The following is a 72,089-nucleotide window of genomic DNA, read 5'->3' as shown; positions in this document are numbered from 1 at the left end:
AGCGCATCAAACATCAAACTGTTACCGGCAAAAGGTTACGGTTTGGCCGAACCGGGGGGCGCCCCCAGTTAACAGGCAGAACCGAAATCGTGAGATTTGAGCAACTCGATCGTTTCGCTACCATCCGGTTTAATGTCAATGCAGCTGGGCACGAGAATGGGCAATTAAAACGATATTTGCTCGTTTTGACCAAACGGCAAGTCCTGTGGTGTGTCTGTTGTGTGTGAATTCACCGTCCCCGGGCCCGAAAAAAAAGCGCGATCTGCAAATCGCTCAAGGATGCGCACAAGCATAAATCATGCGGTACTCAACATCAGCGAGGTCCAGGGAATCATCAGTGGGTTCGGATCATGATTATCGTTTAGTACAGCGCACGGGTTTCCACCTGCTGTCCGACCTGCAGGCGGTACGCTTTGCGCGCCGTTGCGACAATCTTCGGACCTCGGTTAAAAATGCCCGTTCGGCCGTAGCCGGTGCCATTTTGCCAAACGTGCAAATAATGCGACTTCGCATGATGATCGACCATAAAGCAAAAGGTGACATCCGCTCCGGCTGGATAAATGAGTGCGGTAGGTCGAACGACGAGCGAACAGTTTAAGTAAGTAATTTTCGATAAATCAGTCAATCTGGTCCTCTCGCAGGGCAATCATCTACGGCTGTCGACTCAGGCAACGAATCCGGCACGATCCGAGGTATGATTGAGTCGTGATTTTAATCAAAACTAAATCACTGTCCCATCCTACCTGTTTCTATTGCGCCGGGGTGTGCAGAACTGTATAGGGCACGATCCGTGACATCTTGTTGAAGTAGACGAAATTGAAATTTCTTACAAAAAGACAGCCATCTTTTTTGGGGAGACCCAATTATACCAAGAATGTTTCCTCTATTGCTAGAGGGACTACTACCGACTCAGCTCTCCCCCGTTGTATCTTAATCTCTCAGTTCTGAACCATCCACTGGCCATGATGGTGGTGACATCTGGTGGCATTATCTGACCTTTCTCCACTTTGCACCTTCTGCCTGCCGCACGTCATTTGTCAAGTGAACGCATCCGTCACCCGGACACTAATCCCTATAATCCTGGTGTGTGGTAGAAGCTTGCCACTTCACAAGCACTGCGTACGATTGGAGCTACTTTTGAAACCCAATGGAAGCGATGTCATCGGATGGGCCGCTTGTTGCGCAAATGATGCGTCGCTTACGATTGCGACACTTTACGTTCTGTGACTTTCTGTGACATGGCAAGAGGCAACCGCGGCAAGCAGAACCCATGAGCGCTGTTTGTGAGTTAGTGTGTGCGTTGAGAAATTTGTGAAAGGAGATCTGGTTTCGATGGTTCTACTCATCGAACGGGGGATTTAAGTAAAACAAATGACCGCTATGTGGGTGTCTCTTAATCGATAGGTTAATGATTTAGCTAAAAACGGGTTATAAAAAAAGAGAAGGTAGATGATGTAGACGAGGTTTGGGTAATTTAACTGGAGTTTTGAATTGTATAATTACCAGTTCCTCGACCTCGAACTCCAAAGAATATTGCCGAAAAGCCCAATATGGTTCTTAGTAAATTAAAGCTTCAAGACGTTCTCATGTAGGTGGATAATAGTACAAAATTATTTTGAAGAACACTGTTTAGACCATAATGGTTACCCATCCGATCGCTTTTGATTTAAAAGGACAGCTGTCAACTGTTTAAGTGTCACCGGTGTAACCTTCTCACGTCAATTGGATGTCATAAGTTCGCTAGACATACTCCCGCCTGCTGACCAAACACCTTCCGCATCCTTCCATATTTCCCCCCCCGGCGTGTTCCGGCACTGGCAAAAGCTAATTTCGACACCCGGTTTCAGCCAAATTCCTCCCATTGCGAGCGCGTCCGGGCGGCCTGGTTCGCAATGATCGCGTGCACATGATTTCTTCACCCACTCATCAGAAATAGGTCGGCCCCGGGTGTGTGTTTACCAATCACCCGGGCTCCGGCAGCAAAACACAACACTTACTCTCTGCCATCGCGGATGAATTGGAAGCAGCGGACGAACGAAGGAAAAAAAAAGATGATGTTGATGAAAAACAAAGAAAAGGAAAACACAACCGAGAGGATTGCTACTTGAAATTTGCATTTCATTATGAACGGTGTAGTAATATCTCCGCCCTTCAAATTCACTAGTGGAACCGTGGAAGTGGTTTCGGGGGTGGTAGAGAGAGAGAGAGATGCGGACGGAGAGTGAGATTGACCGCCTGCAGGGAGATTCCGCACCTGGCAAGACACTGGCCGGAATGGCCCAATTCCAGATCAGATGCCGGAGTCAAGCGCCCCCAACCGGCGTCCAACGTTAGGGCGATCGTTTGTTTGATCGCTGTTAATTGTGTGTGTTTTAGTGCTCTAATCGGAGCGGTTAAGTTGAAAAGCAAATTTTTAGCGAATGATTTAAGTTAAACGAAACGTTTGCTAATCTTTCGCTGTCACATTTAGGATTATGTGGATCGAGTAATGTGGCATTGGGTAAAAAAAAAATTGAATTAAAACACAGCTGCCCGGGAACGGTGCACAGTCTTATCCAAAAAGTACACGACGTACCCTTCACTTGTCACAATGAAAACCGTTCAACCCCACCAGAGTGGACCAGCGAAAACATCTTTGGCGTGAAGAGCAACTCCGGTGTGGCATCTTGCTTGCAAACAGCTAAACGGTACATGGCTCATCGACTTTACTGCTCCACATTTACAGTCCACTAATAATGGACCATTGTGTTGGACCTGCGAAATCACCGGCCAGCGGAGGGAAGTATAATTTTGCCCAGCTGCACTAGAGGCTCGGGGAACGTGGGGATGCCGGGACGACAAAAATGCTTGACCGGGTCTGTCTGGTGAGTTGCGGTTCGCTAGCCGAAGTTGCATTCTTATCTGCGACACAGCAGCGCTGGCGCTACGTACCCTTGCAAAATAGGAAACATTCGTAGTGAAATCTCTTCCGTGGGTGGTTGATGATGCAAGCAAGCGAACGGTGATGGTTTGAATTTAGGTTTTCCAAAAGCATCTTTGCTGCTTTACATTGACGGGCCGTTTGTCGCGTAGATTGGAACCACTGTAAGATTTACGGACACAGAAGAAGACACATCAGACATGATAGAAGTAAATAGGGCAGCAATAGCATGATATGCAAATGGAATGTGTTTGGAGGAGACAATTCATCCACGGGTGATCTACGATTCATCCCTCTCTTGGACAAATCGGGGTGATTGTTCGATGATGGACGGATTGACATTTTATGCTATTATGTTCGTATTGAAAGCATGATGAATTGCTGTATTTTGGGACGAATAATGAGCGTCAATTAGATTACGAGCATTGTGAAATAGGTTGATTCCATCTTGTTGATTTGTGAGAGGTTTTTTTGTTGTACATGATCGGTAGATGGCAAATCCAAACTAATTTTGAAAACTATAATCATAATTGATCATTTTGCCATTTTGAGGAATATTGAGTTCAAGAGGCAAAGTTGGAGCCATTTCTGGACTATTTCAAGAAGAACAGGAAGGTGAAATTCATAAAAAAGTTGAGTATAAAGTTGAGGTATACTCGAAATCTATTCATTTCCAAGAACATTCAGAGTTTTTTATACGAATTCAGACACATTGCAACTTCAACTCTATTAATTTCGTTTGAAGCCATCTCTCCCAAGCCCCAATATTTACCACACACGCATCAAGGATGATTTCAACTGGTGCAGAACCGTACCGTCCTGCCCGAACCTTATTCACAACACGTCAATTGCCTTCCAGCAAGGCAGCAAACAGTGTCATTGCGCTTTCGGATGAAGTACGCTAATGGGCACGTGCTACCCGAAAACGGTACACAGAACAAACCAAAACACACCTTCTTCATCATTTTGCACCGAGTTAAGTGGCAAGGTGATTGAAGACGTGCTGACATTCGGGAATGGAGGAAGTTTCACCAACCGCTCGAGGCCACCAACGTTGGCGCCGGTGGCATCACTAAGCCGCCGTCTAATGGGCTAATGTGCGTAACCAAGGTTAGGAAGCTTACGGTGTGTGGTGCCCGGCCCAACCGGGCCAATCCGTTCGTAACTTTTCGGGGCAAATTTAGGGGCAGCTTTGTGTTCGGGTTGGGTGTGTTATAAAACTATTTTCGCTAATTCTGCTAAATCATATTTTTCTGCTGCCGTTTTATATCGCTTTTGTGTCTGCGTGCCCGTTATGGAAAGGGGGATTATGTTGCGACAGGCGCCCGTGTGTGTGTGTGGTTGTTATGTTGGTTAGGAGTGATTTATTGGCGTGTGAAAAGAGTAAAGTCTGAAGCACGAAGCTTAATTGTTTAGTTTATGTTACACGGAACTCTTACGTTGTGCATGCAAACAGCAAAGGTACGGTACGGTTGGTTTATGATTCTGACAACGGGAAACAAATCAACCCCCCGATTAACGGGACCTCTAATTAAATAGTTGTCGCCGGTGGACGACACCCTGTGAGCAAAAGACAATGAACTAGATGCGGAAGTGTCACAAAACATTTTTTCAACTAAAAAAATAAGCCACAAAAAATATCGCCTTAATGTGGTGAGTGAAATTTTATTGCCCACTCATCCGGACTGTCGTTGGCCAATTTGCATCGGCGCTGATTTGTGCTAACCCTGCGTAAGGTGAAGATCTACTGCGCCCGGGGCGGATGATGATGTCCTCAAAAACTGTAAGCGCCGGTCAAATAAACCGCCTCAGTCAACACATCAGCCCGTGGTCCGAACGGGTCCTCAATTCGACAAAGCATGCTGAAAATAGCAGCATTGCAAAGGCGGCAACAAGCGAACAGGAAAAGGAAGTCCGAATTAAATCCGGGGAGGCTGTTGGGTGTTTGAATAGCACCGGAGGGAGTAATTGACATTTCGCAGGTTGTTCATTAAATTTGGAGATTCGCTCGTTGCGGTATGCGGCTGGCATCGTGAACGTGTAGAGTTGAACGAACGAAGAGAATGGATGAGCCGCGTATGTATAGCTTTTTTTTTCGCTTGTTGATGGTCAAGTTCAAGGGAAATGCACTCGGGGGGATTTTGTTTTTTTTTTTGCGAAGAAGTGAGCCGAAATTTAATCCCGCTTTTTAGGTGATAAATAAGGGGAGAAAGTTTATGCTTCCCGTTGCTTTCGCTGAGAAATGAAATTGGGTTTTATAAAAGCATAAAATAAATTGATTTGTTGGAAAAGAAATGGAATGGATCAAAGGTTCCTGGGCATGGTGTCCAAAAGCTTGCCAGACTTATTTTCATCGACAATTGTAGAAAGTTTGTGGAATTTTTAGTCTCAGTTCAGTTACAATCCACTGTGAACAAGGAGACAGGCACTAGAGATGGTCATAAAATCATATTATAAGTAAGATAAACAATTAATAATTGGAGTGAATGTGAGCTGTGTCAACCAAATATGAAGAATTAATGAAAAAATTCCCGAAAAATTCAAAATTGTACTTCGAATTCTAGTATCTTTTTTAGGTTGAAGCCCTAAAACTAGTAAACAGAAAGAATGAAGACGTAACAAAGTTAGGAAGTATGAAAGGAATTCTACAACTCATTAACTTAAATACGATGCCTAAACTGAAGCAATCGATTATGAGATATGAATCATCGTGAAATTCAAAATCTATGTGTCTATTCTAAGACACCAAGGATTTTTAGATTCGAATATCTCGAAGGATAGTACTTCAAGACTCAAAATCCTTCTAGATATCGATTTTATCTAGCCTTTCCATACTAGATGTTAGACTTACACGCTTGAATACAAACGTTAAATGTATCGTCTCATTTGTAGACAATCAGATTTCCGTTGAGATAAGTCCAGTCGCCGTAACATTTGTTCGTTTAACGACCGTAATCAAAATCGATTTATTTTTCTCGTCTGGAACCGTTTTATTCAAGGCTCACGCAATACGAGCTCGACCTTAAGTTCGCTCATGTTCTGGTGCTACATTTAGAACTGGAGTTGTGCTACGCGAAGCGCCCCGTGGGAAAATTTCCTCCGTCGGACGTAAGCACCACTGGTAGAACAATGGACAAATAGACTGAATAATATTTCCCGCGAGATATCCACCTATCGGTAGACGACTGTACGGTGGGGCCGTGTGTTGCAAATTTCCCGGAACCAGCCCCATCGTTGGATAATTGCTTATGGAAGCTTATAGCGCTGATTTGGTCGGTTGTTTCAGTAGTGCGTCTTAGATTTTGTTTCCAGAAGGGCTTCCGGATGTACTTTTAAATTGAACAGTCCTACACGTTTTGTTGAACGCAAGAATAAATACAATTAAATCTAACATAACTCTCGCACACCCAGCTTAAAGCTACGGTTCGTAATGCGATGGTTTGATGGTAGCAGATGATTGGCACCGTGCGGTGCCGTGGTGGACGGTACCAAAAATAAGTCACTACGATGACACCAGCTGAGCGTGAAAAATTGTAAATGAGAATGTTTTATGGGCAATCCTCTTCGTCGCTCCCTCAGAGATTTATAGCGCTGGCGCCCTAACGGTGGGATGGGGCAAACATGGGGCAATTTAAAATTTATAATTTCCTCAGCCAAGTGTCTGCACGCTACCAGCAGCAGCGGTGTATTTTTTTATATTGTGCTTCATTCGAAACTAAACTTCCAACAAAACGTACAGGAATACTGTGCAGTTCCGGGATGGGCACAGGATTCCAGTGCCATTCAATGCGTTGGACGGTCCAGATCCCATTCTTTGCGTCTTTGTTTCGAGAAGAGGTCGGCTGAAGAGCAGATGAGTCGTCCATAAAGAAGCAGCAACAAAGAGGGAAGGTTCTATCCGGGGTATATCCGGGTGCGATGGAAATCAGCTCGCGCCCGGGAGGCTAATCGGCACCAAGCGGAGGCTCCACGCTAGCGTCTCCGCTGGTGCTGATTTGCTGTTTAATGGTCAACGATCTGAAGTGCCTCGGGCAGTTATGGAGTGGAGCGGGATTTTTTTCGTATTATTGTCCGATTACCATTATTGTTAGCGATCTTGTTCTTAATCAGTGTTTGTTGCTTTGTTGCAGTACAAAAAAAACACACACACTTTGTATGGGATGTCCGTCAAATTTTCCCAGACTTTGGCTGGCGGAAGTAGAATTCGAAATGATGGGGCGTGTGCCAAAAAATAGCGGACGAATTTGAAGAGGAAATTTTGTTACGGGATCTTTCGCTGATTTAAAGAATGGATCGTACTGGGAAAATCCAGGCAAACAAGGATGTAGAGTATAATGCGAGAGTTTTAATGCAGGAAAACCCAAAGAATCTGTTGATGCAGCATTACCATGCGACGGAGCAACTTGTTTGGGCAAAAAGCAACATCATTGTGAAGTGGAGTTTAGTTTCCTGGTTGACTGCAAAAATATAATATAAGTGGTTCATCTCGTTCCGTCTGACACATTAAAGTGTTCCAGCTGGTTTAAAATCGATTAAAAAAAGTCGTAATGCTTATCGAGCTTCATTAATTATCATCTTAAGAGGATTTGAAATGAAAACGATGAGAAGATGACTGCAAAAAACATCAAACGGATTGCAAACTTAACAAGCAGGTAGAATGAAGACAAATCGGTTGGAATGTGTTTACTCATCGCACTCAAGATACACTGGCGATAATCACCCCCTGGACGGAATGTGCACAACGCCATACAGAATGTACAGCACAGTCCGTTCGAGCATGGCGTTCTAAAAATAACTCCCAACGGCACCAGTAGAAAGCGAAACTGCAAACAATCTTCTAACGAGCGGTGAGATGCGTTAGATGATGGAGCAACATCTCATCGACCATTACCGGAAGTAATGGTGAACACGTTGAAGCGTAACAATCCGTTGTAGGAAAGGTGTTATGGTTTTCTGTTCAACCTTTGTACGTACGCACGGTTTACGCAAAAAGGGGGTATCTGTTGTAGATTTTCCAGTGCGCAAGTAATTAAAAAAAACGCACAAACATAATCAACTTCAATGCTAAGGCTCATTTTCTGTTAGTTCAAGTACGAGTTTTTATATACATCTTAATGCTGCTTTTGATTTAAATTTATTTACCACATAATAGAAGAGGACTGTAACTAATTCGAAAAAAAATTGTAATTAAGATCGAATATAAATACAATAATAAAAAATAAACACAACCATCTTTACCCACAATTCTCTTGAGAATGGCTTTTAAGAATCTTGTGTCTGAGTTCCAATGCATGACGATCGATTTCCTCATATCTATCTGTTTATATATGGCATGAGCATAAAGCACTAGCATGGCACAATCTGGAAGATAAAATATATTCCTGGGCAGAAATTACTCTTTCTTATCTTTATAATGTCCTCCCCCATAGAAGACACTCAGCAATCAACGGAAGGATAATGCATCCCATAAACAATGTCTCAAGAAGTTTTCTTTCTAGGTCCGGACCAGACTCTACTCTACCGTACACTACTCGCAAATGATTTTGTTGAGTTTAAAATGACTCGTTACCAGGGGAAATAAAACCTGAACATTACCAACCGTCTATGGAAGTGCAACGATGTGCTTAAGCGCGATCGACTGCACCGTAGCTACGGTTACGGTACAAAACGATGGACAAGTGTTTCGGTCAGGTCAACAACAGGCAGCATGGAAGGTGCATGTTGCTTAGTCACCGTTTTAGTTACTTTGCCACAATAAGAACGATCAATTTATGACCCTGTCTTGAGGGGCTTCAATGCCAGTCGATAGATTAAGCTGAAAGAAAACCCCTCTTGGAGGTCCCCCGTTGGATACACCGAACGCTTTTCTGTTTTTTGAGGACACTCAAGTTCGGTATGTGAACTGTATCCGGCTCAATAATCACGCCAGTCACCTTCACCTACTCGTCTGCCGGGCTGGAATGCTGGGACCCGGATCGCACCATGCCGGGGTGGAATCAATTAAAATGTTTACTCGCACCCAACTCCGAACTTCGTATACCAGCGAAGAAAAGCCCGGTGCCACCGTGCTGCCATCCAGACAAAGTACGAACCGGTGGCTAGGTTCTGGTAGCGATCGGATGAAAAATCACCGATCGAAGGATGCTGTCAAGATCGAGGCAACGATGCGCACAAGAAAACCGCAAGAAGAGGTCAATCGCTTGTGCGGATCGGATCGGTGACATCGATAGTTCTGCAGCATGGCAGCCCGGTCCCGGTACCTCGGTCGGTCGTAAGAATCGCCAATTGATTACCGCTGCTGCATTCTCGTTTAAACGAGCGCAAGTGCATCAATCAACCTCGCTGCTGGATGGCACGTAGAGCGTACGGGAGCGCACTGTGGTGTGGTTTTAATTGGTCACCTGATTGGGTTGTCATTAATTCGAAATGAACCGAGAAAAAATGGACAATGACAAGCGCGATAATGGCATTGTGCTAAGTGATCAATTTTTCTTCACCAATTCACACGCTGACACATGTTTTCGTCACCGATGCCACCGATGTGGATCGGTGGAACGCATTATCTGGTGTGCTTGGTTTTGCATACGAGGGTTTCAATACATCGCACAGTCACCGTTCAATAATGGAGCACATCAATAGGTTGCTTTTTGTGCAAAGCAAAATCAATTCCGTAAACGTTGCCGCTTGCACTTGGGGCGGTTTGGCCGAGTGTGACTCTTGGCCGTGTTTTAGCGCTGCGGATTGAATGCGGTTCCACTGTCAACAATCGTCATGCTGAGGTGAATAAGAAATTTGCATCTTTCGCTCGTTGCTGAGTGGCTCCGTGCGTATCTCACGAGAAGCTGCGACGGGTTCGTCGTTTGCAGGGCTCGTGAGTCTTTCGATTTTGCCGTTCGCACCGCGCTGCTGAGAGTGAGTGTCGGTTTGGGTTCCGTCTCGCGAGAGTACGGCGCGTGTTTATCCCGTGCGTCTTCTTGTGCCTGCGGAATGGGAGATTGCAAAGATCGCGACCGGCGGTGCTGATGACGACCGTAACTTCTAGGCCACTCGGGCGCTCACCCGGGGAGCCCCGGAGCGCCGGGCACTCACGTGCCCAAATTCCACCCGCCGGATTCATCTTCCTTCCTCCCGCGTTGCGTCCGGTACCAGGCCCAGGCCGGGTTGCGAGAGAAAGATCGCACAAATTGGACGCGACCGGGCACCCCGGACGCTAAGGAAATCCCCGCCGCCGGCACGCGCGGGGCTATATATAAAGTGTTGATCTTGGCGACCCGCACTCATAGTTTAGGTGATCGTTCACCAAAATCGTTCGTTTTTAGCGACTCGCCTGGTTTCGTCGAACCCGGGCACGAAGCGACCAGAATTTGTGCCGGGCCTTACATGGACCACACGGTGATTGCACAGTGATTTGGCAGCTTTTTAAAAAAAAAAAAGGAGAAGAAAAAATATAAAAGTCCGCATCAATTCGGGCAAAGAACAAAGCAAGTGCAAATAAAAAAAAAGAAAAGAGGTTCGGTTTTACGAGCATAAACCGTTATCCGTGCTCCGAACGCGGAAAGTGAAACGAAAGCGAAAGTCGACCAAAGTTGTGTGTTGTGTTCTGTTCGCTGCATCTAAATAGTGCAGCACAGCAGTGCAGTTTGAAGTTTCGTGACAAGTTTTTTCTGGTCTAGTTGGAGCATTGTGAGAATATTTCAAAGTAAGCATCAATTTAGTTATGGGAAATAGCAAAATAAGGACAAATTGTGCCTAAAGTTCTGCGGGAAAAGTGAACATAAATTCTGTGACTGTATGGTACGGATAAGATTGAATTTCAGTGCACACGGTGACGACAATTTGTATTTTAAAGCGGAAAAAATGAAGGAGACTTCAACCAGCGAAAAGCGACGAACGTTCGTTAAAAATTTTGGATTCCTTGGGGGGTGGATAATTTGGGCCAACGATGCTGTGATCCGGGATTTTATTTTTCTGCACACAGTGAAAATCGATCGGGTGGTATGCTCGTGATAATGCTGTTTGAATTGAGTGGTGAACCATGCCAACTGCAGTGTGTTTGTCTTCGGCAGCAAATACTAATTTTCGCCATATTAGCGATGAGTGGATAAGGCATCACTTGGACCACTCTTTCGGAATATTGATGTATTTTGCGGTGGTTTCGAAATTTTTAGAATGCTTTTTTTTATAATGGATGAAGCTGTTACACAAACGTCTAATTGAATCTTCCCTTTTTGAAAAAAAAAAATAATTAAGTCAATTTGACCAATTTGACCAATTCAATTCAGTTGTTCGATTAATAGCTTCTATATTGCAATAAAATACAATTGTTGAATGTATTGTACAACGTTCAACGTTTATTGTATCAAACGCTCCCCCACAATCATCATCGGTTGATCGTAAAATGTGCCCAGATATGACACATCCGCTTGTCAGGGGTTAAAAATCAGTCTAATTTTTGGTGCTCCATAATCTTCAGCCCGTGTCAAACGTTTTGTGCGAACGTGCGGCTTCCATCGTAACTACCCTCCGTAAAACGATCACGCCGTCCGACCGAGCCTGGACAAAACCAGCGACAGCCCGCGGGCAAGCGTGTCAACGGATTTCGAGTTAATCCGAAATTGATTAAACACTTTCAATTATCGTTGACTTTGATCTGCTTCTTTCACCATCTGCACCGGACGCTTGTGCCGAGAATCGCGTACCCTGCAAAACCGCATGTGACCGCGTTGGAAAAAGTTTGTGAAAGTATCCATTTCTATACGCGCGTCCGCTCGGACTGGGGCTGCGAGTTATGAGTGGCTGCTGCCCTGCTTCCTATCCCGAACCGTGTCGGCTGTGTCGGTTCGAACACATAATATTAGAGTATCATTAATTACGCCACGATGAATATTATTTTTTGTTTTTCGCCTTGCGATCCTGGTGCGATTGGCATGGTTTGAAAATCCAAATCTCGAAGTTTGAAATGGCACGGATGAGGGAAAACAAGGGGGCGAAGAAAAAAAACCCCGAAAGAAAACATAATCTTCACCCCGAGGGCATGGTCAGGGTCTGTAATCGTGTCGGGATCGGTTTTAGATCGAGCTGATGTTGTTATCCGCTTGCAAAAGCATTGTCTCCTTCGTTGGTTGCCACCAGAGCCGTGTTAGCATTAAATAATGCAACTGTAATTGACACTTTATTCCTGTTTGCCCTGTAGGCTATCACACCACCACCATCGTGTGACAACAGATCGAAAAGTGGTTAACGACTATCATTAGCTTGGCTATTAGTTTTCTAATATCTGGAGCGCTTGTTGCATCAGTTTCAAAATTAAATTGAACACATAAAATTGATCGTTTTCGAATGGGATAGTAAAACCTGACACCACCCGTTGTGTAAACGGGGTAAAATGATACCCGTTAAAAGAGTCATTTATTCGCTGTTAGGAAAATTTAACACTCACCCACGTTGGAAGCTTCGTTTCGCCTCAAGGAATTGGTCTTCCTCAGCAAGAAAAGGCAAAGTTTTGAAAACAATATTTTATCTACACATGAAATTTCAATCCAGGTGCGATTGGACACGCATTCGTGTTCATCTTTTATCGCTGAAGGCTGAAGGGAAAGGTCAAACCCATCGAAGAACCCGCTCGTCGATGAGTGATTTACCTGGTTCGGTGGCCCAGTCAGAAGCTCAATGCCAGCCGGAATAACTATTTTTCACCCAAGCACGGTTACACGCTGCGGCTTCTTACGCTTGCTAAACACCGTGCAAAGCACGCATTGTGTCAAAGCGTTGAATAGCCGGGTGAAGACAGCGACGTACAAAACATTCAGCCCCAAACTTTTACTCGTTTGATCAAACGGATGCGATGCTGTACCATCGGAACAGCACCTTTGACCACCCAGCAGGAAAAAATAGACGAAAAATTATGAAAAATCCCACCCCGTGAAATGTATAAAACGGTTAGCCCAAAACTGGATAGCCAACCGGTGCGTATGCTCACGATTGGTAAGGTCAAGTTTGAAGACGAAACGGCAGGCAAACGCGCACAAGCCATTGCCGGCATCTCTCGATAGCGCTTAATCAATCGCTATTTTTGGAGGAAAGCCTCCACGTTGGGGCGCACGTTACCCAATCCATCTCGCATCCTCTCGAGGACGCATCGACAACAGGTTCGTTTCGGTGGTTAGAAAAATACGTGCGTTTTGTTCGTGCCTTTGCCGAATGGTTTCGTTCGGGTGGGGTTTTATTTTTATTTTATAACATCTAAATTAATTCAGCTCGAGAAGGGTTTTGGAATTCGATTGCAAAATTTTATCCAAGCTGGGATGTGTGATTGCTCAGCCTTTTTACAATGTAAAATCGGTTTAGCATAACTGTTTCAAATAGGTTTTAATTTCCATCCCTTTTCGGTGTGAATGTTGGAAGGATTTTACAGGGAAAAACGATGGATAGCAAACATTGGGGCATTATGCAACCGAGAGGAACTGGTTTCCACGCGTTGCCAGGTCTCCCACTTGTTAGTGTAGTGGCTGTTCAATCCTTTTCCTTGCATCGATTTTTATAGACGACCCGAAATCTGCTCTTTTTCAGCGTTTTCTCTCTATTTTTGCTTGGATGCTTGGAATTGACCTAGTTCGAAGCAGTTTGATACATCTTTTCGTACCCTAGGTCAGGATGGAGATGCTGCAACCATCTGCAATCGTAGTTAGGGTCAACTTGTTACAGATCTTCTGATTTCAGAGGGCCGAGTTGCATAACTGGTCAGGGTATGGCACTAGAGCATGAAAGTTCAAACCGCTTGCAAGCATGTTTACATTGTAAAAAACAATCGTTGATCTTTGTTCCGTATCAACCAATTCACACCTTCTGAATTCGATGTAAACCTTCTTTTCAATAGAAGCGTAAAGCAGATCGATGGTTGGGGCAAGCAATCCCACTCGAAAGCTTTCTTTTCCTTGTGTTCCCAATGAAAGTGTTGTTCTTCAGCGACAGCAACTTTGGGGGTGCCCACCCGGTTGTGTGATGGGAAATTATCGGGACTTTACTAATTGGCCGATGACACAATAATTTCCAAAAAGAGAGAGTTTATACGATGGTTGATTGATGGTGTTAAATTGCAATTAGCGCATTGCAGTAGAGCAAAAAACAAAAGGGGAGAAACAGTGCAAAAACTATAAACAATCGAGGAAAGTGGATTGCTAATAAAGAAGTAATTTAAAACATTTTAAACGTAAACAATTAACTTCAAGATAAAATACATGGAATTATTGAAATGCGATGTGGATGTCGAAATTAATCTTGTGCTATTGTGTGAGCTTTCAGCGAAACCCTTGACTCACTTCCCGGAGTGATGTCAATTTTGGTGTTGACCTCACGATTCTTTGACTTTATAAATGATATCCATCCAAGTGCTTTGATAGAACTCGTCGAAAAAAGCAACATCCGCAAAATGAGTCGAATTTTGTTCTTCTAACTTCATCCGATCACGAACAAAACAGCTGATCAACGCATTCCGACGGCACAAGCTAATCACCTTAGCGAATGCTTGTAGCGCTAACCTTGACGATTGAGTTGAGATAGTCTGGCTAGATTACGGCTAGAAGATTACCATCGCCGTTTGGTGCGTAGAGCGATTGCCCTAGCAGCGGAGAAGATAGAACCGTCTAGGGCTATCTATGCTGCTGTTCCGTACGTATATAAATCTTCTCCTCTAATCATCACCCCAACGAGGAAGCTTTAATTTGCCTCGTTTGATTTATTCAATCGAGTGTGGTTTGTTTGCTCGAAGGGCTTTACTGTTTGAATAGCGCGTCTATTTTGGGGACAAAGCTTTTTTTATTCAAAGTGTCAGATATGTGAGGCGATAAAAATGTCGTGTGCGGGAGCTTCAGCTTGGAAATTCTCTTCAAAGGCCAGACAATTATTTGATAGCCCTGTTTTGCCGAACAAAAGGAGAATATTTTTGAGTGTGCCCGTTTCAAATTACCACCGAAAAAGCTGTCTACTAGACTACCCACGACCGTTTTTGGAGGCGTCACAAGGTCTTCACTTCCGCGGCACGGCAGAAAACCCTTTCGATGAAGATTTGTCCCTTATAGGGTGGCCGTCTTTGCCGATGGTATGCGACCAGTGTTTGGTGTTTCCAGGCTTAAGGTCAACCTCGCTTAGCCACATGCGACAAGATGCTCCCTTCCGGCGAAGATGAGCAGAGTCGATCATCTCTCGCACATGAACACAGAGACAAAAAAAAAACGATCACACAACATTCATAAGGTCGTGCAGCTCGAATGTGTATGATTTTTTTTAATGTTAACTTAATTTTATTCGTGCACCCTGGTGGCAACATTAAACGTTTTTTCCGATCCTTTACGATCGTGCAGGGGAGGAATAAAAAAAGACATGACCGAAGAAAAGAAGCCAGCGGACTCAACCATACACCGCGGGGTGTGTGTGTTGAGCACACGCACGCGCGCGCACGTCGCGTAAATAATGTGAATTTAAAAAGCCTAGAGGTTGTAGTAGAAGCATAATAACAACAAAAGAAGAACCATCGCCAACGATCAAGAAACACGTTGTGAAGACGATCATCTTCACGCACCGCCACCGTGTGCGAGAAGCCGATGACGAAGTTCAAGGTTGGCAAGTTAATATCATTTGCTACGGAATTTTCGATTTTCTCCACTGAGGTGGTAGGCACCTCGGGATAGGACAGAAATACCTCTGGCTGAAACCAAAGTTTGCTTATTCGCTATAATAAAACACACGAATATTGTGGTTCAACTGATAGAAGACGATAGAAAACCCACCCTAAAGGAGGTGTCCTCTTCGGCGGTGTTGAGAAACTTCCCGTCCCCGGATGGAACTTTCGCAACATCCTCCAAAAACGCGTGTGTACAAACAACGCAACGTGCTCTAATGAAGCTGTCGATCGAGTTGATGCACGAATTATTAGCATATCGGGCGATTAGGACCGGGCTGTTGCAACGCTGCATGCCACGGTACCGTTTTGTTCGCTACCGTCAATAGACAGAAGCATTTTGACACATTCAGCAAACCCTCGCACCCAGCAAGGGCCAACCGGGCATGAAGATTATCCGTGAGATAATCTTGCAGAGACAAAAGGCCTGCGAACGTGGACCAACTGGAAGGGCGTACCAGCAATGGGTGACGATCGCTCCCGCTAAACGTGGGCCAAGCGGTTGGGTTAAAAATCGATTAGCGACTCGATTTGGTGGAAGGAAGCGGCCGAGCGGCAAGGTGGAACAGGCCGGGGGGCTTTGGAGTTTTTTTTGTTGCACAGCAAGAACCTCAGGGAAGCATTGTGCCCGTCCTCCGGGTGGTCATAGTGAATCAAAACCCTTTACAAACTTTACATTTTTTGTTCCCCACGGCTGCCGAGTGACTTTAACGATCGTACCGGTGAGAACTTTGTTTTTTGTTCTTCGCCCCGTACAGTGTTTGAGACGGTGAGGGAGATGTATGATGATGCTTCGGGCAGAGCGTGCAGCAGCTATTGTGTGTGCATATGACATTGCGAGATGCGTTTGGTACAGGTTGCGTAAAAAAAAATACCTAAAACCCGCTCAGCCAATGTTTGTCGTTTATCGACCAAAAGGGAGGGGTTCGTCGCTTGCTTCTCATGCAGTCTTTCGATTGCGAGTAAAACACGCAAACGCCGAAGAAGAATGTCGTCGTTCGACGGGTGTTAATGAGAGGATTTCGTGCCGTCTGTCAGCATCTTCAGCCTCTGTGTCTTTTGTTTCGTGTTCGTGGTTTTAATCGGTTGTCCTCCCTTCCTCCTTTTGCTTTCCCAGATGAACCATCGAACGAGGGCCCTGGTGGGGCTGCTGTGCATAGTGGGCCTGGCGACGGGTCAACTCAACCAAAGCTACCGTCCGGAGTTCTTCTCGCCCGGTCAAGGCTTCCAGTCGGCGTCGGCGCAGATCTCGAGCAGTAATGTCCAGCAGTTTAAGCGTCAGGCTCCCGGTGGTGGCGGTGCGGGTGGTGCCGATGTCATACCGCATGACCAGAAGAAGCAAACCACCTTCTGGTGGGTGGCACCGGACACCCCGTTCAAGGCTACTAAAATCGGTGGTGGTGTCCAGCATCCGCCCGGTACGGATGGTGAGGATGGTGCGGCTGGTGGTGCGGGTGCCGTAGCGGGTGCGGCGGTCGGTGCTGGTGGCGTGGCCGGCGGTACCGTGTCCCAGACGGCGTTCCAAGCGTCGGCCGCGCGTACTGCGACGGGCCAGGCGGGACAAGCGTTTGGGGCCGGCGGTACCACCACGTCCATCCAGTCGTCGACCGCTTCGCGTACGATCGGCACACAAACGCAAGGGTTCCAGGGGGCGGGTGTGGCAACGGGTGGGGTCGCCGGTACACTCGGTGGAACGCGCACGAGCATCAGGAAGAGCTCGACCAGCAGCACGTTCGGGACGCAGGCAGGTGTCGCCCAGCCCGCTGTCATAGCCGGCAGCTCGCGAACCACTTCGTCCACTTCCAACACGCAGGTGAACACGGGCACGGTACAGCCCGGCGTTGGTGCCGGCGGTATCCAGACGTCCACCATCATCCGACAGTCGAAAACGCAAACGACGACCGGTGTCGCGCCCGTTCCGGTTCCCGCTCCACCACCACCGACCACCTCCATCCAGAGCACGACGACCGGCGTGCGCACGGACACGATCACCTCGAACGTTAACAGCCCGGTGCCACGAACTACCGTGGACATTACTAAACAGACTAACGTAGATACGCAGCGTACCAATACTATCCAAACTAACCTCTATCCGGGCCAGCCGGGCAGTACTTCCACCTCGTCGGTCGTGGGGACCGCCACCAGGACGACCGGAGTAACACCAAGTAACGCTTTTGCTCTCCTTTCTATCCTTCCGCTAATATCCGTTTCAATTTTCAGCTTACGTTTCGAGATAGAGACCTCGACAAGTTAGTGTGCAGTAGCGCGTAGGATTAATCGATAACGAAGTAGTTTGCATGCCGTAGATTAGACAAAAACCTGTGGCTTTTGATGTCTCAATTTCTTCCCTCGCCTATCTTTCTGCTTCGATTTGTAGTGTACAGTTTTGCTCGCGTCTGTCTGCTTTTTACGTTTTTTGTATTGATTTAGCTTTGTAGAGTTTAGCGAACCAGTCGAGACTAGCGAAAGTAGCGCCTTCCATGTTTGCGAAAACTAATGGTCCAATTTGTATCACGTCCAGATAACTATGGCGGTACGGCCGTTACGAAGACGCAGGAGCGTACCAACGGTGGCATCACCAGCCAGGTCATAACCACAGGCACGATCACGCGGCCATTCTTCAAGAAAACCACACTGACGTCCGACGGGTATAACTATCCCGTCCCGGAAACGATTCCGTGCTACGAACCCAACAAAATCTGTGCCCCGAATCAGTTCTGTGTCGATGGTGTCGTCGATGAGTCTCAGCTGAACCTGTTCAACACGAACAATCAGGTAGGTGGGATGGGGTTTTTTTTTGGAAAGAATGTAGCTTTCTCATACTGGAGACATCCTTGGAGATGGAAGTAGACAAGCGGGCAATAACGGCATGTCATAAATAACAAGCTGTCGGAGGGACAGTTTTAGTGACGAAGTGATTCGAACCAGAACGTGCGTGATGCGCAACGACACGACTCCGGGAGAGCGGCATTCGCCGTTCGAATCGAAATGGTAATTTGAAGGAATTATTCAACCGACGACGCTCGCGACACATACCTTGAGAAATGCGCGCACGGTATAGGTTACGCTGGAGGAAGGTGGCGATAGTGTCGGCTGATGTAGATGATTGATGAAGTGCGTTTAATCGCGTCGGCTGCGGAGTGGAATTCCACTCTGCACTCGATTATTGTTTTGCGTGCTAGTGACATTTGACAGTGGACGCAGCGTAAACGTCACCGTGTACTACTAAAGGAACACTCTGACTGGGAAGATGTCACTTTCGATTGTATTTTTTTTCTCTACGCTATTTCTACTAACCTCATCTCGTCGCTTGTTGTGTTAGTAGGCCAATGGATCGATTACGTCGAAATCGTAATAGCCACAATGGTACCCCATGGCTTGGTCAACTCAATGACTGTTTTGGGCACCTTCCGGGTGATGAATCGTCGATTAAACTTTCACTTTTAAATGTACTGCTGCTGCTGTCGCTACAATTCTTCATCCCCGAATGAAGTTTGAAGATGAAGTCCCCGAACACGAAGTACAACCATGTGACACAAATTGAGCAGTTTGTGTCGCTGCTTAATGCCTTGAAGCAAAAGCTATTCACCCTGCACGTTGAATGTGATCATTAGCCTCCATCGGAGTTACTTATTGAAATGTCATCACAACAGTATCCTGCTAGAACGCCGTGCGGGGCGTGACATTTCGCCGGTCGGCGAGAGGGCGCAACATTTTTTCATTCCAAAGTGAACCTTCAGTTCAGAGTGATGGCGTGTGCACTAATCGTGCAAAGGATGGAACGCACCTAATGGACGTGGAAAAAGCTCTCTCTATCTCTCTCTCGTTATGATTAATAATTTCATAATTGACATCGCTTCATCGGTGCGGTTTGGTCGATCAATCGATTCGAAAAGATTGATCTTCATGCGGGATGACCTAATTCGGTCCGGCCAGGTCAAATACCGCATCGAATCCACATCCACATCTCCCCGCGTCGTGTAACGCAGGCAGATAGCTTACCTATCCACCCCGACTATTATTGATAGGATATCATCTAAATTGTCGTGTTTTGTGATATAACATCACTACGTCCGTTTGGTGCGAGGGTACGGCAACGGTGGGCAAGTAACGGCGTTCATCCCACAACAAAAACACCAAACCCGAGTGACATATCAATAAAGCGGAATGCGCGAAATGTGACACGCCGTCAACGCATTTTTTGGGTTGCCGTGTTCCTGTGCCGCATCTAAAATTAACAGCCCAATCAGACGCGCGCCCGCATGCCGTCGTTTGTCGCGTAGTCGGTGTTACCTTTTTGGACGCTCGCAGCTCTTTTGGCAGATCGCCACGAGTTACTGTCTGGGGGCCGGGTGCTTGTTTTGGAATGTTGTTTTCGGCTAAAGATACAGTTTTCGAAAACCACGTCTCTTTCATTTCGTTACCGCACCGAACGAGCTACCAGCGTCGCTGGTGATGAGCCCGTGTGCGGGTGTCGGAAAAAGGGGGGGCTCTCTCAAATCGAATGCAAAACATCCGTCGAAATAGTTCACGCAATCTCGGACACGTAGCTCACGGTGTTAAATAAATTGGTTTCGCGCGACTATGGGCGCACGTGCCTGCGGATATTCGGGGAAAATAGCCAGCGCAAGTGACAGATGAATGTGAAGTTGCGAACGTACGTTATATGAAGGTAGTTGGCGGTCACGTTGCGCTTGTCGGCAGGTTCATTTGCTGGAAGTGGATGGCAATTTGTTACCAATTTGTTGTTGCATGTCTCTGTGAGAAACATTTCATCCCATCCTTCTTGTGCGTAGTACAAGTTCCTGGTTTGGCACCACAAACACGGCGGTGGAAAATTTATTCCACAATCTTTATCTAATAACGGTCACAGTAACGACATTGCAATTCATCGAAAGTACCACCGATCTCACATATCTTGTACCGCCAATCAAGCGGCGTGTCATCACCAGTGCTACATTGCGATCACAATTTGCATCCTTATTGCATAATGCACCTCTGCGCGCCGCACAATTTGTCATTCAAATGAAGCAACCTTGCCATTTCTGCAGCAAAAAAAGCAAAAAACCGTACCGTCCAGGGTGCATCCCGCCAAAAGCCCACGGGGGTGGGGTGAATTATTGCCAGCGAAACAGAAGCCGCCGGTACCGGTACCGTGAAGCGAATCGGCACCATCGGGGGCTAGTTGCCAATGCGCAACGGTAATTAAAATGGAATCATCGAGCGATAAATTTGCAACCGATGAACATTCCACCGATCGCCGAAGGGGTGAAAAACAGGCACCTGAATATATCACCCCGTGGGTTTGTGGTCGATCCGACGACACCGCAGCCATTTGACGATGGTTTATGCGTGCGTTCCATCGAACACGGGGAGACGACGAGCGTGTGTCCATCCCGCTGGGAATTAATCTAACATCGGTGCCCAACACCTCCGGACCATCTTCCCCAACCGCCCAACGCACCCCACAAGCACCAGAGGTCACCCATGTGTGGTTGCAGAGGAAGCTTTAATGGCGCTACTACTGCTAACGCCACTAGAACAGTTGTGGCAGACGCGCGAAAGGTTAAACATGAGTGCCATTTAAATCGCTTTTAAATCATCCAATCGCTCAGCGGGCTGATTAAAGCGTATCGCCGATCACTTGGCGATCACCGGGCGACGAACGGCGCACGGCGGACATTCACCTGTCGTTAGAGAGTGAAACTTCTGCAACACCGTTAGCGTGTTCCATTCGGTGCGGATGGTTCGCTCGTATGCGCTGGGCCGGTAGGGATGCTACCGAGAAGGCGAATGCGTGTGCAGGGTTAGCTTGTCACACGACGACGTCGTGGGCCAAAAGGTGGTTTATCAGATGGTGTATTCGTTCGTATTCGACCGATTGTATCGTGGACATGCATTTTTGCATGCTGTTTGCAACACGATGATGCATAACTGAGAAACACAGCAAGAAGAAAACAAAAAATTACAACGTAAACAAATCTCCTGACTCGTTGCACCACCGCCCGCCCTACAACACGCGAGCGTGTGAAGTACTGCTGTGGGAGAAATGTTCGAATGCATCGTTCGAATGCTTCACGAGATGCAGTGTGTGGAGTTGCGGTGCGCAATGCGCAACTGCAGCGGTAGAATTTTCGGGTTCGAAACGCCGGGTGCCCTTATACCTAAGCGGCGTGTGGCCATGGATATTAATGATGCTATTGCATGCCAACCGTTGGTTGCTGTGTGTGCATCAAATGTTTCTTTTTGTGCAAACAGGCCCACACGGACGCAGAACCAACACACGCATAGGACGGAAGTGGATTAACATTTTAGCGTAGATAATGAGTAGATTATCTTCGTGTTTCTTTGTGTTGCGATTTATCCAAAGCGTTGGGATTAGTGTTGGCATTGGGAGGGTGTGTTTGCAGGAAAACCTTTCCATCCAGGTCGGATAGCTACTGAAGCAGGGATGGGAAGTGCGTTAGGTTGCTACAGCCGTTCCACAGGTGTTCCATTGCGAGAGCTATTAAAATAAGACCTTTAGCCAAAAATTCCAATGCCAGAATGACATAGTTCAGCCGGTTGGGACTATTGGAAGGATTTTGAGTTAACCCTTATAGGTGCTGTACCGTCTGCCACTCATAGCGTTGATGTCACCTCGATAAACCAATCACTTCCTGATTGCGAAATTATGGATCAATCATAGCATCTCAACCTTCACCGAGATCGATGTCAACAAATTATGGCGGTTGGCATAACTGATAGACCGATCTGTACCGCCAGATTCGTCATCATCTGGTGGCCGCTCCTAACCATCTGCACGTTTTCTGCTCGTTACCGCGCAGGGTGCGTCTTTGGTACAGAACATTTGAATCTCAACCACGCGGCCTAATGTATGCAAAGCGTGAGTGCGTACGCACCTGCTTGTTTGAAGAATTCCCACCATCGCATAAATATTCATTTGGAGGTCCATTCTTCCTCACCTCATTGTATTTGGGTGTTCGTGCCCCGGTGCGACACGAAGCATTAGTCAAACACCATTATTTACATCACCACCCGAAGGGAGAATGCGTGTGCAGAACAGTCACACACGCCGTACCGTGTTTGCCCATCTCCTAGAACGTATGATAATGCTTCGGTTTTGCTTATATTTCAGGAATTTCTTTCGTTTTTGGGAGGTTTTGTTTCAAAGCACTTACGTTTTCGACGATGTTTTGTTTTTTGCTTATCCTTCACAGAACTGCAACTCCGCCACCGAGCAGTGCTGTAGGATTCAGCCAACGCCAGCCACGCGCTGTCCCGACGACAACTACGTCTGCGTATCGCCCGACTTATGCAACAATGGCCTGCTGAACTTCGATGCACAGAATGCCATCTCCACGAGACAACCGGTAAGTCGAACTGGGCGCTGTTCTCCACCGCCACAAATATGCCAGATAGCGGGGGACTCTTTCATGGAAGTTGGGTCCACTTTACCGTGCCACCGCCCGAGTACCCGGTGGCTCCACAAGCTGTCAGCTAGCCGTGTTATCCAATAGCTGGTGCCGGGGGTATGTCTTCCTGTCTTACTTAATGGTGGCACCATTTCGACAGGAGAAGGGATATTGCTCTGCATGCGAATGTCGAACGTCCCCAGACGGCCTTGCCGAACGCTGGCTGACTTTTCACCTCGTCCGGCAGTACGATGAAAGCTTCCGCTCGAGGAACAGGGCATGCAGTGGGCAGGCAACGCCAGCGTGCCCACCGTATGGAGGCTCCAACAACAATCGCTTTCCTTTGCTTTTGGTCACTTTTCTGGGGACTTGGCTGTTGTTTCGGCGAAGGAATCTTGTTACACTTCTTCCCGGGCATGGTGTCCTCTGCTGTAGGTCATTTCCAATCGCTTTGCTTGAGGATTGGAGGGTTTTTAACCCTCTATCATCACGCTCTGCCAGCTGGCCGGCTTGGTTTGGTGCACAACCGCATGGAAGCTGGGGTGTGAAACGTTTTATGTATAGTTGCTTTCATTTTTCATTTGCGCCGCGCTTACTTGACGATTGGCGATCAAGTAGCGATCACTCGACATCCTGTGAACGTGATCGAGAGAAAGTGTGGAATAGTGCGGGGATGGTGCAACGGGCAGGGAGCGGAGACGATGGCGACTCCTACGATATAATTGCGATCGACCCAATGGCGATTGCGTAATGGGGGTCTCTCGAGACCTTTCTTTAGTGTTGCTTTTGTTCCTATCCTTCCTTCAACTCAACCTCCCATCAGCGCGCTCCTCTCCTACGTTCGCATCCTTTTAGTGGTACCTTCCACCGTGACCTACGAAGCGTGTTGCGCAGGATCAGTCCAACATTGAACAGCTCCCAAAAAACCCAGCACTGTCCCAGCCGACAGCGATATCGACATGTTGATAGTGAACTATTAAACGAGCCGGAAAGACGTGAAGGAAAAGGAAGCGAAAACCACCACGCAACACAAAACAGCACGGTGCAAGGATTCGGGTGTTTATATGCCGCTGGCGTAACGTTCATTTACCCCCGCCAAAAGGATGGGAGATGAGATGGGACGACGAGACGTCCTCCCGGCGTTACGTAACATGGCTGCCCTGCCGATGTTTGGGGTGTCTTTGTTGCGGGGTCGATTTCGGGTTTCGGTCACTCACCCACCCACCCGGGATAGTTTTCCGCGGGGGGACGAACCGGTAGCCACGGTCGGCGTCATCGCGCTCCAACGGTTGGAGACGTGGAGCATCATCTGCAGGGCACCGTTCCGCGATGACGTCAAAGGTATTCCTGAGCGATGGCGTAATCGCAGGTTGAGCACGCGTGCGCTTTCGCATGTGTGTTTTTTCTTCTTGCATTTTTTGTGTGTGTGTTTTTGGGAAGTAGCACGCGAATACCATCACGAGGGTACTGTGCAAACAACTGGTGAGGGTGCGAAACGGCACAAAACCTAACGCAAAATCACAGGTGCTGACGCGGGCTGAGGTGACGAAGATGAGATGCTGATGATGCTAGTGCGCCGCGTTCGCTGGCGGTGTTGTCATAACCTTGACTTTCGGTGCTGGTCGGGGTGCTGCGTTAGTGTGTAGAAGAGTGTGTTCATTCGCATTGCTCTCGTCCTCTGCGTTCCCTCTTTCGGGGTGGGTAGAGTTCGGTGCGAAAGCATCATCATTTGCACTAGTAGGCGAAATAAAGCGTTAAGTACATTGTGCAGGTGTACTTCCTGCTCCCACCTACCCAGTAGCGAAAGGTGGGAAGCGCTCTCGGAGTGATGTACTTAGAGACTCCCTCTAGCGGTAATTGCTGGAAGCACTGCGGAAGGTAGGTGCAACACAGCTGTTGACTTTCAAAAATGCCAAGGTATCGCATCGGTTTAGCAGTTTGCTGTAGAGAGGTGGCAATAGACAAGCCGTAGCAAGGGTACCGGAGGGCTTATCTTGCTTGCCCGCACCACCCGACGGTGCGGAATCTTTTTTTCGGACAGTTTAATCTCAAAACTATTCGCCTGCCCAAAATAGCAAGGTTAATGTTGTTTGCTAAATTTTGCGGAGGTTTGCCACCGCCACCCGTCTCGGGAGCATCTGTTGTGGAGCCATTTACACCACCATCATTAGTGGGCAAAGAGCACGCGTTTTAATGTCGATATTTCTCTCGATATTCTCTCAGCGCGATAAACGTCGGATCGATAATGACCGATCGATCGGTGCTGACGGTCGAATTGGCGGGCGATTCGTTATCGTCCTCGCGGTGTTCAGTGTCAAAGGTGACAAATGTGGATGGGGAAACTTGTGCGTTGTGGTTTTGCCGGCGGGATTTGATTTGGGTGCCGCCACCTCGCAATCAGTTGGTTTGATGGTGGTTTATTTTGGAAGACGGTCAAATCTGAAGGTTAGATCGACTCGACGGTCCTTTTGCCTGCCCGCCTCGTATGCGAGGTAAGGATAGCTTGTTTGAGGTGATTATGGTCGCTTAATAGGTGATTATTAGGCTACGTGTTAGGTGCCGTCTGTCAAGGACTTACCGTGAGGATTTGTTGGCAAACAAGCTGTGCGAGAGATACGGCGAGCTGGAAGTAGGTTTGTTTTTGTGGAATATGTGGTGTGCGATTGCATGCTTATGCAACGGCCGATGTAAGGCTACCAGTCAAAGTGAGTTTTGCGGTCGGTTGAAGCGCAAGCTTTCAATATATTAATTGAAAATGAGAAATTTCAACCACATCCCTCAACCAATGCGCCGAACCAGAAAAGAAAACGTTGATAAAAAACTGCCCAAATATGAGGCAAAAACCGCAAACGAAAACGCAACCAGCGACTGTTCGCTGAAATTAAATCGTCAATTCATATCCTCGCTTCGATCGGGCGATCTTGTCGTGGCGTTGTTGTTTTCCCATGCCCAGCATCCCCATCCTGCACGTGGTGTTTTATTTTATCGATCGGTGCTCGCATGGTTTGGGACCGGTACCACCTTTAGTACCGGTTGTACGCCCCTGCGTTATTCCACTTCATTAAGTTGTAATTGATGAAAATTAAGCAAAAGCATTCGAACACAATGCAAAACGCGATCGACGAGTGAGCGGAGTGTGTGAATTTCGGTGGTGCAATGAGTGCAATGTTGTTGTTGTTGTTCGCTGATGTCGTTGCTTCGCTGTGTTACAAATGATGTGGGCTTAATGACAACTATTAAGCGTTATTTGGCTGCCTCCGGACAGATGGATTGCGATGAAGTTGATTGAACGATTCGTTGCACGGGTGCGCATTAACTTTATTTACTTCCTGCACTGTATGCAGAGAGAAAGGTTATGAAGGTTTTTTGTTTTTCGTTAAAGACAATTATTCAATAATGGTTGAGTTGAAGAATGAGCAACATTCAGCAATCAAGCACCATTATGAAGAGGCTCAAGTTCAAGATCGTTGCGAATCACTTTCAGTTTCAACACTTTCCCTACTTTCGACGAATGTAAATAAGCAGTTCCAAGGTTTCCCCTTTTGACCGCTGGTGGCCATTCCGCAGTCTCCTGTTACACCACGATGACCCCTTTTTTGCAGAAAAGGTTAGATTTGTTCAGTCGTTTTTGTTAGTTGCAATTTCACACACGAAGGACACCGCGGTGCCGACACCACCAGAAAGTAATTGTACATGCAATCCCACATTCAGTAGTCCCATGATGATGATTTCATCGTGACGATTGCCTATTCCTAGGTGTATAGCCTCGGCTTGATACCGTTGGGCGACGGAAAGGCTTTCACGTATGTTGCCGTGGTGCCGTGACCGGGATGACCTGCGGATGGGTGTGGATTGTGATTTGCAACATCGATTTGAATTGGATGCGACCGACCCCGAAGGTCAGTGTGGAGAGAAAGAAAACGGGACAGATTTCTTCTTGTACCCTCCGTACCAACACCGGCAGTGACTTTCGATTTCATCTTAGAAAACCAACTCCTGCAAGGGGGTTGGATGTGCCCAGTGGAAACGGCAGAAAGTCCCACTGACCAAGAAACGGTTGACTCGTTTCTTGTTTGGATTGGCATTTCATTATGCACATGCGAATGTGAGGGCTGTTACTTTTCTTCACTGCAGCATGGTACCCTGCCGACCGTCCGGCCGCTTTCATTGCAGATGGCCCCCGGGTTCATGTAGCTCACGGGGGAGCCAGGTCAACAGTCCCGCGGGTCCGCGGGTGATGAGCGGATGAAGTGAATCGATCGGTGATGCAGTTTGCAGTTCGAATGATCGCGCGGCATCATATTGCACAATATCGCCAGAAGACGAGGAACAGAAAACGAGCGCGCAAACAGCGTACAGTCAGGGCCGAGTGAGTGCAGCGTGTGCAAGATGTCGTTGCCCGTTAATCCGTCCACGATTCGGTCGATTGCGGCAACCGCTTGTTTTCTTCTTTTATTAGGATTACTGGAGAGTTCGGACGCACCGGCTAGGGAGGGGGTGGGGACTTTATTTTTACACGCACGCAGCGGGTCGTAGGATCGAATGATTTGCATCTTCCCAGCGGATCGACAGCCGCCAATGATCGGACGGATCGGCCGAGCGCGGGTGGACGTTAAGATGTGGATGAGCGCAAAATTAGGTTTACGGCTGTGGTTAAGCTGGTTGCGCAACTCATTTGTCTAAATGTCAGAGTTAATTTCTTGGACAAATTCGCTCCGTATGTGTAGGTGCGTGTGATTAAACCCTACCCCACACATGTGATGTGATTCGCGATGGAAAGGCAAAATTTGCTGTCGTTTTTCACATTCCTTTCGGACGTTATCAATAATTACATCTCATCCATGTTAGAACACACCGGATTGATGCTTTGTTTTCTAAAGCGATTAACCATCAAAGATACCGGCCCGGTGTCGACTACTTCCATTACATTTTTCATCAATTGCTCCGAATCACGCTAATGACGGTGGCGGCATAACACCTTCCCAGCTCGGTACTGCCTCGCTCACACCACATTCTGAATGTGCATCGGAGAATGAATCGCGGCACACGAGTAGAATAATTTGAACCCGGATCCGTTCAATTGTCTACCGGTGGGTTGATCGGGTGGGGTTGCCACGATGCACCGAGCGGGTGGTTTGAGGCAGTAATTGAATTGCGAAAATCGCTGAGAAATCACGGAGGCAGGAAGCTCGATTGCAATCTCCCATTCGGAGGACAGGATGGGTGCTGAAACCGTTAGACCAAAACCGAGTGGCGTCCGCAGTCGTCCAGCGGTTGAGTTTAGGCATAGAAGCGTAAACGGAACTGGTAAATTTCTGTGTTTTTTTTTATTCCATGAACAAGACCCGCTTGTCAATACGGTTATGATGATCTTCCTGTCATAAAGTGCCACCGGGCCACTGTCGAGTGGCAGTGAAGTCAGCAATTAGTCATTTGAGCAATCGGCAATGCGGACCGTTTATGATCCTCCAAAAAAGCAAAGAACAGCAGACACTGCCCACTTGGTTTGCTACTTGACCGAATAATCGTCGGCCTGGGGCTTCTGACGCAGACACATCCGGGTTCGTCGCTTGTCGCTGTGAACGAGATCGGAAATCTTTCGATAGAACGAACAGCACGTGCTTCGGCGTTGTTTATTTACGTTGAAAGATTTTGATGATATGGATATTATATAAATCATTACGTTTTGAGCAGAATCGTTTTCTAAAGCGTTGTATTATACGACTTGAAAAAATTATCCACAGCGTGTAAAAAAAAAATGCTGCGAAGGTTTTAAGTGGTAACGGCAGCTTTAAGTTTTATCCTCGGATTAGAGCATCACGGCTTTGTCGCAGAGACGCTCAATGCTATACCATTTTGGCTGCCGCAAACGAAAGCAAAAACCGCGCGATCAAATTATGCAAATGATGACCAGGGACTAATTATAACCGAGTTTTGTGAGTTTTGTGGTTTCGCGATCGATTGGAGATTGGTGAAATAGGCTGCACCTTTTTGTGGTTGTTTGCGCACGCAAAAAATCCTGCCACGTTTTTGTGTGTCATTTTCGGTTTCTGACCGAATTCCTTAAATGATTACGATTTTATTGCTAGCCTCCCGTATGGGTAGACCGTATTTCGTTGTTGTTTTTTTTTGCTACTTGCAAGGGAATAGCAACGATTTTCAAACAATAAACACTCACTCGCTCGAAAATGCGCGCTATACATCGCTGGTGAACTTATTGTCCCGGTTCGGTCCATTTCTCAGGGCTTGATCTCGGGTTGCATAATGAGACTGACGATCGAGGGAGTCATTAATCAAGTTTCGCATGATATACAATCGGCCCAATGTGCTGCTACCGGAGGGAAACGATGCGTTGCATTCAAGTTTCCTTCGCGCTTGTAGTTGCTTCCTCCGGCTGACCGATACGTTATGATTCTTCCATACAATTGTTATTCTCGTACAAAAATGAATTGTTTCACTTTTGAACAGTATATAACAGCAATATCTAAGACCATTCTTTATACCCCAAGAGAGTAAATACAAAATGCTTCTTAGTAGCATTTGCTTAAAATGTAACAATTTATACATTCTGAAATCAATAAGCAATCACCAACGGATAATAAATAGTAGCCATTAACCTCACACTATTAATTAATACCTGTAAGCTATTCCACTACCATCGGAGCGCAATTAGGCACTGCAGGCGTGAAAGAGTGTACCACGTTTGTCACCTTTGACCGGTTACCTGCACCTGCGCAGATTGATACTTTGTTGCACCAGGATGCTCAGTTACGCCTCCGAAGCCTTCTGTACCGATCGCTATCAGCCGGGCGTGCAATCGTATTCCCGTTTGGAGCATCTAAACGATCCAATCTCGAATTCCTCCGAAGCGCATTCGGAGGCTACAAAAAACTTTGAGCAATCGATGGGAGTTTGCCTTAACGCTAGTGGTGGCTATTGTGTGTTGGATTGGTTTGCTCATTCCGCACACGTCCCATCGTTGATTGGGGATCTCACGGAATGCAACTGGCCCGAGTGTGTGTGTGTGCTGATGGCGGTGTTGATTCTAATCAGTTAATTAAGTACACACGGTACAAGACAATGCGCATGTCGAATTAATGACGTACGGTGTCGGACCGAGACTGTGCAAGTCTACCGTCTGCCCCAAGCTTTTCCTCGTATCGGAATATCGGTGGGAAAATATCGCAGTAATTCGCCAACCGTAGGTTAAATTCAAATTGATTACAACGATTCTTCTAGTAAATATTTTGTATATATACTCTTCTTAAACATCATAAAGTTTTGGAACAGGATTGAATAGTAATACGACATGATGAAGGACTTCCTCTCGATTCGGATCGTAAATAACAAACCTTCCCCTAATCCCGTAACCGATCGAATTGGTCGAACCATTGCCGAAGATTGTCGATCAGTTTTACGAGCAAATAATGAAGCAAGGGCTTCATTTTTTGGCGGTTCGTTCTTGAATCACTAATCAAGCGTTACGAATGAATATTCAAATGAGCTCGGTGTTTGCCTTCGTAGCAAATCAGTTTACAAATCCTCGTCCCAAAGCTTGTATGGTGGGGTGAATGGTTTCGCACCTGACGGCATATCTTAAGCGTCCCTTAGTAGCCCTTGGGTGGGCATAGGAATTCCGCTGGCAATCTGTTTGTTAAACTGTCGTTTTGTCGAACGATTCGTTAGCAAAGCGCTTGATGAGGAATTTTATTTTATGCCAATCGGACGGCGTCGTTTGGCGATAGCATACAACCATTCAAACAGGCTAATCCTTTGTGTTGTGATTCGTTTACCCACTGTACGATAACAACACTGGACTATTTGTCCTTATACGAATGCCACAAGGTACACGGTGTACATAAAAAAAAATCACAGATAAAAGAAGTTTGCAAAGCATTCAAAACAACAGTCCCGTGCATGATAGTGAGCAATGTTTACTCACATAGTTCACACATATTCTCTGCTTCCGCAAATGGGCTGAAGTGCAGCACACGGCATGAAGAAAAGTTCACATTGCTCATCAAAGTAATCATCGGGCGAAGTATCCGCAGACGGTCAGTACATACAACAGCATTCCCCCGTAAGCGACCAAGCAAACAGAAGACTTCAACGATCGTACAAGTGACGAGCGTATCCTCTGTCGATCGTGTTTCGCAAGCCGATGCAAACGAGTGCAGAAAATGTACTCTGTTTAGATAGCAAGCTCCATAAATGAGGAGCATGTTTTAAAACAAACGAAAGTAGAACCGCGAAATGTGCACTCAAATATACGAGTTTGAGCACCAAAGTGTCGCACAATGTTAGTCGAAGCGGGACAATTATTTTGGCACACTTTTTCGGTCCTCGCCCAAATGGTCGGCTCTTGCTTGGCCCTTGTGGAACCGGTTTTTTATGCATCCTATGACTAGAGCCGCAGGTGACATTCCAAGCGATTGGACCAAAGAAATAGGCAAAAAAAATCGGTGCCAGGTGACAAATCTTTACCGCTGACAGCACACAAAACCCATTACCACTCATATTAAGGGTAAACTAATATCGTACATCGTAGCGAGCTCGGTTGAATGTCATAGCGATTCCGTCTGGCACAAAAGGGGAAGGAAAATGTGAACCAGTGTGCCGGACCGTGGTAGATGATCTCTAAACGCTAGCGGCTGGAGAGCCGCACGCAAAACCCCATTAAGCGGATGCTTCACAAACCATGCTCGGCCGTACCGTTCCTGGCTGTGGGGCACCTTCTTCGTGCTGCAGTACGTTGCTGATCGACAGCTAGCTGCCAGGCGCCGTTTCTTGCACCTCGAGCAGAGCCTCATTAGGTATGCCGCCTACGCGCCAAGCACGCGCTTGCACGGAGTTGTGTCTAACAAGGTTAAACTGGTAAAGCGAGCAACATGGGGAGAGAGAGAGCGGGAGATGCGCCTCGAAAGCAGATGGAGAAGGACAAAAAGGCAAATGATGAAAATCAAATTTGATGTCAGAAAGTACGCTAATCCCACGTAAATTGGGTGCTTCCGTCAATGATTTTATTGCTTAATTCGGTTGCATGGTAATGACTCACTGTTGTCGGCGGAAGATCGCATCGCACAAGTGGCGGTACGTGATTCATAATAAGAATTTTTGAGTCGTGTTTTGATTGAGCCATCGGCCAAATTTGGTGACGTTAGGAAGCATAATTGGGTGGATGTTTATTACACTTTAGACGAGGTTTTTTTTTCTCCCCATGAAAGGGCCTTGTATGTGTATCGTATGTAGTTGTACCATGTGACTCTATGGGCTGTAATAGCATTTGTCATCATGACCTTACCGATGATGATAAAATTATAGATTGTTTGACAAAGAAATATATGAGACAACATAGTTTGAGACAAGGGCGTGTAATAGAGGACGCTTAAGTGCATGATCAACTTCCAGGTTCGTCAAAGATTCTTCTGTCCCTGAAAGCATGCCCCTAAAACGATAATAGTATTTGTGAACCAGACCATATGCATGGTACAGTCACGAATCAATGGTACTCGGCAGACCTATTTTCCAGACACTGAGGAATTACGTTATGAGAGTTTAATTGTTGCAAGTGTTGGGGATTCGACTGGTGCCCTAAAAGTTCCTTGATATCACCACTTATCGACTAGTTTCTTCTTAACGTAGATATTAAACCATGTAATAGAATTCAAAGGTCTTAAAGACATCTTCGTCTATCTCAAATCATGTTGAGGTATGAGGTGGGACTTATCATCACCTTGTACTGGACCTGAAACCTGCACAAGATGCAATGGTTGGATGACCGATTGCATCACAATTTAAACAGAGCATTAATCCTTGATGAATATCCTTACGGCTCTTTATATGTACAGCCAGAACAACTCTTGCCCTATCCCTCTCGATGACCTTTTGAACCTGTACGACCAAATACCCCGGGATACCAACCAGCACCTTACAATTTCGACCCCGATTTCGATTGACATGAAAGCCTATAAATTTCGCTGTCGATCCAACGAATTGTTTATCGATTTGTAACAACTTGCAACGGCGCAAAGCCACCCCGAAAAGGATGGTTCAAAACAAAACAACAGCAAAGCCATGGCACGGTTATCATCACTCCGCGAGGTTTGGACACCACAGGACCGACAAAAATCGGCTGGGAAATGCACATAAATTACAGGCGTTATGTCAATGCGCACCGGAGCGCAGAGTGTGTGTAATTGTTTTGGGATCCTTTTTTTTTGGGTGGTTTCGATTTTGATACAGAAACATGCTGCTCGCGATGGTGGTTCGCCTCGGGGGTAAGGCACGAAAAGGGTTCGCAACAATCAATGGGTAAGGGTCGGTGGTTCGCTCAGAACCACAATTACGTAGCCGTCCATCGTTGAGTTATTAAGCCGTTGAGTGGAGCGGAGCTATATTGGGAAGCGGAACCGTTCGGACAGTTTATGCTTTGATATGCTTGTACGCGAGAAGGGCGCGAAGCAACGAAGTTCAACGCGGTAGGAACGCGGATGGATCTTATCCAATTCACAAATTGGTCCTCCCGCCCGGTGACACATGACCGGGCACGAAGAATGTGGTTTTTTGGCAAGCTTTTTTTTTAATATGTGTATGTGCCAATTTGGTTCGTTGCTGTCACAACACACTGCCGAAAGTGTGTGTGTGTTTTTTTTTTTCCTTCACTTCACACTTGATTTTGTGAATTTTCTTCCCCGTGGAACCGATCACCGGTTTAACTAGGAACGATCGTTCGCGCTTTCCTATGCGCGAAACCGGTTTATCATGCCCGGTTCGAGAGTTTAGAGGGAAGGAAGAATTCACGCTCTCTGTCCCGGTTATTGTCTCCGCAACAGGTGACCATTGGTTAGCTTTCGGTGGTTTTTTTTTGTCTGTTGTCAGGCTCACTTCTTGCATTCCGCCGGGTAACTTCCTTTTCACTGATTTCGTTACGTTAACGGCGGAGGAAAGTAAAAAAAAGGGAACACGCGAATAAAGAGGAATTGTTTCCTTATGTGCATGAGCTATCTCTCTTTCCCTCGCGAGATAAAGAGTCAAGTGATAGTGATAAGTTATCACCAGTGCTGCTAGTAAGGCGAGAAGGTAATTCCGAACGGTGTCCTCTTATGCAACGTTAACCCGTAAATTGCACTAGAAAGCTGGGTCACTATTTGCTGTGGGAACCGAGACAATGTTGTTATCTGGTACAGTTGGACTGGACTGCAAGAGCACTCTCATAAATATTCACCATTTTATTCACTAAATAACGCATTGGAATGTGTCACCCTTAATGAATCATCATGCGCCTCCATCGTGGCAATGAATGGCACTGGTTGTGACGATTGTCCGAAAGAAAACCGTTCCCCACGCGATAGCACTAGCGATCGTCGACCTTTGATTAATTTTTTGACTAGCAAAAAATAAAAAAAAAACAACCCCCGGCAAAAAGGTGCCAAACAGGTACAGGGTGACAGTGTTTATGGCCGTACATGGTGTCTGGCAAGTTTCAACTAGTTAAACGCACAGTTTGTGGCTAGGATTCCTAAATCAACGACGTTAATTAAATTATACAACATTGAGCCAAAGCGAGAAGCCGGGGGAACGTTTGGGGGTGAATTTGTTGCAAATTAGTTGTCCAATGGCATAGAAACGTGTAATGTTGGCGGGTGTTTAAGTGGCAATTTTAAGATTGCTTCGCTCTGCCCAAAAGTTCCTTGAAACGAACCTCTTTTTTTTTTCGCAAACAAATTTAGCTTGCGCTTGGAAAGTGCTAGCAAATTTCACGGCCTGTTTTATGGCACCTTCTCTTCTCGGTGCTCTAGATTTTACTTATTTGTGTATATTTTTTATTGATCATAAAGCCGTTTTTTTACATCCGCCATTAGGCGACAAGAAAATTTGGGTGTTGCGATACGGAGAGACAGAGAGATTGCTCGATAAGCCGGTTAGTAGATCAGGCGCCACCTCGTGGGAGGTGAATTGAATGCGTCGAAATGGTTAGAAAGCAAGAAACACCGACAAAAGGATCACCCTGCCAGTGGGACGGGACATTAAGAAATGGAAAGCTTAGCGTAAAGCTTAATTTACGATCCCTAATTGAATGTGGTTCAATGATATTAGAGACAGAGATGCTATAAAACAAACCCTCGTTGTGTTACATAAAACAAGTTTTTGTTTGACATTTCCATACTATAAATTAACTAGACGGCTAGTAGTGTGGCCGCATCCAGCTTTAAACCACTCCTGACACAACGAACCAAGGGAGTCACTGTGAGAACCTTGAAACGCAACCATCTAATGAGTTGTTTCGATGCACTTTATTAACCACACAAAAGCACCCCATGACGTCCACAAGGTCAGTGTGGTGTCAGTGTGTCGGTGGTCAAATTTATGGTTGCCCTTAAACCAACCCACTCCATCACGGCGAAGACACGAAAACGTGTGGCGCGTACGGTGTTTCTAGTGTCTAATTTGCTTCCTCTCCCGGCGGTACTGCAGAAAACTTGTCGCAGTACGCAACCCCGCGTGACTTAGGACGTCGACGTGAAGATGTTTTGATGGATGTTGTGTTTTTTTTAATGTTCTTTCGCGTTCCACCCGTTCGGTGTGGTAAGAAAGTCATGTTTATGTAGTTGGTTTTTTTTTTATTGTTTTCGTTTCGTTTTTATCGTCCTTCGCGTTTTCGTGGTGCAACACTGTTTGCCGTTGAAGATGTTTCGCCTCGTCTAAGCGGAGATCCCGGGGACCGTTGTCACGTGCGTTGCTCCAGTAGCAATAACCGTCTTGTACCAGCGCTGGTAGTTCAAAGAACATTCCTTCCACCGAAAAGTTGCGTGGCGACGGAATCTTCACCCTGAATGAGTCTTTGGTGCTGTCGGTCAAGAACCAATCTGTCCAATAAATCTCCTGAGATGGCAGAACATCAGCAGCGCCGCGGTGGAAAACAAAACCCCACACTCGCCCTCCGGTTGATGCTTCTGTCACGCGCAGGATTTGTCTGAACTCGTAAAAGTGGCAAACAAGTGGCATACCAAAGCTAACCGACCGAACCGACGTTGTCGCGGCCTGTAAATCAAGCGGCAAGCCACACGGGATCGTCCCCACAAAACACCCCCGACGTTGAAGGGCCCGCTGATCGCGGAATCGATCGCAGCACCGCTGGTGATGCTGTCAACTGATTGTGTTCTCTGGCGACCGCTGTCGGTTGACATTTGTTTACGGTCGGTACGCAACTGTGTCAATGGCAAATGGTTGCGCCAAACCAGCGAACCGGGCTAGCAGTGTGGCTTAATTTGAAGCACATCATAACCATATTGGAAAACGCGGTACGATCGGTGAACATCCGTACGGCCGCGCTGTACGTATTTGGTGGGTCTTGGGTTGTTTTGCGGATTGTCATAAATTCTAACGCGGAGCAGCGTTTTATGTTTCACCGAGAGCACCCGGATCCACGCTTACGGCGAAGATCGCGAGTTGCTCCGCGCCATCCCTTCGATGAGGTGGATAAGAACACCAGCAGATGTTGACGATTTGTCTCTTTAGTGTTTGGCGGGTTCTTCTGCTGGGCTTCCTGCGCCGCGCTGCTACTAGCCCTTCCACTTTCTAAGCAATCAAATAAATGAGAAACGATTAGCATACGATTTGCATACATCAAGTTGGCTGAATGGTTTCGATAACACGGATCGGACCAACCAGGATGTAGTAGGCACAGCTTTAAAACAGGAAAGCTCTTTTGCTATGGAAATTGCCGCCCAAAATTCGAGGAATTTCCAACCGCAGCCAGAACCCAGAACGTCCGACACATGCTCCGGGTCGAAGATTTGACAGTTTGCCATGGCAACCAATCGTAGCTGCAATCAAATATTTATCTTTCCCTTCCGCGCGGTGCTTGTTTGACGTCCTTTTGTTTGACGAATTGGCCGTTTGTTCAGCGATTTGTCTCGCCAAACATTGACAGTGGCTACCGGTTGTCCACATGTGGTGTGTGCTGGTTCGTGGCATATGCGACGACATTGTGTGTGCGCGTCGTCCCGGCACTTGAAATGGGTCAATATTTTTCTATTACACAAAATCGATGACCCATCGAAAGCGGGTCGGATAAGAGTCCCACCGGGCGGGATGACACCGATCGATACCGGTTGTTATCGCTATCCACCAGACACACGAACCAAGGTGGCAACGTTTGCTGGACGATCATTTATTTGCCGATCGTGATCATGGGCCCGTTTTGCTCAGTTTTGTGTGTGTTTTTTTGTCTTTGGTTTTATTTTCCTTTGCATCACGAACCTCACCGGTCAGCCTCAGCCAAAACCGTGCTTGACTCAATCGGGAGAGGGATTATGTAAAAAATGGGCAAAACTGCGTAGCAAGCGAAAAAAAAACCATCACACAATATGATTTCTTCTCGCCCGTAAAACCGTGACCGAAAGGGAAAAGCGAAAGAATTCAGCCGAAACGAGTCGCGCGGGTCGCGCCACGATTATGCGCACGTTCAAGACTGACCTACCAACCACTACTGGGCCCACCATACATCCGGGATTGGTCCGGTTTGGTTTTTCTGTGGGCTTCTTTGATTTTGTGAGCTTTTTGGTGGCGTTTTGCCGTCTGTGGCCTAGCATTGTTATCGTGGAGGAGGGGGAGAGGCGGGGAGGGGGTTTCCTTTCCCGCTCTCTCCCGGGCGACATGGAACCGACAGTGAACCGGCCGATCAGGACCCACACCGCCGGGGCGCCGGTTGGAAAGGGTTAACCTGGAGCGCTGCAAAACGGTTGTCGGGTTTTTGCGCGTCACAAACTCCCGGCCGCGAATGGGAAGGAGTGAGCAAATTCGCAAGGATTACGAAATGTTCACTGATAAGCGCGTGTGGCGAACGGAGGGTGTAGCGGGCTGCGCTGCATGTCGGGACACTTGTCCTGGTGAGGAAGCAGGCTTGTATGAAGTTACAAAGCCCGTACCCTTTGGCCGGACGAATCCTCTACCACGCGTTCTTCATTTATGACAGCTGACATCTGACACCCGGTTGCCGCGCACGAACGGTGGATTAAAGCACACAGTTGTCGGTCGCTTAGTTTGAGCCGATGTTTCTCGGCTACCGTAGCGTGCCGTGGTTGGGGGGCTTAATTCGCCGAAGCCAAAAAGGCCATTTGCGCGTACGTTAACGCGAAGGTTGCTGGCAAATGTGTAAGGCTGGTAGCAATTAATTATGCACAGTCGCTTAGCTGCTGGGCATGCTGAAGATGATGCTTGTCGAGTGTTTCGTTGGCTGAACAGTGAACAACCTCCGTTCGGTTTATGGGCACTGAGCAGTGATCCTCGTCACCATTAGCCGACCATCTCCAATTTTGGATAAGAGCATGCTTTAGAGATGCCTCAAGAAGTTCGCCTGAGGATGATCACCAGATGTTGTGTTGCTTAAGAACGACCCATCTCAGCACATCGAGCGTTAATCCATCCATAAACCAAGATCGCCAAGCCCCATTCGTCTTCGCTGGAGGAACAAACGAAAAAATAAGAAGAGTTTTTCGATTATGGACAACGCATTCTAAGCAGCGCGTCCTCCACAACACCGAAGGCTGAAGGATGATTAATTGGGCAAAATCATTTGCAAAAGTGATCGATCGCTACGGTGAAGGACTTGGTCGGACGGTTTGGGCCAGATGGTGCCTTGCTGGTCGGGAGGCTATATTTATAAATCAATTTACCCACGGCCGACGACAGTTCCTAGCGGGACGTCCAGCCATGTGTGTTCTTGAGGCGTCGTATTTGAGATCAATCATTCCACCTACTGCTGCAGCTTCACGCTTAACCGTTCTTACCGATTCTCTTCCATTCCATTTGCAGACTGGCGAATGTTACGCACCGGAAGTATGCTGCAAACAGCAATCCCTGCTGTCGCAGTCGACCGTCCTGACGAACGAAGGTTACGTCGTTAAGGTACCGGAAAATCAGTACCTCCCACCGGAGGGTCAAAACACCGTCACAAACATTCAAACCGCACCACCCCCACCACCACCCACTACACCTCGCCCACCACCCACCACTACACGCTATGTACCGCCACCCACGACCACACGCTATGTGCCACCACCGACCACCACGCGGTACGTGCCACCACCAACCACCACCCGGTACGTGTCACCGCCCACGACGACGCGCTACTTCCCACCACCGACCACCACCCGTCCACCATTCCGCGGCGACGAGTACATCCCACCCAGGGAGGAGGTACCGGCTTCATCCAATGATGACCCTAACAAGATCAGACCTCCACAGGACGAGCTGCCAAACCCGGCCAACGAAACGCCGGTCGTCATCCGGCCGACCACCCAGCGCCCATTCCAACCACCACGCCCGCCGGGTCCGGAAGCGCCACCGCCGCTGCCCCCGGTAGGATGTTCGGCCGCGATGAACTGCACCGAGGAGGAGTACTGCTCCTCAACCGGTGTCATCTCGAAGACGCCCGTTGTGCTGACGGAAGAGCAGAAGCTGTTCCGCGTCCCGGTGACCGCCTGCCGCAACTTGGAGCGTGGCTTTACCGGTGTGTGCTGTCGTGATCCGGACTACGTTGATCCGTGGCCGGTCGGTCAGCTTGGACAGTACAATCCAGAAATTCTCGGCTTCGACGATGGTTCGTACAAACCGAACGGTAATGGAAATGGTAACGGTAACGGCAACGGCAATGGACGCCGTCCGGGCGAACCAATTCAGGCATCGCCGTCACAGGTAACGTCCACACAATCGTTTGCACCGAACCAGTTCGTCAGCCAGACGGCCTCAGTGACACAGTCGAAAACGCAGTACGATCGGGGCGTAACAGCGTCCGCTTCCTTCCAGTCCACCGTCGGCCAGCGGGTCAATGCCGTACCGTCCGGTTTGCAGTTTACCAACAGTGGCAACACACGGTTCCGCCCGTTCCAGAACCAACGATCGGAGAGCACGTTCGCTAAGCCGCAACAGTGTGCCCCGAGAAACTATGTAAGTATACTGCGACCGCTAGGCCACTCGGGTCAGGTGAATTATGACGCCGGAGAATGCTCAACACCGGACAAACGATGGTGGAGGACGGGTCAGTTGTCAATGTCACGCTCAAAACGACCGTCTTTTTTAGTTGGGGGAGAGACAGAGTGCTCCCCGTTGACAAACCGTTTACACATCGCGGTCGACGGTTCAGGTCAATGGATTTATGGGTGCCATAAATGAATCTGAGCTTTGAAGCGAGAGTCCCATCTGGGGACTTGCTCCCTGTCCGACCCGATCATAATAATATGCTAATGCATCGGTACTCAATGGAATATTACGATTTGACCGTATATCATCCGTCTTCGCGTCTAGTCCACGGAGTAGCTATTGAAGTGGTCGTAAAAATTGATTCTAATTGTCATCCGATGTGTCTGTTTAATAGGTTGCTTTTGTTGCCGAGAGACGAATCTTTGTGACTTATTATCAATAAGCTCGCCTACTTAATGTCTTTATAAGTGGAGCAACGTGTAATTTGTTGTTGGAGTTGTTAATGTCTTACCATTTGCTTCTGCAGAATACGCAACCACGCGGTGCAGGACCTTTGGGCACTGGATTCGGTGAGTTCCCGTGGCAGGCAATGGTGCTGCTGGAGACCAACAAGACTCTGCTGTGCGGTGGAGCTATCATTTCCGATAACACCGTCGTAACTGCTGCCAACTGTGTTTACGGGTAAGAACAGCTCACCAACACCCGCAAAATCTCGCGTTTTTCGGAGATATTAATCGACACCCGGCTATTTGCAGACTTAACCCACGAACGATCCAAATCAAGGGAGGCGAATGGCGTCTTGGAGTTGACGCGGAACCAAAGACATTCCAGATCGTGCGTGTGAAGGACATCGTGTACCATCCGGCGTACAACCCGACCACACTGAACTACGACGTAGCCATGCTGGTGCTGGAGGATCGTCTACGATTCGACACGCACATCGGTGCTATCTGTCTGGACGAGAACGATGTAGTGCCGAGTGCTTCGTACGAGAACTGTGTAACCACCGGTTGGGGCAAGGAAGTGCTTAAGAGTAAGTGTTTCAAATCACACCAATTGACGCGTTGGAGATCCGTTGCTTACATCCGCTAATGCTAACATCTCATCCACAGTTCACATCCAAAATGCACTGATGCAACAGATGTCGATCTCGTTGCTGTCGGAAGCGGAAAGCCAAAGCCAGCTGCAGAGGAACGGATTCGCACCGGAATCGCACATCTGTGGCAAACCGTCGGGTGATGCGTGTGAGGTTGATGTAGGCAGTGCGCTGGCTTGTGCCGATACGAGCGGTACCTACTACCTGAAGGGTGTCTATTCAGCCGACAATGGTTGCAACCGTCCGGATCAGATCGTTTCGTTCTCGAACATCGATGTGCAGTGGATCAAGCAGGCGCTGAAAAACCCGAACCAGTTTATCACCCCGGTTCCGAACTATCAGACCGCAGCCAACAGTCCACAGGTGACGCGAGTACAGCTCCAGTCCACTCAGGGCCCGGCGTACAACAACAAGTACCTGCCACCGTACTAGAGACGGAGTTTAGCGACACGGCAGAAGCAAAGCACCAACACCAACTAATTAACATCCAGTGATAGTACATACGAACACACAACTGCACGGTAGCAGATCCCGTAGCAGGACGTGCAATCCGTGCAACAACAAAGCATTACATACCATTCCACACGTAACAACCGTCACCTGCATCATGATTACACGCGCATTACATTGATGAAAAAAAAAAACACATTTTACACTAGAACATTAATGAATGCAAACAAACACACACACACACACACTGACACACACACACACACACACACACACACACACACACACAAGTACACCATTTCGGTGGTGCATATTTAGGTGTTAAGACAAACTTTACTCCCCAGTTTCACACAAAATGAACGGATACCCGATCCGATCGGCTGTTCAAACACAGTTTCCAACAAAACACACGATACACGTTACTTTCGACCATTCTTCGTCGTCTTCACCCGACACTATTCGTCCCCCAAAACGTACCCAATGTGCATTCGCTCCGAGTTCTACTATGTGGGTCAGCCACATGTACCACCACTTCACCCCTTAGCCTATAAGTGATCCAGCATACATTTTTACTTGTAAACAAAATAGCGCTCGTATCCAGATCGAATGGTAGTAAGTAGATCGTAATTATCTTCTTAGCAGCACATGACAATTTACAAATGTGGTGTTGAAGCACATAATACAATCTATAGTAAGCGCACGATCACCAGAAGAGAGCTTACCCAGCTGGCATCTGGCACAGATCTGGTTGGGAAATCGTGGTTTCATCATTTGCGATGGCGAATGCCTTCACGTTACCAGCTGAAATAAATTGATCATCGAAAAGCTCTACCAACGTCACACACACCCACACACTGGACTGCAGCTGGAAAGGCTCACAAGACACACTGACCAGGGCGAGAAGCGGAAGCACACGACGTGACATTCTTTTTTACATCTGTAATATTATTTAATTACCTGTACATAATAAATATTGTAAGCTTTCATCGTTTTTAGGAAATAATTCAATGGTGTTTTTCTCACTGCTACAAATTGTTTCTCATTTCATGATGACTTTCTACTTACGGTACTGTAGGGAATTATTTTTCGAAAAAGGGTGTTCCTTTATTCACTTCCTTGCCTGCTCATAGTTGGCAGTGTACCACTGTACGGTTTCCTTAATTGCCACATCAAAGTCTGTAAACTGAAAGTTTGGCAAATGATTCCGTAGCTTCGCATTTGAGGCCGTCTTCTTGTACTGGCCATCAGCTTTGGTGGTGTCGTAGTCGAGCGTTCCCTTAAAATCGAAAGCGTTTGCCAAAGATTCGGCCAGCTGAGCGATCGACACTTCGGCCGATTCGTCGACCGACAGGATGATCGGTTCAACGCTGTCATACTGACGCAGCACCCAGATGAAGAGTTTGGCAAGATCCAACGAGTAGATGAACTGCCGGAGGGGTTTTCCCGTCCCGTACACGGAGAATACTTTACTTTCTTGCGGTTGCTGTATACAGAACGGATGATGAGTGTAAAGAGAAGTGTAAGCAAATATCGTTTGCTTTAATCGCATGTCATTGTACTCACGTCGGGGTTTTTAACAAACATAAGTTCATGCAAACGATGAATCATGCCGGGAATGACGTGACTTACACCCGGCACAAAGTTATCATGTGGTCCAAACACATTGCAAGGCACTACGGAGGTGAACATATCGCCGTACTGTTGGTTGTAGGCTTTATTTAGTACGTCGATCATACGCTTGGCATGGCTGTACCCAAAATTCGAATCATGGGGCGGACCATTGTGTATCTGAAACGAAACCGTACGAAACCATTACCACACACTTGTTCTGTGTGCAACCGCATCAGTACGAACCATAGTTTCATCGATGGGGTAAGAAGTTTTATCGGGGAAGATGCACGTCGATAGGCAGGATACAACTTTTTTCACCTTCAACTCGTGGCTTAGCAGCAGAATGTTATCGTTGATCAGCATATTTTTGCGAAAGAAATCCAAATTATTGCTCATGTTGTGGAACAACCCACCGACCATCGCTGCCAGATGAACCACGTGCGTTGGTTGATGCTTTAGAAACATTTGCCGGGTTGCAGCTAAATCGCTAAATACACATACACAAATAATGAACATTACAAACTGGAGAAAGTTTCGCAGATGGTATTATGTAAATTAGGTCACAAGCGTATGCCACGTGGAGCTACGGTTGTACATCATGAAAAAGGTGTACATTTTTCTAAACTACCTCTGCCCAAAACTTACGTTAGATCGGCATCTTTTGAGCCGACGAAAATCCACCGCTCATCGGCAGGATTTTCTTCCTTTATCACCGTTTCGATAGCCTTTCCGATTAGACCGGTACCGCCGGTAACCAGCACTACTTTGCTCATTTCTGGGACAATAAGGTTTTATACTACAACAATACGAGCAAAATTTACAACTGTATGTTGTAAAAAATGGTCACAAACATAACACTTGGTGTTTTAAACACCGTGAAACGAAACTGGTGCGATTGTGGTTCCGATTGCCTCTCTGTTTTGCTGCGGTTTGACACGTCAACTGAGGATGAAGAATGTAAACAATGGCCCAAATAGCAAAAAGCTGACATCCGAGATCAGCTGATATTTTATACCACGGCTGCTCAGCTTGCTATAAAACAGTTTTTGAGTGGGGCGGTTTCACCAAAAGGTTGACTATTAATTAATTTTACATTTGAACATAAAGTAGAATTTTGAGTGTTTTTGTAAAAGTAGAACGTTGATTAGGCAAGGTATTTATCCATTTTAATTTCCATGCCATAAAGTGTTTTATTGCAGTTTTAGCCCAGACAACAACGAACTGCAGTTCGAAAATCCTCCACCCATGTTCGATACCAAAAAGCGCTAGTGTTTCTTCAAGTTATGCAGTTTTTCGATGAACGAACTTTTTCATGCATTCCTACTGAGCGGATTCCCAAAAGTTTTTTGTTAACTCATTTGTCACTTTAAACATAAATAACCTGTTCCGGTTTAAGTTCCGGTATTCTAAAAAGTAAAAATAAATACAGTAAAACAAGTCGTTCGAACAATCATCGCATCCCATTAATGTGGTACCATTTCTCCAACAGCCTTTCCGGGAGAAAAAAAACCTGTAGCAACTATCAACCATCAACCCATGCGAGGTTAAGGTACGCACTGTCCATTGTTATAGTGTTAATATTTCAGGATAGTTCAGAAAGTGTGAAACGAAACGGAAAAGCACAACAGCGTACAATCAATTTCCCTTGCCCTATCTCACACTGGAGGCCACCGGGTGGTAGTAACGAGGTGGAAGCGGCTGTACGGTGCGTAGTCTGAAATGTCCTAATAAGCCGCTCAGGGACATGTAAATAACACCTCGCGGGGCAGTGTGGTCGATCCCGAACGGTCGCTCCACGGTGAGCCGCGTTTGACTGGGTGATTTACTTGGCGCGGCGGTCCGCAAGGTAATAACGCTTTGGCAGATAAGAGCACGCGGCCTACACTCGCGACTAAGAGGTAGGCTAGAGTGTGCGTGCCCCAGCCACAGCAACTAAAAGACTTGATCTCCAACAGTACGGGCAACTGAATGTGAGGGCACCAGTACAGTACAACTGCGGCAAATATGGCAATGGCGGGAGATGGCGAGTTCCTTTCCATCTCATTAACCGCTGAAAGCCATACGGAATCGAAATCCAGTCTGCTTGGTCGTGTTGTTCTTTTCTTAATGGAAAGTGAATAAGTGACCAGCGCGATCGCACAAACCGGAGGCTTAAGCGAGATGTAAAGGAACAGTGGAGGTGTCGCAGATCTGGACGCGTATCGCAGACCAGACCATACGCTACAATTGATCTATACCGGTCCGATTCTGTACCGCAACTAGGGGGACGAATATTAAAATGAACTATCGCACCACGCACCTCAGCCTCCAGGTACGCGCTTTGCTGGTCGATTAACAAATAATCAACATTAATAACAATAGGTCCGGATGGGTATAAGGTATATCGCTCCGGGGAATCCTTGGGGCAAAGCCTTCCCCGGGGCGAGTGTGTCACTACTGCGAGGAGAGGTCGACAGTGCCTAGGGGATGTGAAACCAATGGTGACCATCTTCTTCTTCCGCGGAACTGGAACCACCAACCAGATACGTGCTAAATAAAAGTGTAATTTATGCCTTCATTCTTCGGCACGGGGTCATCCCGCTCGCTGTCCGCGAATGTCGGAATAGAACGACGACGCAAGGCCGTACGTGAAGTGAAGCGCTGAATTTATGACGGGATTGGTACTGGGATGTAAAATGCGTTTTGATTATGATTTGAATGGGTGCTAAATTTCAATTTCTGTTTTTACGGCCCATCGTTAGTTAGGGTTTAATTCAATTACTGCAGCTAGAATAGAAAGGGGAGACAGAGAGAAAACACGCGCGTTCGGACAACTTGGACTCCGTGCTCCTGTAAAGTGCCGAAGTTTTGGGTGTTGGTGTGTGAGGGATTGTGCCTCCACTCACGGGGACTTCGCTCGGTAGAAAGTACGGTGTTGAAGTGCTCGTAGCACGGATGGCGTACCGTTTGGCGGGCGCATCGAATGGAGTAGTCATAGAGCTGAAGACGAGACCCTCCACGGTGTCTGCTTAATCGGGTGAGTGATGAGGGTATTTGTATTTATTAAGTTAGGCTCGCCGTCGATGGGTTCTAGGCTTTGCTCGGTGGATCTCTGACATGATCCTCGCCACGCATGCATCATTTGTGTGTTTGTTGACAGGCGAGTAAATGGATGGTGCGATACTTCTATGGATATGACTGGATGCCGTGCGAATAGGGGTTGGTGTTAATGAGGAATATCTTACTTTATGTCTATTGGATGATGGGCAGAGAAATTTCCATGGTTAACTCATAGAACACTTGCTTGATCATAAGTAATTCTCTGTATGAAGTTTAATACGCCTGAAAGTATGCAACTCGTAATACAATCATTGCTTTATGTTGCTTTTCAGGAAGTTTATTGTCTTCGGGATAAGTAAATTAATTAAATAAATAAAAAAGTCAAATAACATGAACAACACATTGAAAGACAGCCAAACTTGCTAGTTTGAAGTTTTAAGAACGGTTTTGGGACTCAGGTAGAACGACTGGTAACGCAGGTTGAGCGGAATGTAATCTTGGTGGAGCGAACTAGTACGGCAGGTTGAGCGAAGTGTCCGTTGATTGTAGGAACAATTTGACGAAATACTTGAAAATGTCCAACATCCTACTACCGTAGGTAGATCACTTGGTGAGCGTTCTGGAACGGCAGGTTGAGTGAACTGCCCGTCGAATGTAGCAGCGTTTAGTGAACGACCTGGAACGGTAGGCATAGTGAACTACTCGTTAATTGTAGAAACATTTGGCGGGCGACCTGGAACAGGAAGTTCCAGAGAACTGCCCGTCGAATGTATGAATAATATGACGATCTGCCTGGAACGACGAGTGAACTGCCCGTCAAATGTGGAAGTATTTAGTGAACGAACGGTAAGTTGAGTGAACTATATGAACGAGAAATATGATGAGAGACACAATTTTATTAAAGACAGAAGAACGAAAGAAGCATAACGACCGGGTCTTTCTTTTTCTTTTCTTTATCAATAAAATAACGAAAGATCTGTAACGCTCATTCAGTTCTCTTCATACCGAACGATCCAGTTCTCTCAAGTTCTATCAATGGTAATGATATTCACAACTCTGATTGAATGTTGCTAGAAATTCAGTCCTCATATTCCTGTGACGATTGATGGCGCAACAGTCGAAACTCGCAGCGTACACACCCTCAAAATCTAATGGCTGACTGATTTCACCATCGAAACACCCCTTTACCACGTCACGTAATCATCAACCGGCAAAGAACCGATTCGGAAGGTCATCAGTGAACGGATGGATTGTTGGATGGATGGATGAAATAATTTAGCTGGAGTTGAAAGTAGCAAATCCCCTCGCGCCGTGTTCCTTTTGCATTGGCGAAGATACCGTGGTCTACCCGAGGGCGAGAGTTACTTTGTGTTTCTTCTTGATGAGTTTGATTTTTACTTTCAGCTGCGATTACGATTGGGGGCTCAAATTTCGACCGTTTGGAGATTCCCCCGGCGTGGGTCGTAGACCGTTTTGCGCCATGTTTCGCAATCGAAAAAAAAAGTAAAATTGCGACGAAATGGCATACGGCCGACTTCGATACCCTTCTGCCCATAAGCGAGTGGGATTAGTATTTCTGAAGCCGATCCTTGTTTGCCGATTGATCGCGTGACCCACCCGAGACCTTCTGGGGTTTGGATATTTGCTGCACGGGATTAGTGAGAAAACGGAAAAGAGAGGGTTGCTCTTGCTGTTTTTTTTTACTCCTTGCGGTGCCGATCGCATGTCATAAATTTCACCCGTGGTCATCGGTCATCGGGAAGCGTTTCGAATTTTCCTCGGCCGAAAAGATCAGCCGCAGTACTTTCGCTTTCGCCCCAGCTGTACGGGATGAAAGATAAAAGAAACCCGGGCGCCTTTGAGTGGAACCCGGCGGCTGATCCTTCCCGGCAGATTCATGCGGGAAACGGACAGGGAGGATGGGAAATGATCGACTTTGCTGGGCGCTGTTTATGTTTGCCAGGTTTGCCCATGTTGACCGGCACGTTTGCTTCCTTTCCGTCCCGGTGGCTGTCATCATATTTCACCGCAAAAGGCATGAATGGATCCCAGGGACGGAAATTGTCCGGCCACGGCACTGGTAGTAGGCCAAGCAGTTGCAGAAACGTTGACGAGAATGATGACAGCGCCGTCTCGATGGCGATAACGATGGTAATGGGGATCGCGGACGTAGAGCGAAGATGTGTTGTGGGTTGGATGAAAAGTTTCTTGACGTTTGCTGGTTTGATTCAGATTCATGCATTTGATTGAATCTTTAATTTTTAATTGAATGATCTTGCATTTCCCTTACGAAGAGAGCTGAATCTCTAAAGATTCCGAATTTAACGCATTTTTAATTTAAGTTTCTGTAACGAAGATGTTGTATATAGTCAAGAACTGTCAGATTTAGATTTATAAATCCCAATGAATCTTTGAACCAAATGAATGATATTCAATCTTATTATGAACTATTTAGAAAGATTCAAGATTCACCTCACGTTTAGTTTTAGCTACTCAAACGAAAATGTTGTTTAACGCATTAACGTTTAATTTTAACTCGAATGAATGATTCTAAATTTATGCTATCTTAATATACAAAGAGTAAATATTTAATTCATTTTTATTTTAAGCTTCTGTAATAAACATGAAGTTAATCAAGTACTGCCAGTCTTCAATTGTATAAACTACATTGCAACTACAACTTGAATTCCATTAACTCCACTGCAACAATTACAATTGTAACAGAATGAAAATGATTCAAGGTTTAAAGGGTTAACTCAATTTTATTTTTGGCCATTTCTGTGGATTTGGTAAAATTTACAAATTCAAAAATTCTTGGAGATCCCTAGAAGTTTTATGAAACTCCAGAATTTTCCAAGATTCTTACAGTTTCATTAATTTGTTGAGAGTTTACTAACGAATCGAATGAATCTACTCCGAGGACTCATAAAAATGACTCTTCTGAAAGGATTAATTAACCTTAGCACCAGTTTCTCCCCGTTCCAACTGCATATTCATTAACGATTATTAACGATTCCAAACCAGCGGCAGGAATTTAGACAAACAGCAAAAGATTAATAGCGTTTTGTAGTACTGTTTGTCACGCAAATGTCGTAAAATATTCATTAATCACTCCGAAAGTGCACACATCGTCGACAGCAAACACACACCGCAAATGTGTCGTTTAACCTCCGTCAGGAAAAAAAAGGTTGACTTCCCGTTTCACTTTCGCACGGTAGTGAAAGTTCCCACCCCGCGGATCCGTGCAACGGATTATCGCGGCGCATTTTGCGATGAAATATGATTGGGTAGAGCTGCATCCGCACGGATACGCTTAACAAATGGGAGTAAAACGACTCCCGACGACTCGGGAACAAACCGAGTTTTCCGAGGCTATGACATTTATGTGCCTTTCCGCAGAAGGGGAGAAATCGATCGTCGTTGTATGCTGAAGGCTGCTGTTAAACGATCCCAGCGGGTCAGATATAACTGGTGGCGTTGAAGCGACAGGAAGAGCCAGAAAAACAATCATCCCGGTTTATGATCCGTACCGAATAGTTTTCCGGCCGGCGGGTTCCGTTGTTCGGTAGGTGTACATGCTGTACGGTAATGGTGGCCTTGCAGGCAACCAGCTACCTGTTTGAACCGGGCTCGGGTGCTACCGAAACGCGGCCGTCGCGGACGTGGAGAACGTGTCGTCGTAAATCAAATGTTTTAAATGTTATTATCGTAAATTAGACTTAAATGTGGCGGTTCGGAACGCGCATTCCCGGGTTCGGCCGGCCGGCGGCTTATCAGCAAGTTTTATGCTTTCCACCCTTCCACCAATCCAGATCTCCCTCAGCTCGCCATCATGTGGAGTAGAGTTTTCCTTCCCAAAACAACGCCGGCATCCAGGGCGGGTGTGTGAGACGAATCGGTTTGGCGTAGAATATTAAATCGGTCTCCGTCGGACGGGCGGTTCCTTTTGGGCGCGGGACTTCCTGCTGTGTTTTGCGGTTCGTCCACCGGGGCAAACTGACGGCTAGCGGGAAACTGTATTTGCCAAATCCTATACCATCGCGTATCAGCACACTTCAAAGCGACGGCTTCCGAAAGACGACAGACCACAAACACGGAGGACAACCGTGGACCGTTCCGGGTTGGGAGAAATGTTTGTTGCGTTTGCTACCGGCACACCGGAGTCGCGGTACGCTAGATTGCCCATCGTGAGCGCAGTTTGAAATATGACGTCCGAAAGGTTTCGTTGACCCACAACAGCGATTTTGGAATAAATTTTCACCCGTGCTGGTTGGCGGTGGTCACCGACTGAACCAACGCCGAAAGTGGTCTGCGCGTATGGCGCGTGAGTTGATTTGCTAAGAGAGGGCGTTCGTTTGATTTATGACAGAATGCAACTCATTTTTGTCCGTTACTTGGCTTTGCGGGAGTCTCCGAGCGTCGTGTGAGAGCAGAAGACGGAAGAGTTACTGGAGACTTCAATGCGCGATCAAGAGAGAAGACTTGAAGATACTTTTTATCCTTTTTCCTTCCCATCCAAACTCGTTGCTGTGTATGCTGTTGAAAGTCAATTAAGTACGCTGCTCTATAGCCAATATTTAAAACAATAGCTGCCATTCATAAGCCACCATTTATTGCTTCTTCCCTTCAGCATATCCTCCACGGTTGCGGTTCCCCTAGCGTGCCTAATACAGTCCTACCACATGCAATTGTGTACGTAATGATCACCCAAATGAAGTGCGATTGATTTCGCAAGATACGAATCAAGTATTGGCATGGGTACCAAACCCGCAAACGCCTAACGAGTGGCTGATTGCACCGGATGAACTGAAGCAGACCATATAGAGCACCGGCGAACGATCACGATCGATCACGATCGATCTCGCGCAGGGCTTTTGCCAAAAAGGTAACAATAAAATAGTCAACTGCCACCCCGGAAGGGGGTGGCCCGGGGGTTTTATTTTTTGCGGAGAGGAACCAGGTATTTGCTGGCCGAGTCGATGATACGCTCCGCTGTCAAGCGTTTCATTGTAATCAGATGATTTAATGGGCATCTGGGCCCGGTCGATGGAGACCCCTTCGATGCAGGAAGGTTCGCGGCAAACGGCAGGAATGCTCGATACCGGTGCTGGTGGTAGTTGTGGCGCGAGACTTTTATGTAGAACCGGTACTAATCCTACGCCCGAAACAGATTGATTGCCATCAAAAATACGACACATCAAGATTTGTGTTTCGATTTTCGCTGTCCTTTCCTTCGCTTCCATTTCCCTACCCACACGCGAGCGACCGAACTCTTCGCTTCCACGTCCGCGCGCGACGCACGATGTCATTGCGGCGTTGCTATTGTGGTTGTCCGCTTCACCATTCAATCGGGGCCCGGCGCACCACGCGCTATGCTTTATCGAGTCGAGGCGCGTTTGTGGTACTTTTATTACTTTTGGGGGCGCTTGCCCCGGGTCCCGGGTTTGGGGAGAGCAGTTCTGTTCTGTGTGTCCGGTGCTCCAAACGGAATCGGTGTGACGCGATCCCGCGGCAAAAGTACAAACGATCGCAAACGTTTCTATCGTTTTGTATCTGGCGTGTTCACAGATTTAATCTTGTTCTGTTCTGTGGGAGCTTGGGTGATTTGGTGTTTTTTTTTTTGGTTTGGAATCCTTTTTTCTTCGTGTGTACTCACTTGCTGCATTCCTGTAGGATTATAAATTGCTGAGCTAGGTATGGCTGGACAGTAACACTTGCTTGTCCACACCTGAGAGGGGTTTGCAGAAGGGAAAAAATGTGAACTCAAAACTGTTGTTATGATGATTTGTTTGTGGTATTTAGTGATCAGTTGTACCTAGTGTTGGGTAAAACTGATTCAGATGCATGGATCTGAATGAATCTTTGAATTGAATGGACGCATCTTAATCTCTGTTCCAAATTTTCAGATTAATTTCCGCAAAAATTTATGAACCTATCAGAAAACATTATTTTAAGATTATTTTTATTCGTTATGCTTCTTAAATGAGAATTTTAATACAGATGAATGAATTATAAATACTGTTAGCATTCGATTCCAGTGTGGAACTAAATAAATCTTTCGAAAAGAGTCATACAAATGAATCAATCAGTCGATATGAAGTGATGAGTGATTCAAATCCAGAATCGGCGATTCTAACTTTTATGCTAGTAATTATTTCAATTTATAATTTTTAAACATTGGCGTTCGTTAATGTTTAACGTGAATCTCAAGAATTCGAAGGTCTCATGAGACTCCTTATTTGAATGACTCCGCGCTAAAGATTCATATTAACTCTTCTCAACCGATTCATTCAGCACAACACTAGTTGTACCAGTTTGTTTATTGAAGCATCTTTCTCCAAACGATTGTCAAACAAACGAACAACAACCCCTCAATTGAATTGTTTCTCGCTGGACTGATTTCTGCCCAATAAATGGGCTGACCGGTTTTGTTTTGCTAAAACAACCGTTTACTTGTTTACTTAAAGTTTACATCCCCCACAAAGATGCTGTGGGATTTTCGCGAATCATTAACAAAAAAAAAACTCGATCACAAACGGTCCCAACCACAGCAAAACATGTCACCGTTGATCGTTTTATGATGCTTGATGTCTTTGCAGATCGTTAGTGTAACGCTGCCTTTCCCCAGCGTTGTGGTCCTTCGTTCCCTCCGTCTCTGTTGCTATTGCTGTTGATTTTTGCATTCATCAAAAACTCTCCTTTCTAGCGAACTCTGGACCGATCTCGCCTTTCTTTCTCCCGGTGCTTGCGAACCACATCCACCCCAGTTGCGCCCCCGGCGCGGGTCAAACAGGGAGGATGGGGTGAAGAAAAAAAAAACACACCCCGTAGCATGTTGCCCCATAATTATGGTCTATCGATCCGAAATCGATCGCCCGCCGATTGCACAGGTTCGCACAAACAACGCTCGCCTGGAAGATTATCTGTACGCCCGGCACTGGACCGGTTTCATAATTTACAGCCCCATAACATCCCGAAACTGTCCGGTGACCAGTTTGTCCATCACTCCAATCCCCCGGGTGCCCGGGGTTGAAGTGTTGGTAAAGCTGCGTCTCGTGTCTGTGTTCCTGTGTTCTTTCGGGTCCTTACGGATGTGGCGTTTTATGTGCTGGTACGGGAGAGATTGATGGCTGCCGTGGTTTCGGTGCGTCTTTGCGGGTGTAGAATGTCTGGCGTTGCGCTATCGCTGGACGCTTTATCGGAACTCGATCAGTGCCGGAAGCAATTCGCGTCCGATAGGAGAATCCGATCGGCGGAGTACAAGCACTGGCGGTTGCTCCGATATCCGATATCCGGCGGTTGGTTTCGGGAGGTTCGTCGCTTGTGCGTACGCATGATGTGACGGTTACTCGGCTACCGGCCGGGGGTCTACTCGTCAAGAAGTCAGGCCTACCAAATGGCACAGTGCGTTTGCTGTAATTTTCTCCAGAACCACCGCTAGTAGCTCGTAATGTTCGGGTTGATAAGAAATGTGACGCAGGAATAAACATATAAATATCAAGCTGCAGGCTGTACTTCATGGGTTACTTCATCCTTACCAACCCGGTAAAGGCTGATGGATCGATCCTGGCGTGGTTTCCGATACTCCCGATCGGTTGCGGCATTTCCCCGCGTATACAACGCAGCTGGCTGTGTAGTCCTCGGGCTATGGATGAATATCGATCAAAAACCCTTTCCATCCTGCGTCTGCGTCGTTGTTCAATGTGGAGTGGAAACATTATAAAACTCCACCTTAACTCCAACTTGGGCATTTCAATTTTTTGTTTTAAAAAAGGTCAATAATTTCGATTCATATTTTAAATGTTCGCTTTCGGCAAAGTTTTGAATAGCTTTTGACATTTTCTAAGGGTGTGTGTGGTTGTTGACTCCACTCGGTGCAGTACTTAATACCATCCGTCCCCGGAAGGAATAGCTTCGCAAGCTGTCTCGTAACATATGCCCGTATCGATGCGTGGTGATCTAGCAGAATGGGTGGTTAATGCATGAAAGAATATTTGACGGTGCGTCAAACAAGCGATGCATCATGTTTGATGCTTGAGATAAGCATCAGTACCTTGTTCCTTGTATTTTTCACCAAATTGTAATGCCTTTTATATCCTATTTTGGATATCCAAAACGAAACGTATCATTTCGGTACCTTTTGTAAGTGTAATAGTTTGTGCTTTTCCGTGATAAAAATATATGGAATATATTTATTACCAAAAATTACAGCTTCAGGAGGCGTGAAGTCCTAAAAAACTTGAGATGAAATTGGATAATAACATTTTATGCTCAAGACTACTTGACCAAAAAAATGTATTTCGATCGTGACAGGTATTAAAACGAAAGGATCACTGGATCACATACCAATTGTTTTTTTTTGTTTGTTGGGTATTTCAAAATGACCTCAAATCAAACCACACGAAAAACAAAACATCTTAATCGATCACTTACACAATCCCATCCGGATCAATCAACTGTAGTGTACACACCGCACAAGATTGACTGGGGAAAAGGGTGATCTACCAAGAAGGTAACAAAAAAAACCCTCCAAAGACGACGCAGTGAAAGCGAGCGGCATAAAACAAAAACCGACACTGCATCGGTCAACGGGTGTCCGTGTCAAACCGGGGGACAGAACGTTGACGAGGCCGTCGCTCGCGGAGGTGTCCGAAATCGTCGTCGTACTGCGTGATTTATCGATGCAATTTGTAAATTGGACACATGTATGAAAACGGTACGCACAAACACACGCATGTGAAGGTCTCCCCAATACGGGATCGGGGTTTAACCTTTTTTGGGATACGCTTTTTGGGTTGCAGGCGCAAGATAAGCGGGCCCGGGCACGGGTGTGGTGTGGAAGCGATGCGGGGTTGCACGCTTTGTTGGATTTGGTGGACGGAGTGGGTTTTTTTTCCCTCCTGTTTTATGGTGTCCACCGGTGTGTACTTGAATCGTCGAGGGCGGTCGAAATGTCGCACTAAGTATGTGGACGATTATGTAATATTCACGAACGACACACACACACAGACACGCACACGCATGATGCATTTGTGGCTGTACGATCAACGAACACATAACGCAGGGAAATGTGAGGTGAAAAGCTATTTATCTTGTTTCTGACTCAAGTATTTAGCGTGTTTGATTTTTACCTTTTAATCACCCTGCATTCTACGCGACCCTTGTGGAGATTTCGGTAAGATTTCGGCGCGTTTTTTCTTGTGATTGTTGTCCTGTACAAAATAAAAAAAATCGTCGCTCGTTTCGTCGCTTTCGCCATCGTTGAAGTCTTTTATTTTAGATGACTTAAAGAAAGCCTTCCCCGGACACAGCGAATAATAATCGTTGTTTCGCACAATCTGGTGGCAGATGGGATGGAAATACAACTCGTATATATGTGTGTGTGTATGTGCGTCTGTATGTTCCATTCTCCTATGTCTCGGTGTGGTCCGAAGCGTTCTGCGCGCGATCGAATCGATGTGACAGATAAATTCGATCGCCGGGTGGCAAAGTGACAAACCGGCGCGTAATCGTTTTATCAAGATTTTACGCTCCGGAACGGAACGTTCCGTTTCAATCCCCGTGGGTTGCCCTCCTCCCCAGCCCCCCTCCTCCACTATCCCAAACACCTCTCCCAAACCCGTATCAGTAAATGGAGGGTGTCGTTCGGTGATAAAGTGATTCCCATTTAGGAACGGTTCTCGATCATATCGTAATCAGATTTGTGCGTCCGGAACGTCCACGTTTTGTCGTACGACGACGACACAGGCCATATGTCTGGAACCTGGTGCGGTTGTGTTTTGTTCATTTCTTCGCAACAGTGCCCCACCCCCGGGGTTAAGCTGGGAAAAAGCTGTTTTGTCTCACTCGGCGGCTTATATCGTGCGGGTGCGGGTGCCCGCTTAGCGGCAGTTGGAATTTTTTCCCCCCATCTCTTGGTCGACCGCGCACCGATTGGAAGGTGTTGTTTGAGTGCTTACATTACGGTTTTTTTTATTTTGGTTTCTTCTTCCTATCAAGCCCCCGGGGGCCAAATGGTTGGATTCCTTCTGGTCATTGTGTGTCGGAATCCTGCATTTCCTCATTCATATGCAGTGAAATTAATTCGTTTATAATTGTTGCAATGGATCTTCGTACGCTTGGTTTTGGTTTTTATTTTGATCGTAATCGGGACAAGCGGGACGGCAAACAAATCGTGTCCCATCGGGGTGAAGGAATTTGTAAGATGCTCTCATTAATCATTTCGCCTATCGGGTCCCGATCGGGGCTTACATTACGCCGTCCGAATCGGTGCTGGGAAAGGTATCGATCAGCCACCGCGATCGGTCTTTTTACCGAGTGTGCTTTATTTGCTGCACAACTGTATCAATTGTTTGTCCAGACTTTGTTTTAATTTAACAGCAGCAAAACAAGAGTGCCAGAGTAAATAAATAAAAGAGAATGGAAAGAAAGGAAATAAAAAACAGCCTCACAGAGGCACAACTGTTAAGCAAGATAATTCTGATGTAATACACACGGTTGCGAATATACACGAACCCATCAACCTGTTTTGTAGCCTGACACTCAATCCAGTCAATCAATATTACAACTTGCTTTCTGGCCACTTGCAACATCACCCCGCTTCAGCACGTCCCGCTCCGGGTCGTCGAGGGTTTTCATTTGTTCCTATTTGTTCGTGCTACTTTTGCGCTATCCGCTGCAAATGTGCGTGGTTTTGCGCGACGCATCGACACCGACGAGATGATGAATGATCGACAGCCAACAGCGGGCGGGCTTTTTATGGAAACAGCATTTTCCACCGTCTGCACTAAATGGATGGATTCCCGCGCTCGATGACACTGGGGGACCGGGGGGCAATGCAATCCTTGTGAAAACCGTTTATTGTCACTTGGCAACCTATTTTAGATATTTCACAGAATCACACACTGGAACCGGACGTACCGGAGAGGACGATGGCGTAAAGCTTAATGATACATGGAAAAAGCAGAGAATAAAACCGCTGAAACAGGGACCAGATGACACGGGGAAAAAAAGGAAACTGTAAAGCCTTTTTCCCATTTTCACTATTTCCATCCCGCATCGGCACCTGGTCGGTCAGTTTGGATTCTTTCTTCTAGCACCAGCGCAAATATGATCATGGCAAAAAGGGGCCTTATGCGGCGGGTATTCCAGCACGCCTGAGAATGCCGCCGTTGATCGCCGTACCGAACAGGTTGAACCGGGACCAAAATGTTGAAAATTTCATTAGAAGTAATTACACCGGTGGCATGATTCTGTGACAACGGTGCGCAGAAGGGCGAAACCACAAACACCGCAACAGTAATCAGTTTTCCTGACCACTTCTCACACTTGGACGGTTGCGCCTTAGAAATGTTTGATAGCTGCAGTCGCATGAAAGCGATTCGTTCGTTTCCGTACATAAAGCGGGGAGGTAAGGATGCGTTTCCCTGGCTATTACCGTCACACCGTAGAAGAAGTGTTTCCCCATTGTCCATTGTGTCGGACAGAAACGGTTTGACAGGTGAAAACGTTTGAAGGCCACGGTAGATACTTGCCGGATCGAGCGGCATAGTTTTTCTTCCAAATGGAAGGAGTGTGTGGAGTTTGTGCGTGTGTGTTTAGCGTGGAAGGTAGGGATGGCACACCCATCATAGGGCCATCATTATCAGAAACATTCTGATGCCAGTGCAGCACATTACGCTGCAAACCCCGGCACATCCTAGCATACGTGCGACAGTTCACTGCTATCGCTGGTATCGCATCGTGATTGTCGCCGGTTCGTCGTTTGTGCAATCGTTGAAATCTTTTGCTTAAACCCTTAAGCACGAACCATGCGACGTTGCCTGGAACAACAGCTGCCGGGGCCGGCATCTGGACGACGGTGCGGGCATTCGGTTTCCGCTTCGTAGATCGCAGTCGACGTTAAATGAAATATAGATATGTGCTTTAATTATAAAATATTTTCCTACACAGCCCGGCCGGGTTGATTAAAACCAGTTGAAAGGCAGCGGTCGCGGACCTGGCACAGCAACGGGATGGGAAAAGCACCGGGCGATATTGTGTGCGCATTAACGTACTCACGAAACCGAGACGTTTGTAAATCATGGTGTGCCGCACATGAGACGCTTTTCCCGCATAGCATTACATCAATTGGTGACCATTTGGCAAGTGCAAAAGGTTGTTGGAAGTATGGCTTTAATTATTTCTTTGGATTCGCGTTCGCGGGGAAGGTTTGGCTTTGTGTGTCATTTGTGCTTCCCTTGCAGCAGTTGGTTGAGAGCGAGGAAAGAACTGCAGAAGATGTGATCGAGAATAGTCTTCACATGGGGAATGAGGCCAGATGGACAGGGTGGCGGCACGTGGTTCACATACAGATGAGCAGTCTAGTATGATAGATCGCGCAGAAGATGAATATGTATGCGAGTAAGCTGCGGTAGAATAACACTTGGACCAACCTACAATGTAGTGCGCTATTCTTTATCGATAAGAGATGGAATTATAATTAAATGGTTTCTACTTAAAAACCACTATAAATGTGAATTATGCTGCCCAATAAAATAAAACCGTAATAAAGCTGCGAAAGGAGAACCGATTCGTATACAAATGGCAAACGAAGACATTCTTCTTTATTTCCTTTTCCACCATTGCCATTAAGTTGCTGGTGAGCTAAAAAAAAAAACTCTCCTACAGGTGCGACGAACAATGCGGCATATTTTCACATTCGTACTGGTCGCTCTAATTAAATCAACGTCCGGCTCACGGCCAGACACCTGCGGTCGAGGTGTTGATTTTAGGAAAAAGGTTGAACCATTTATCGAACGACACCCGGGAATGGTAGTGCCATAAGCGTTGCACCGATGCCGTGGTAGTGGAAGGCCATCGCGACTAGTTCGGCTGGTGGACGACATTCTCCGGTGGGTAGTAGCGTAGTGAAAATGACATCGCACCTGTTTGGTTGCACGGGATACACCGTTCCGTACGCCATGCCAATCAGAGCGGGAAAGTGTCGCCGGACACAGCGTGTCCAGGGGGTTTAGGGTTGGTAGCGCATGCCACCTAGTTACGGGACGTGCTATGCGTGGTGTTTTTTTTTGTGAAGGCGTGAGGAAGATATGGATGGATGGTAGGAAAAGAAATAAACGATATAATTTCATATGTGGAGCTTGGTGATGTGTTGCTAGCTGCATTATTTATAAGCATTGCAATAATGTTCACCAGAATGCTCTAGTTTCATTTTTTTTTGCTTCAACACAACGTTGTTTGACGTTTTCTAGAGCATTGCAAGCAAACATTATGGTGTTTTCTAAGTTGTTCACTGATTTCCGATGTCAATTCAACAGGAGAACGATTATCATTTAATAATTGCTAAGATAATTCATGGTGCAAAAAACGAAACTCTGCTATATTCTACGAATTCTTCCAAGAAGTCCAATGTTTCCAGTTCAGTCCAAGGAATCCTGTATTCAAAAGACTTCAACGATGCAGCAGACAGCATGTAAATCTTCAAGCTCTGCTACTTCCCATATATGGTTGAATTATGTTGAAGCTTTGTGAAGGTTGACTGTTTTCAAAAAGGAAGTTTTTTTACATCATGGTATTGTCCATTAGTTTCATCAAGTACTTAGAAAATAATTTAGTGCGTTAATTGAACTTTTTGTGCAGCTATCAAGTTTTATATTAAAAAACTGTGGAGATATGCAAGTATTTTATTACCATTTATTTAAAATGTCTAAATATTCAAAAATTATATATTAATTGAAACAACTTCTAGATTTTGTGGTGTTAATTCGAACAAAGTGTTTGTTTGTCTAGAAGTTAATTAACCGTTTAACCAGTTGTATTATACAAACAAAACCAGTGATTTAATATCTCGATCACACCTTTTTTCTCTCTTCTCTCCTCTGTTTTGAGTCACATTCACTCGCTCGCCCGAACTTTAGCCTTCAAACCCCGCACATCAAACGTTGGCACCGCGTTCTAATCCGCTAAGAACGAGACGCGCAAGATTTAGGAGTTTGAAGCAGGAACTTATGATGTGATACACGGCCGTTTCCTTCGGGGGGTTTTGTGATCGCGGTGACATTCCACAGCTAGGTGGCGAACCGGAGGGAAAAGGGGAAGGCGCGTATCGAACCCGGGAATCAACTGAATCGAGCGATCGATCGCTTGTTTGCATAATCAGCTCATAAATTATGATCGTGTCATTACAAATTGCAACTATTCCGGGCCTCCGTCCCGAAAAATCGAAGCATGAGGTAGTTGGATGAGATGGGAGGGCAGTGGCACGGTAGATGAACCCCCTCGATAGGGATACGGGAGGGCCCGGTTGAAGGCAAAATGCCAAAACGGTGGAAAAATCGTGACAAGGCGAGGACGGCGGTTGACATGCAAATAAGCGTTACGGCGGGGCATACGGCAGACCAAGAGCTATGCTGGCAAGAAAGGGAAAGAAAAGAATCACATACCACAACCGATCGCTCATTGGAAACGGAAAACGAACGCCAGAAATGCCGCACCGGTGCGCCGGACGCGACGACGGATAGCATCGATTATGATTTTGCCGCCGCTTGAGTTTTGATCATGGAGTAACTTGTACCTCGGTTGATTTGGTTTCTTTTTCGTGCTGTTGGTGGGGGGAGTGTTCAAACTAAAGCGTCTCCCCTGCTCGTGCACCAAAGGGTGCAAGTCGGTTTGCTCATGTTTCGGTTTTATTTTCGTCCGGCCCGGTTGGGCTGGCCTTTCCGAAACTCGCACTTTGCCAAAGTTAAGCGGTGCGCTGGATCGGCGTTCGGCCCAAGAGTTGAAAACATCGGGAGCGATGTTGAGGTTAGGCATGGGATCGCGGGAAAACTGCCGGCACCGTCCGATGGGACGGTGAGCTATGGACGCAACTGAGCTTTGATTGTTCCGTTCCAAACAGATGCTTTGTTTGTTTTGGGCGGCAGAAAGATACGAAGTAGTCGATGCGAGATAAGGCCAGGTTGACGGATAGCGGGTTAAATGAGTCGATGAAGCATTTCGACTGAAGTACGCCTCGGTGGTGTAGTAAATTACTTCATCAGTAGTACCACGGGGTTGGAAAAGGTCGGTTTCGGTGTCTTTGAAGGTGAATTGCTCGAGAGCCAACCTATGAAAAGAGGCAGTGCAGTGTTCTATTGAAGCTAAATACATTGTTTGGACATTAAACTTAGGTCTGCGACAAGACTTGTTGCGGCTTATTAACTGGAGCTATGGAGCTTGTGAAGATGTTACGCATGTTAAAATTGCTTGTATTGATGTAATGATTCGTAGATGATACGAGTACAAAAATTTCCTGAGATCTTCAACCTCAACCGTCAACTTCAAATTGCTATAAGTTTCGAATATGTTTAGTGTGTATTTCCCTTAAATTTAAGTAATAGTAGTTCAATAAAACTTCATGGAATTTGAAGATTTGATACAAGCAGTAAGAATCTCCTCTACCATTTATGAGAGTTTCAGTTGTGTCTTGAACTGTGTCTTCTGTGCGGATGCAATAATAATATGTGACTCATGAATAATGTCTTTTTATCTGCTATCGGTGTGCATCATGATGCCCATAAAGTCAATGGTGAGCTAATTTGTAAACTGATCTTGTTCGCGACAGTACTACAATGTAGCTGACAAACTTACCGAATTCCAGCCAAAATTGCAATCCGACTACCGAATGCATGTTGGGCCCGTCGCTCCCAACCGGGACAATTCCTTCGTCTGTTGCCGTTGTGCAGCAAACGGACATTCGAAGGACATGTCCCGTACGAAGGGCACCTCCGCTGGTACGGGCCTGCAATTTCCGGTACAAAAATGTGATAACAATTTTGAGGAATCAATTATTTGACCTCGACATTGCCGGGAAACGGGTCGCCACTCGTGAAACGGCACGGTGCAATGCCGTTTTATCGTGGCTTACACCGTGTACACCCATGTCAGCGTCAGCATTCCGGCATGTTTCGCTTTAAGGTCCGCATCGCCTACAGTTGGCAAACCGTGTTTGGTCGGTTCGGCCCGCTTCTAGATATAGACCTCACGCCCCAGACATGGTTCCGCAGATAATAAAACGCACACAGACGGGCGAGTGAAAAACAGACGAAACAACAGGAAAAAAGCCATGCTTAACTAAACCCCAAATCGGACTATCAACAGGCGGGCTGGTTCGAGTTGTGGAAGTTATGCGAGTGTGGACAGGTCGGAATGTTCACTACCGATCGCGCAGGACAACGAGCGGGGCTGGAACGGACCAAAATGACACGCGAAAAAACAACCACTGGCAGGAAAAGAAAAGAAAAAAACCCCTCACAGCCACAGATACCGGGTAGCCATTACCGAGTACGAGTCCACCTTCGGGCGTCGGGAGAGATATGCTGCCTATCGAACGGTGAGGGTAATGCTTTCGGAGTGCAGATAAGAAACCAACTCGAACTGCGTGCTTCGGGATCGGATCTTTGACCGAAGCACCGTCACCTGTTCCGCTCGGCCATCGCATTACGGTGGTCAGTGGAGGTGGCACACTTTGCCGAGCGAAACAAGCAAAATATTTTGTTTCACTTTTGATAAACCACTCGGGCACGGTACAGGCTTTTGATAGTTGTTATCGAATGACCCGCAACGATAAGTGTTGGGGATGGGGAGTATAAATTATGTTTTTCAAAACGGTTCGGGTTTGATGTGCTAGGAGGCAGCAATGTTTTTTTGAAGAAAAGGGATGGTTTTGTTTTGTCGGCAAGGTAGAGTGTTTTGTTATTGGCGAAGTTATTGCATAAAGTGGAAAAGCATGTTACGCACTTTGCTGTTGGTTCAATTGTTAGCTTAAGATTGACAATAGTGATAATAATGATTACGGGGAGATGTCATTGAAATTAATCTTAAATAACCAAAAGTCACAACGAGTAAAGTACTGTTGGGTAAATACTAGTGTTGAGCTTAATGAATGTCTTGTAAAGAGTCATTCATGCGGAACTTCATTGAAGATTCTCTCGATTTATAAACCAACTTTCATTGATCTCTGAAGATCTCAGGAGAGTGAATCTCCTGTCGCAATGCCTTTTCATCCCTTCTCTCTTCGGATGCCAACGCATTTGGTTATCCTGACCAAACTTATTTTAGTTCAGTTTAGGGTTGAGGAATCGTAGGCCGCAGTCATTGCAGATTTATTGAAATTAATCAATTAAATTAATTAAAGTCAAATAAAGCCAGAAATGGCAGGCCAAGGCCTCTTCAGATTGTTGTGCCGATAAAGAAGAAGACGTATTCTATTTTTTTGTTGTGGGGACCAGACTATACTAGCGAATATTTGGATGCACTAACGAATAATTTATTTATCAAAATTGATATCCTCTTCTGTGGTACAACTCAAATCACCATAAAACAAACTGAAATCATTTGCGAATGACTCACGGCGCTGTCAGGAACGTTTCTGCACAACCTCTCCAACCAATCAAAAAGTATATCGTTTCATCGAAAATGACACTTACTTCACGCAGACAAACACGTCAAAAAAACTGTCTGGACGCATTGCAATAATTTATTTAGCAGCACTCTGTGGTAGGTTTTGAGCCATGCTGCATACTTCTAAGAGCGACCTGGTTTCGGTTGCGTTGCGTCACCGATTCCTTCGTGCCCGAGCCCGAGTCAGTTGGTCGCGCCGGGGGCGACCCCAGCGCAGGAGCAAACATAAATAACGACCATTATTTAGCCGGCTGTCATAATGTACCGTGTAGTCGCGGGAGTCACCAACGCGCCGGAGCCACTAAAGTTTGGCCAGCTGGTTTGGTTTTTTTTTGCGTTCTGTTCCTCCGTCACGGGGTACAGATATTTGCGGACGGTGATGATCTTTCCGACGATGAAGATCGCCAATGCTCGGTGATGCGATGGCTGCGCTATTACGATTGTTGTCTGTTCTTTTTGTTTTTAGCTGTTGCTGTCCGTTCCAGGGTAGAGTGGGTTGGCTGGAGCGGGTTGCAACATTGTGTGTCGTCTAGATGGAAGCCAAGTAGTAAGGTTCCGTTTTTAGACGACGTTTCGTAAACGATCTTTGCTCCAGATGGTGTGCACAGTAGATGTAGCTGAACGTCCGCACGGGTGTGAATACGCCCGTTTGGAAAGGGTCACCGGTGAAATCAGGCTTGGCGAAGACTTGTCCATCAACGGGCGGTGCAAGTATGTTGCCGAGGCGACAGGAAGTGCAGCTGTTCAAGTCGAGACCGTGTCTAGGGCGCCTCCAATATTGGCTAGACACAATCCCTTACGGCATCGGTTGTGCAAATTTGCTCCCCTCGCAAGGTTCTCCCTTTACCAAACCCACCACCCTTGGTCATGGTAGCATGATTTACGACAAAAACCCGGTGAGACGTTACAAATTTGACGTTTTGTTCGTAACGGCGCAAAAAGTCTCGTAACGTCTAAATATTAGATCGCATCGCGACGGTTTCTGTTTTCACAGTGAGCACGAATGCGCTAGATCTTATTATTCTCTATTCTTCCTGCTCACTTTGAACCGAAAACCACTTTTATGCACACACAAAAAGCACATCATATGCACCCACAATCGTGCTGCACAATTTCTCCTTACCGGATCAAACTTTACGTCATCGGCAAAACAGCGCGCCAGAGCGAAACCGTGCGAAAGCAGAAAAAAGGCTTGCTTTCGGTGCAGCCAAGATTCGTGGGCTTACGAGATTGATTGCTGAAAGCGCCCCGGACTCCTATCGAGGTGCAATCATAATTTATTTTCACCTCACCCCCGCACTTCACCGGGTAGGATTTACACCCACGCGCAAGGGTGTTGCACTTTATGATTGGTAGGGGTTAAGGTTTGACTGCAGTGAAGTTTAAAAAATCTGGTTGAAAAAGTGCTGGAGAGAGCGAGCTGCACTTACCTGGCAATGAAACACAGACGTCAGACGTTGCGGTGTGGTTTTAGCGATGACGTGGCGATGATGTGCTCTGGAAAATGATTGATAAGCAACGGTGCAGCACTTGGTGGGTTAAGATCACGGTGTCGATTTCGATTGCAAAAACACAACGCCGGGTGATCGCCATTTATTTCCTTCGTTGCGCGGAAAGATATTGATTTAGTGCCATAAATCAGTGATTGCAATGGCAGGTACGATAGGGAATGCGCCACTTGAAATGGAATTTATGTTTTAAAAAGAAATATCATGATTTGCTTTAAATAAATGTTCAACTGGTGTAAAATAAATCGGTTAAGTTAAGTATTACAACATGTCTACTTACATTTCCGGCGCTACAACCGCCTGGTGGTCTCGGCATGCTACAGGAGTCTTCTAAATCGCACAACACCAACACCACTCCAGCAGAATTTGGGGGGTACCATGCTTCCTCTGATCAAGTGGACGACCTAAACGCCTAAGTCGGGCCTAAGTGGACGGGCCGGATCGGATATCCACCATCTCCTGTCATTTGACGATGGTCATTGTCATTCGTAAGTTTGACCAGGATACCAAAACTGCTCATTATGTCATAAAGTTTTACTCTGGCTATCCTATCGTAAGCTGCCTTGAAGTCAATGAGATGATAGAAGGAATGAAGCTGCTGCTCCTCCATCTTCTCAAAGATCTGCCACATGGTGAACATCTGAGGAGTAGTTGATTTTCTGATTCAGAATTCTCTCTGATATTTTCCAAAAATCTTTTTCACGATAGGGACAATTCGATTTAATAATGTAAGGCAGAATAACTTATAGGAGGAAATTATTATTGGGAATAGATGATAACAGGAGTTCAAAACACTAGACTGAAGGGAGAGATGATCAATTTCCCATACCTCAGTAATGATTCGATGGCCTCCCTGTTCTAGTGCTGCACCTCTATTTGGAGTAAGTTCAACGGCTATGCCTTATTATTCATGAGCCGACGGATAGCTTTTCGGGTTTGTCGATGCCTGGTAGCAGTAGCAATCTCGGCTCAGCAAATCTGCCTAGTGGAGCCTCTAGCTGCTCGTCGAACGTATCGTTTTATTAATTCATGAGATCTTCCAAATATGTTTACTTACTTATTGCTTTATTCTTTTCACTGTTGTGATTGGTTTGGAAGCGTTTTGTTAATCTCTTAACGCATGCTAATCATTTAAACAAAACGTAATATTAATTGTTGTGTGTAAAATGGGTCCAAACCCCCTGGGTTATGAGCAACGGCACGGTGAAACCTGTGTGCATAATCCACCTGATACCGACAAATGATCAACGATTAGGCTTTTCCAGCGACCACGGTCACGTTGTACCCGCAGTTCACCTATGCCGGACGACTCAAGCCCGAAGTCAAGCCGGTTGCAGATAAGTCCCCGGAAAGCTCTCGAATTTCCACCCCCGGGGTCGTAGATCGCGCATTTGATCGCACGTCCTGGGAGAGTTAAACTGAAACGTCCACCAAACGACGGCAGGTGGGAAGCCGCATCGAGAAATACCCAAATACATCGCCACTTCGTTGGAGGTGGCCAACCCCGAAGCCGGTACCAGAATGGAGCTTAAAACAAAACCAGAATCAAAAACAGTTAAACAAATAAACAGAATTGATATGTATAAAGTGGTCACTACCGGGCGCGAAAGGGGACGGTGGCCGAACGTGTAAAGCGGCCCCGAGGTCATGTTTTTTTTCTTTCGATGCTGTGGTTGTGGCTTGCTTTGCGTTTGTGTCCAGTTTGTGTCCCCTTCAAGGCAGGGGACACGATCGATTGGGGATCGCGGTATAGTGAGCATCGTGCGGTGGATATTCTCACGTATGTTCCAGTTAGGGACACGATCGCATACGAGCCACTGGTCGCGAAAGATGCTTGTTGCAGTGTGAGGGTTCCGGGCAAAGGCAGAGGGCACGGACGTTCCACGATTGTCTCGCGCAACGGGCCCCAAAACGGGATGAAATACATACACATAACTCATCCAAAGTGCTATCCGATTAGCTCAAATTGCTATTGGGAAATCTATCAGGCTAACAAATTGCCATAATTAACTGCCACTATCGGGGGTCATTTATAAAAATTAACGATCGAAAAAGCTCAACCGAATTGAATCGAATGGTCGATCATTGTATGAGAGTGGGTGGATGGGACGGAGATGGAGCTGGGCTGGTGTGTTACGGATTCGGGGATGAGGGAAGGACATCGATGGGTTTGTCTAAGCCCTGAATATTTCAAGTTTCCCTTGATGCGTTCACCGAAAGCCCATCGAAACACCTGTCCGCGTCTGTCTGTGTCATGCCGTAAAGTGAAGCTCATGGGAGTCTCTCGGGTGGATAATCGATCGCCCAACATGGCACAAAGCACAGCAGAATGGAAGGACAAACCACCAAATGACAAATAGGCTTCGTACGACTATTTTCAGCGTAATATCTGCATTTACATTTCCTTCGCGACCCAAGACATTCATGTCTAGGGTTTCTTCTGGATCGAAAATCCCCCTTGCCAGAAGAATGAGTGTGGCAGAAGTAAGCAACAAAAAAGGAAAGCACTGGAAACGGAAAATGTCTCCATTTACCGACAAATTTATGTAAATGACACTGGACGCAGTTTTTGCAGACCGTACGAAGTTTTGATTTTTGTGCACAAGCCTGGCAATGGAAGAGGGTCCCCGATGGATCGATGGAACGTGTGGATCGTTTTGTTTATACACCATTTCTACGCCGAGGACCATTGTCGTGGCCCGGGGTGCGAACGTATCGACAAGCACGGATGGGGGTACTTAAGCCATATTGCTAGCATTAAGATGAGTAATGAAGACTATTTTGCTCTAGGCTTTGACCGATAAATCCTCCCCGTGGGGGCCTAACCCGACCGTTGGCGACATCTTGATGGAAAAGTTGTGTTTTTCTACAAAATTGCATTCTTGGAGGAATATAAAAATGGACATACAGAAATGGAAGAAGAGGCAGCAAACAAACAAACCTATTGTTATGCTTGGCGAGGTGTTTGATAGCGAGGCAGCGCAGCGAGGGCTGAGACGCACATATCCGGGGCGATTAATATTTTTATTCCATTGATGCGTTGGTTTGGCTTGCACAGGTGACTAAAAGAGAGAGAGAAAAAATACACATGGTGTTGGAGATGGTGTTTATTGAATGAAAAGCGAATTCCCCAAAGTCTAGTAAGCTCGTATGTCGTGGAATTGTTTGCCATAAAGATGATCATCGGTGACAAATGGTTGCAATAATTCCGCAAAAAGTGGTATGGAAATAAATGTTGTGAGATTAATAAAAATAGTATTGGGATTCGGGAGTGGCTTGTCTACAAGCATTCTATGAGTTGGCCGAGGGAATGAATTATATTTTCTCTATTCGCTCATTGTGTCCGGTTATTGGCATATCGACTCAAGAATTATCGACTCCTCATAGAATTGGTCAAACGAGCCTGAATTCTGTATAGGGGTTCCAACAAGTTGTTGTCGAAGATGTTTTGGACCACAAACATTTTTAAAAGATGGTCAACGAGAGTTGCCTCCTCAGTACGCATCGTTGTTTGGTCGTCGATGTCATCAATAGACTCTGGATCATTCTGAAGAAGGATCTTAGTATAGACGACATTTTGAAAGCCGCATAAGTTATTGAGGAGGGATCGTGAGTGATCAACTGATATTATTCCCACTCATCTCCCAACATATGCACTTAGCACTATCCTGATAAGTTTTGAACAGCAATCAGGCGAATCTGAAACACCGAGACTTCTATTAGCTCAGGTATTTTGTAAAACCGCGAAGCATTGGCGACTGCATGCGTGGTATTAGTGTTGGAGAGAACCGTAACTGAACTTCAGAGTTCAGAGATATTCTTTGTTTTTGGTCTTCATTAAGATAATCTTCTTGAGGAGGATCCAGAGTTCTGTCGCATTGATCTTGCTGATTGATTTGCTGATGTCTACCAAATATATTTTAGTAAGATCCTCTTATCTCTGACTAAATTGAAGAGTTCAGGAGGTCTGGTTATGGATACTACTAGTTTTAAGTTACTCGGTTCAACCAATCCTCAAGATTAAGATGGTTACAAAAAAATGGAATGAAAATCAATATCTCATTTCTACAATAACAAATAGTTCATGCTCTTTAAAGTTTAAGATTCTTTCATGTTCTAGTAAAGTGATCTTCAATAGTTTAATTTCACAGGAGATAAAAATAAACAGAAAGTTTAATAAATTCTGGCCAAAATGATCCAAGAACGAACGATCGTTTATACCCCGTTCTCCAGCGGGTTCCAGCATCGTTTATTTTATTTTATCCTCGACTGCTTTTATTTCCTCCAAAATGATCAATTTAGCATGTTTCTGCAATTGGAACATGATTATGTCATATTTTTTAAAAAACATTCCTTTCCACGGTACACTTGCAACCATTTATAAGTATGCCCACTCGCACCGAAATGTGTCTGTCGGTTGTTATTGGAGGTGTGCGGTGTGTTCGGGGGCATTTCTCGTTACGTTTCGGTTAAATGCGTTGCTAGGGTGCTTTTAACAGGCATCCGGCATGCACCGACCGATCGTAACTGTCAGGATTTCATCCCCTCGCCGGCCAGCCTGCCACGTGACGCGGTTTTCCGTGTTGCTTGCACGGCGAAAGGAGGCAACCCGCAAGAAGGAACCGCGGGAATAACAATAACAAATGTTCAACAAGCATTCATTCAATTTTGGAAATTTTTATTGTAAGCTTGTGTTGTGTGGAAGTGTTGTTTCTTTCTCTCTTTTTTTGTCAGGCCTGTTGTGCGTTTGCCTTCACAGCTCTCTTTTGGAGTTGCACACCCCCTGTTGCATTATTCTTGTATCCGTGCCGTGGGACGGGAGAAATATTTCGCAGATCTCGATGGCCGGGGTTTGGGTGGATGGACCGGAGTTTGCAATAACAAACAGAACGGAGAGAGGGAGTTAGTGCTGCTGCTTCTGCTTCTGCTCGCTGTTAGCTGCTAGCTTAATCCGGGATCCTTTAATCCCTTCCGGGAGTTTTACTGGCGGCTCTGGTGGGGGTGGCCGGAACGCAGGAACGATAAATTTTGTGTTTTATTCGCGTGCTGCATGTAACGCCCAGGAACCGGGTCGCCGGAAGGGGTCGCCGATGCTGATCGTTTCGGGGGTTTTGTACGTTCTTGTTGTAGCTTTTACCAAAGAATTGCACCAAATCGAACGGTTGGTATGCATGGGTGTTCAGTTGGTGTGATTTGATGATGCGTTTCTCGGTCGCGTGTGTTTTCGCCGAGTGTCCGGCCGCTCGTTTTTTTCGTTCCGCTTGGCTTCGAGGGAGGGAAATGTTTCACATAGTTTATGGTGGTTTTATGCGTGTTCCACATCGTGCGTTCCTATTTGGTGCAAACCGAGGGCTAGGCACACAGTAGGGTCGTAAAGTGTCGTACGGTTAGCTAATTTGCGATCGTTTTTTAGCGCTAATGTTTCAATTGCAATAAAGCGTTGCTAAATCATACGCAATGGGCGCTGGTAAGCGGGTAGGGAAATATTAAAAGCGAACATAAAGTTGGGAGTATATTTGTCATATTCATTCTGGGGGTGAACTTAGCTTGAACCGTGGGGGTAGGTTTGGTTTTTGATTGCCCATTGAAGCGAATGATATTTTTGAGGTTTTATAGCAATCTTTTTTCACGTGACGCATTGGCGCAAGTAATAAGTGGTAACTACCCTTCAAAGGTCATGTGTGCTAAAAGCGTATTAAGATGGAGAGCTTAAGATGAAGCAATTTTTTGTTTGTATTCTGCAGTTACATTGTGGGTAATCCAAATCATGCAGAAACTCGCATGAATTAAAAGCTTTTGAGTAGCACGAGAGAAAAAAAATCCACATAAATCAATCATCACTCAACCTATGTGATTGACAGAATCCCCCCCCCTCCCTCCCCCTACCCCCTTCAGGCAGTTAGACAGGCGGAAAGTAAGAATCATTCAAATAAATTCATAAAAGGATTTTAACAATCCCAACCACTGATGTACGATAAAAAAAAATATGACATCTGTTGTACAAATTACTCCCTGGCAAACCTGGTGCAGATCGGTCACCGGTGTTCCTATCCCGACGGTTGTGTGAGTTCTGGCAGCATTGCGATGAGATCATATTTTACCGACAAATACGACACGGTTGGCGAGATCCACCCTCCACACCAAGCTGGGCCACAAACAAGGAGTAAAACATTTGAACAAGCTTTGCAACAAAACGATCGATGATGGTGGTGCGTCTTTTTTTTGTTGCTGTTGTTGTTTGGATGGGCGAAGCATCGTAAGCAAAAAAAAAAAAATGCCAAAAATGCATTTTGAAAAGCTCCAAAGAACAAGAAAAATTAAGTCATGTTAGATTGGCTTGCAAAGTCACCAGTCACACACACTAGTGAAGGGTGCAGTGCACACAGTTGCAGTTGTTGTTCCTCATTGCCGCGATCGTGTGGTTTTGATCGTTTGCTGCTTTTTTTTCCTTTGCTTGCGCTTCTCATTCCTCTGGCAGCGCGCGTTTTATTTGGATGAACATTAATCTCGCCAGGGTTTTCGGGACTGAACGATTTCATGCAATTTCAAGCCTTTCGAGAATGCGTTATGCATTTGTTTTGTTTTGCATCTTGCAAATTTCGGCCCCACCTGGGCGAACCACTCATCCATCCGTGCGTTCGGTCCCGTTCGCTCCGTGGTGTGTTCGGTTTTGGGTTGGTTTTATTTTGCAAATCAGCAGGTGGCAAAATGTATTTTGCCGTCCGTTTTTCATCACCTGAAACGGTTTCACCCCGGGAGAGGGGATGGGGAAAAAAGCCCCCACCGGTACACCGATATGCCTCCCATCGAGAAGCCAACAACAGCAGCAGCAGCAGCAGCAGGAGCTTCAGAAATGAGAAATCATGTACGCACGGGACAGTACAATAAAAAAAAATGGTACGAAGAGAAACTGTTCCACCTAAAAGTTTACAAAAAAGGATCTTATGAT

General features: G+C 46.3%; 2 protein-coding genes across 2 annotated transcripts; one reads left to right on the top strand and one right to left on the bottom strand.

Annotated features, from left to right (window-relative positions):
* The first annotated feature begins 16,713 nt into the window (after positions 1–16,713).
* LOC128713924 (inactive serine protease scarface-like) lies at positions 16,714–41,522 on the top strand. The gene is made up of 7 exons (XM_053808796.1): positions 16,714–17,761; positions 18,118–18,371; positions 22,817–22,969; positions 38,828–39,961; positions 40,521–40,675; positions 40,750–41,027; positions 41,107–41,522. The coding sequence occupies exons 1-7, from the start codon at positions 16,714–16,716 to the stop codon at positions 41,520–41,522; spliced, it is 3,438 nt and encodes a 1,145-aa protein (XP_053664771.1).
* A 1,126-nt stretch (positions 41,523–42,648) lies between these two features.
* Positions 42,649–43,924, bottom strand: LOC128711916 (probable GDP-L-fucose synthase). The gene is made up of 4 exons (XM_053806808.1): positions 43,797–43,924; positions 43,395–43,638; positions 43,104–43,328; positions 42,649–43,023 (listed from the first exon to the last, which is right to left on the bottom strand). The coding sequence occupies exons 1-4, from the start codon at positions 43,922–43,924 to the stop codon at positions 42,649–42,651; spliced, it is 972 nt and encodes a 323-aa protein (XP_053662783.1).
* Between the last annotated feature and the right edge of the window lie 28,165 nt (positions 43,925–72,089).

Source organism: Anopheles marshallii, chromosome 3 (assembly GCF_943734725.1).
Source record: "Anopheles marshallii chromosome 3, idAnoMarsDA_429_01, whole genome shotgun sequence".
NCBI lineage: Eukaryota > Metazoa > Arthropoda > Insecta > Diptera > Culicidae > Anopheles > Anopheles marshallii.
The sequence above is the reverse complement of the archived record's forward strand: the minus strand, read 5'-3'. Positions and strand labels throughout refer to the sequence as shown.

Coding starts and splice junctions, on each gene's coding strand:
- LOC128711916 (XM_053806808.1), bottom strand. CDS start 43,924: ATGAGCAAAGTAGTGCTGGTTACCGGCGGTACCGGTCTAATCGGAAAG. Junction 43,329..43,394: donor ACCCCATCGATGAAACTATG/GTTCGTACTGAT, acceptor GTTTCGTTTCAG/ATACACAATGGTCCGCCCCA. Junction 43,024..43,103: donor TGTTTGTTAAAAACCCCGAC/GTGAGTACAATG, acceptor TTCTGTATACAG/CAACCGCAAGAAAGTAAAGT.
- LOC128713924 (XM_053808796.1), top strand. CDS start 16,714: ATGAACCATCGAACGAGGGCCCTGGTGGGGCTGCTGTGCATAGTGGGC. Junction 39,962..40,520: donor AGTGTGCCCCGAGAAACTAT/GTAAGTATACTG, acceptor TTGCTTCTGCAG/AATACGCAACCACGCGGTGC. Junction 40,676..40,749: donor GCTGCCAACTGTGTTTACGG/GTAAGAACAGCT, acceptor GGCTATTTGCAG/ACTTAACCCACGAACGATCC.